This window comes from Oryctolagus cuniculus, chromosome 14 (assembly GCF_964237555.1).
Source record: "Oryctolagus cuniculus chromosome 14, mOryCun1.1, whole genome shotgun sequence".
Lineage (NCBI taxonomy): Eukaryota > Metazoa > Chordata > Mammalia > Lagomorpha > Leporidae > Oryctolagus > Oryctolagus cuniculus.
In genome coordinates, this window is record NC_091445.1 from 9,520,666 (window position 1) to 9,592,754 (window position 72,089).

General features: G+C 40.3%; 1 protein-coding gene, 1 non-coding gene and 1 pseudogene across 2 annotated transcripts; 2 read left to right on the forward strand and 1 right to left on the reverse strand.

Moving 5' to 3' along the window:
* Positions 1 to 21,920: 21,920 nt before the first annotated feature.
* On the reverse strand, positions 21,921 to 23,751 carry LOC100342634 (S-adenosylmethionine decarboxylase proenzyme pseudogene; annotated as a pseudogene).
* A 9,151-nt stretch (positions 23,752 to 32,902) lies between these two features.
* On the forward strand, positions 32,903 to 35,556 carry COX7C (cytochrome c oxidase subunit 7C). Its single transcript, XM_017344576.3, has 3 exons — positions 32,903 to 33,165; positions 33,975 to 34,118; positions 35,453 to 35,556. Exons 1-2 carry the CDS (start codon positions 33,091 to 33,093, stop codon positions 34,089 to 34,091), a joined length of 192 nt encoding a protein of 63 aa, XP_017200065.1. The 5' UTR covers positions 32,903 to 33,090; the 3' UTR covers positions 34,092 to 34,118; positions 35,453 to 35,556.
* Positions 35,304 to 35,366, forward strand: LOC127492882 (small nucleolar RNA Z39). The gene has a single exon (XR_007922711.1). It is a non-coding gene; the product is annotated as a small nucleolar RNA Z39 (small nucleolar RNA).
* Positions 35,557 to 72,089: the final 36,533 nt, after the last annotated feature.

Here is a 72,089-nt window from a genome sequence, read left to right on the forward strand (position 1 = left end):
AATATCCTTTATTATATAACTATGAATACAAGAAAAACTTGTAAAATAGTGTATTTCCATCCACATTAATAATGATGGATATAATCTTTATCTGGAAAATGTAAAAAAAAATTTCCCTCCAAAATTTCTATCTGAGGAAGCAGGAGTTGTGATGCAGCAGGTTAAGCCACCACTTGGGAGTCCGTATCCCATATTGGATTACCTGCCTTTGAGTCCTGCCTCCAACTCTGATCCAGCTTTCCTGTGGGCTGAAGTGCACCCTGGGAGACAGTAGGTGATGACTCAAGTACTTGAGTCTCTGCCATCCACGTGGGAGACCTGGATGGAGCTGCAGGCTCCTGACTTTGGCCTGATCCAGCTCTGCTGTTGTAGACATTGGGGGTGAACCAGAAGATGGAAAGATGGAAGATATTTCCCTCTCACTCTCTCTCTCTCTCTGAGTGTGTGAGTGTGTGTGTGTGTGTGGGTGGTGCCTTTCAAAAGGATAATAAATAAATGAACATTTTAGAAAATTATATTCGAAGAATAAGAATATTAAACCAACTCATCAAGCCTTGGTGTGGATTTTTAAGATTGGCATCTGCAGAGTCAGTCTTTTAGAGCTGTCATCTTCCCTCACAGCTACCCGCACTACTAATAGAAAGTAGAGCATTTATCAGCATCTGATGAAAAGGCAGCATTTTTAAACAAGAATAATGGTGACATACTTTTTTTAAAATTGCCATTTAAACGAGAAAATCACTATTGCAGATAATCATCACTTGCAACTCCAATTGCAGACAGGCTAAATTGTCTGTTTAGGAAAATTACCTCTAGGATATTTAAGGATTGCTCTGAGATATACAAATTACAGATTGACAAAATTTTCCTAGGATACTAATGAATTATAGATAAATACAGCTTTCTCAACAGTTCAAAATAAGAAGTTGCTACATTAACCTTAAAGACAGCAAGTGTGTTTTCTTCTACTGCCTTTTTTAAATGGTTGCTCTAGAACAGCTCAGACATATGTGTAGCAGGACTTAACTCAGTACCTCATTCCAGAAATAACTGTCAACTTTAACAAATGAATGACTTAATGAGTCACTAGCAGAGAACATTTGTACAGTCAACAATTAGGTGCTTCTTTAAAGGAGTGATTTGAAACTATTTTTTTAATATTTCATGTAAAAGTCTTCCTGACTAGTGTTGTCTCTTACACTCTGCTGTTGCCTGAACTTGAGCACTCTCTCTCAGTGGCTAGAGCACACTGTGGCTATTTTATCATGTATTGATACTGTGTTATGATTGCTTGTATTTTGTTTCCTCTATCAGACTGCAGCCTACTTTAATTCCAAAATCAGTATGCTAATAACCTAACACCACATCTAATATCTAGCATTGTACCATTAAACACTTCTGAATGAATTGGTAGAACAAACTCATCTGGAATGGTGTGGTTTTGTATGGAGAGACTGGAAAGGCCAGTGAAGGCTGCCCTTGGGCTATGATACTGACACGTGAGGAAATTTTCAACAATCAGAGGGGCAAGGGACCTAGTTTATGCAAGAAGAGTATGCAAAGACATAAAAACTAGGATTTAGAAATTGTTCAGTATGCCAATAGCTCAGTCAAAACTCATAGGAAAAGTGGGGAAATTCCAAGATGCTTGCAGTCAGTGAGGTTGGTGCTCTGACCTTATTTTTTTCCAGTGCCCCACTGATAGGGATTTAATTGTACCTCCCAAAAAATATTTTAGAGCTCTAACCCCCAGAACCCAGGAGTGTGATTGTACGTGGAAGTAAAGTATTCAGATGCAATCAAATTGAGGCTGTTAGTTTGGGCCCTACTTCAGTAACAGGTATCCTTTGAAGAAGAAGGAAATATGCACACAATTGCACAGATAGAATGCAAGGTGTCAATGGAGACAAACACAGGAAGTCAGCTATGTGACAACAAAGGCAGATACTGAAGTGTTGCAACCACAAGCCAAGAATTATTAGCAAATACCAGAATTCAGAACTGGCTAGACGGAATTCTCCCCTAATGGTGGTATAACATCCCTGCTGATGCCCTGGTTTTGGTCTGGTAGCATCCGTAACTGTGTGAGAAGAGATTCCTGTGATTTTAAGGCATCTGGTTTGTGGTACCTCACTGTGGCATCCCTAGGTCTCGAGTACCCACATCACCATTGGGTACAAACAGCTCATAGCTGTGCTCTTATTAAGAGAATTCCCCTGACCTTATGGGTGCAGCGTAGTGTGATAACTCTGTGGTGTCATTGATACTCCAAGGGTCCCACAGATGAGGCTGAGACTAGACTTTCTCAGAAAGCACATCTTTGCTACATTCTTTCTTTTCCTCTCCTGCTTCACTCAATTCTCCAGATACTATTCCTGGAAGTACTCCCTCAATTAAAAACTTCCAAAAGAATCAATACCTCAGGCTCTGCATCAAAGGATGGCTGAGTTTAGGTTCTTATTTCTGAAGCAAGAAAATAATTGAGGATGAGATATAGGCAAAGGGCAACAGAGGAATGAGATTTATTTACACGCAAAGCAAAAATACACTCTATAGGGATTGTGGGCACATCCAAGAGACAGCTGCAGTCATTCAACAAGGTTCAGGTCCACACCATTATAACATCTGCAGTCACAGGGCATACTGTCTGGGTGGGGTTTAATTGAATAATCATAAAGGGCAGAGTTGGGGTTAGGCCTGCCTGCTGCCCATTTCCTTGTCCATTTTGGAAATCTCAGAAGTGTCATGGTGTAAAGTGCATGATTGGAGTACGAGTATCCACAGTGGTAATTTTATTATACTGACCTTGTAATTAGCTAAAGGGCATCACAGAGATGGAACCATGTTGGTTATTTCTGACTGGTGCCAGTTCTAAGAGGCAGCTTATTGGAAGCTATAGTTTTCTGCTGCAAGGAACGGGGAGGTTGGAGAGGGGCAAACGGGGCTGCTGCAGAGACAGGACTGTGGGAAGGAGCTGGCAAGCTCAGCTCTCCCCTTCTACTTTCTTGCCTATGTCATTCTGTTAGGGACTCTGCGCTAACACAATGCCTCTGATCTTTAAGAAACTAAGACAGGGCCAGCGCTGTGGCTTAGCGGGTAAAGCCACCGCCTGCAATGCCAGCACACCATATGGGCACCAGTTCAAGTCCTGGCTGCTCCATTTCCAATCCAGCTCCCTGCTATGGCCTGGAAAAGCAGTAGAAGATGGCCCAAGTCCCTGGGCCCCTGCACCCACGTGGGAGACCCAGAAGAAGCTCCTGGCTCCTGGCTCCTGGCTCCTGGCTTCAAATTGGTGCAGCTCTGGCCATTGCAGCCAACTGAGGAGTGAACCAGCAGATGGAAGACCTCTTTCTCTCTCTCTTCCTCTGCTTTTCCTTCTCTCTCTGTATAACTCTGCCTTTCAAATAAATAAATAAATATTAAAAATAAAAAAGAAACTAAGACAGTGTTCTATTAGAAAGTTGACTACATGTCCAGGTTTCTATCTGCCATGCTTCCAAATTCTTAATGGATCTTCCTTTCATTCTCCAAAAAATAAAAACTTTCCTTGGATTAGAAGTCACATAATCACCTTGGATAGGTAACACAAATCCAATGAAGATGGTTAGGCAGAGACGTAATGTTGATTTCATAATTTTTGGTTTTAGAATAATGGATGGATTCAAGGAAAGCAATTCGAAGATTCCCAAATCTAGTTGAGAGATTATTTCAGTAGTCTAGTTGAGAGGCCAAAAGCCTCAATAAAGTCAATGAAACAGAGATAAACAAGGAAGGAACATTCTGTGTCGACAGAATTTGGTTACCTGTGGTTGTGAGGAACAGGAAGCCTGTATTGATGCCAATTTCTTATTAGGGTGAGAATTTGAAGGAAAGAATGACTTTTAAAATAAGATGAAGTAAGTTGTATGTGATCAGAAGACGATATTCTTATTGGACATCCAGAAGGACATACCAAGTAGCTTCTGCTGCATGTTGTAGGAGAATGTATTCATACTTCATGAGTGAGTAATAAATGGAACTATGTGGAGCTGTCCAAGGAGACAGAAGACAGTGTAGTTCGAGTCCTAAATTCTGTTGCACTCCTACTTTGTAGGCAGACTTGAAGGATCCTCAAGGAAGCCCAAAAAATGAATAATGGCAACATTTTACAGGGGAAATAGATTTTCATAGGTCACATTTTTCCAGTTATCTATAGCTTTGTAATAAATCACCCCAAATGTAGTGGTTTTCTGTAAATAAAAAAAGTACTCATTCAATCCCAAGATTCTCCAAAAATCCTATTGCATGTGGCAATAGACTCAGGCCTAAGGTTAGGAATCTCATTATATAAATCGAGTCCAGATATGAATGAAAACAGTTCCTCAGGACAAGTGCCCCTTGATCTAAAAACCAATTAACTCAAGAGACAAGTTAACTTCCTAATACATATCTAACACTCGATAATGCCACATACAGTCCCATTCAGTAGGGAAAAAGGAAATCCCTAGTCCATAACACTTCAAAAATTCAGCTTGGACAAACACTGCCACGTTCTTAATTAAGGTCCAATTGTGCATCCTATGAATGATTCTCCCTAGCCTTGGCTTGGACCTTTGGACCATCACCATTTTCCCATAAGAAATTTCCAGTGTTTGCCCCAAACTAGTTTTCTCAACCTGCATCCTATCCACAAAGATTTGGAGGATACAAAGACCTATATTCATTTTGTGTTTTTCCATCCCTATAAATTCAAGCTACCATATAGTATAAGGCCTTTTAAAATTGTGTGGGTATTATATATTGGCTATCATGGTGAAATTTACTCCACTAATCAAAAGTCTCACAAACAAATCCCTGTGCCAGAAGCCTTTTCCTAATCGCAGATCTCCTGCATGGCAATTGCACAATACCTCACACTTCTTGGAAGCTTCAACGTATAAGGAAGGGGAACTGCAGGACAAGCTTTTAATACTTTTCGGTGAATTGAGTAAAGCTGGCAGAGAAGGGAGGGAGCTTACTGCTCTAGTCTAGGAGAAGATAGTTTTTTTAAAAAGTGGAGAGAGTGCAGTCTCAGGGAGAAGTTAGAAAATGACAGAGGAAATTCTATGCAAACTAGAGGGACACATTGGACCTATGTGGTGGGCATGGAAGCCCACAACTCAGGACCCCAGCAACCGAGAGCTTCTGCACCAGCATTGGAGAGTGAAGTGAGGCCAGACTGAAGCAGCCCAAGTCACTGGCAATAATGCTGCAGGAAGAGCCTAGAGGGAACTCAGCTTGGAACCCTGTGGGATTTAGTATACCTGCCAAGCTAGAGCAGAAAAAGAAAGGAAGGGCATGTTTCTCTCTCCTCAGTCACCCCATAATGGTGTCCTGTAACAAGCTGAGAGTGGGTGCCATTTTGTACATACATAACAGCTGTGCCAGCTTGTGTCCACGCCCAAAGAACCAGCCCAATGGAGACTCCTGAGTCTGGTGGAGAGAACTGTCATGGGGCAGGGTGCCCATGACCATGAAGCTTGTGTGCCAGGACTTTGAAAAAACTGAGGCTGTGTAGGAGGGCTCATGTTGTGGCTGGGACTTTGAACAGTTACTGTGGGAGACTCCACACACTCAGGGCTCCCTGGTTACCTGGGGAATCTAAGCTTACACTGAGGACTGCACAGATCCTTTGTGTAGTCTTTGTGGCAGAGAGGACAAATAATATACCCATCGGGGCTTGTGCATATGCAGTGGTCTCCTTTGAGGAGAGGAACTCATCTGAGCAGAATACACCTCCCCTCTGATAATAAAAGAGAGAGAGAATATGTATGATACAAAACCTGGGTGTGTCACCATAGACATGCCCTTTACCCTGGAGAACTGAACAGAGCTCCTGGTCACACCCACTACATGCCTCTAGGTATTCACTGAAAGCACACTCCATGGATCTACAGAGGCATACTACAAAGATAAAAGCTGCAACAGCAAAAAAAAAAAAAAAAAAAGAAAAGAAAAGAAAAAAGAAACCAACCAGTATCTCCACAAATGCCAAATAACAAACACATGAATTCAAAAACAAGAATGAGGAAGACAACATGACACCCCCAAAAGAACACAATACTTCATACTAATTTGTGAAGATGATGAGATTAAAGAAATGCCAGAAATTGAATTCAAAAATTTTAAGATTACATAGAAGTAATCAGAAGAAAGTGCATGAACTAATGAAATCCATACAAGACATGATTTCTCCCATGACTGAGATCTTAAAGAGAAAGCAAAATGAAATCTTGGAAATGAAGAATTCAAAAATGCACTGGAAAGCCTTAACATAAGAATCAGTGAAGCAGAAGAAAGAATATCCGACTTAGAAGACAAAGCACAGGAAATTATACAGTCAGACCAAACACAAGAAGAGGAAATTGGAAAACTAGAAAATACTGTTGGTAATCTACAAGATACTGTCAAATGACCCAACATGCAGGTTCTAGGAGTTCATGAAGGTGTGGAAAGAGAGAGAATTAGAAGGCCTATTTAGTGAGATAATAACAGAAAACTTCCCTAATTTGGAGAAAGAAAGGGATATCCAAGTACAGGAAGCACATAGAAGTCCTAATGGAGATGACCAGAAAAGATCTTCACCATGACACATTGTAATCAAACTCACCACAATAAAGCATAAAGAAGAGATCTTAAAATATGCATGAACAAATGCCAGATTACTTTCAGAGGATCTCCAATTAGACTCACAGCAGACTTCTCATGAGAAATGCTATAGACTAGGAGAGAATGACAAGATATAGCTCAAGTCTTAAGAGAAAAAAACTGTCAACCCAGAATACTATACCTGCAAAACTCTGATTTATGAATGAGGTGAAATGAAGACCTTTCATAATAAACAGAAACTGAAAGAATTTGTCACCACCCATCCAGCCCTATCTAAGATGCTTAAGGATGTGCTGCACACAGAAACATGTCATTACTATGAAAGAATGAAAAGGAAGAAAATCTCCCAGTAAGCATACAAAGGAATTACAAAGTAAAAAATAGGAATATTTTTGGAAAAATGGCAGGACAAGTTTGTTTCTTACCAATAGTCAACTTGAATGTAAATGGTCTCAACTCTCCAGTTAAAAGATAAAGACATGGGGCCGGCACTGTGGTGTAGTAGGTAAAGCCATCATCTACAGTGCCTGCATCCCATGTGGGTGCTGGTTTGTGTCCCAGATGCTCCATTTTCAATCCAGCTCTCTGCTATGGCCTGGGAAACCAGTAGAAGATGGCCTAAGTCCTTGGGCCCCTGCACAAGCATGTGCATATAAAGTCAACTAAAAACAGATCTCAGTAAAAAATAAGAGTGGGAATAAGAGAGGGAAGTGGAAGTTTGTAACTGAAAGCAGTATAGTTCTGCATGCATTGTTACAGACTTACTTCAAAGGGTTCAGTTTAAAAACTTACCTGGGGCCGGTGCCGCAGCTCACTAGGCTAATCCTCCGCCTAGCGGCGCCAGCACACCGGGTTCTAGTCCCGGGCGGGGCGCCGGATTCTGTCCCGGTTGCCCCTCTTCTAGGCCAGTTCTCTGCTGTGGCCAGGGAGTGCAGTGGTGGATGGCCCAAGTCCTTGGGCCCTGCACCCCATGGGAAACCAGGAGAAGCACCTGGCTCCTGCCTTTGGATCAGCGTGGTGCGCCGGCCGCAGCACGCCAGCCATGGCGGCCATTGGAGGGTGAACCAACGGCAAAAGGAAGAACTTTCTCTCTGTCTCTCTCACTGTCCATTCTGCCTGTCAAAAACAAAACAAAACAAAACAAAACAAAACAAAAAACAAAAAACAAATTAAAAAAAAATCTTACCTGGGACTCCAAATCTCATTAAGCTGGATAGTAAAAATAGTAAAAATACCATGTTACATGTTAAAGTGTTCATATAAATAGGATCAAGTGTCTGGTAATAATAATAATAGAATTAAAAAGGAGAGAATGTTCTAATACGCGAAGCAGTCCACACAGCAGACTCATAGAATGACAATTGCTTTATGTAGCACTCTGACCTCAGAATCAGCCTTTAAATATCTTGGTCTGATTGATAAGCCCATGAGAGCATTTCAGGCATGGAAAGCCAAGACACTGTGGCAAAAAATGTTCAACATGAAGGATCTCTGTGAGTGAGAAAGAAGTGGCCATCAAAGAAGGATGTACTTTTCTCTGAAGGGAGAAGAGAACTACTTTGCTTATGGCCTTGTCCAAATACTGACAGTGTTTATGGATTCAAAAGGCTTCCATAGCCAAGGCAGCTCATGTCAAGAGCCTCAAGTGGTCACTGACATCATACATAAAATTTTTAATTGTTAAATTAACAACAGGAGTCACTGTGCACTAACTTTCCATGTAGGACCGTTATCCTCAATGAGTTTTATTATGAGAATTAACTGTAAAACTTGTTCTCAAATAGCTTGTATGTGTGTGTGTGTGCATGTATGCAAATTGTTGAAATCTTTACTTAATACAGAGTTGGTCTTCTGTGTATAAAATTAAGTGAAAATGAATCTTAATGGAGAATGGGACAGGAAAGGGGAAAAGGAGGAGGAGAGGGTTGAGAGTGTGGAGGGGAGGGTGGATATGGTGGGAAAAATCCTTATATTCCTGAAGTTGTACTTATGAAACTTGTATTCTTTAAATAAAAGGTTTCTTTGGGAAAAAATACTTTAAGGAGTCCTTTTGTGTAACAGAAACAGTCTATGAGAAACAGCCTTAAGTCATTCTGGGGTCTAAACAAGATCAGATCATTCTCTGGTCTTCATCTTTACCCTAAGCTTTAAAATCCTAACAGCTCCATAGAGTTGACCCTTTACTTAACACTCTTTCTTATTTTGGAAACACTTGTTGACTTGGAAATTTGAGCCCCTTTATAGTTTCTCTAAGTTTTAATTCCAATTTAAAATCTGGAAAACTTGTTCATTTTTCTTTTCTCTCATTTTTAACAACTGAAAAAAGCAAAAAACATTTTCAGTAATCTGCACAGAAGTCTTCTGAGCTGGCCAATTTCATGAGATATATTTATAATCCCATGATACCATAAGCAACAGTATCACCAAATATTGTCTCTCCATAAGAGTGCACCAGTTCCTGGGTTTTCAATAACACTTTCTTTGCATCCTTGCTAATAGTCTCCTCCATGCCTACTGGTCACTCAGTGCCTGAGCCCAGAGACAAGGGCAAAACTCCCACTTCCAGGCACCAAATTCTGTTCCACTCTCCTTCATGCATAAAAAAACAACCCAAGCTTAATGACATTAACAACCATTTCATATGCTCATGGAAGGTATATGTATTCAAGAACAAGTTTTAGGGCCGGCGCCTCGGCTCACTAGGCTAATCCTCCGCCTTGCGGCGCCAGCACTCTGGGTTCTAGTCCCGGTCTCGGTGCCGGATTCTGTCCCGGTTGCCCCTCTTCCAGGCCAGCTCTCTGATGTGGCCCGGGAGTGCAGTGGAGGATGGCTCAAGTACTTGGGCCCTGCACCCCATGGGAGACCAGGAGAAACACCTGGCTCCTGCCTTCGGATCAGCACCGTGCGCCAGCCGCAGCGGCCATTGGAGGGTGAACCAACGGCAAAGGAAGACCTTTCTCTCTGTCTCTCTTTCTCTCACTGTCCACTCTGCCTGTCAAAAAAAAAAAAAAAAAAAAAAAAAAAAAGAAAAAGAAAAAGAACAAGTTTTAATGAGTGAAATCAATGCAGCCCCTGGTATTTAGCAACCATATTCAAACATTCACAAAATGACCAGGTAACAAACCCTCACAGGTTTGAAACTTCTTTTTGTCTATAGCTATGTCTTAGCACCCCTACTTTTTTTATCTTTAGAGCATTTAATGAACAGCAAGAAAAACGGGAATCTGAATTTCTAGCAGGTATAACATGCTCCAGCACCAAAAATTCCACTGCCTTCCCATGGCTAATTTTCTACTTAATCTCTCTAAATTGTTTTATGGTTTAAAGTTATACACAGTTGTAATTAAAACCTAATAAAAACATCCATCATTCTTTATGATATTTAGAACCATTTATGAATTCATAGGCAAGAATATTCATGGTCATACCAGCCTGGACACTTTTTAATGTGCTAGTAAAAGAGAAAGGGAATACTAAGGAAATATTAACTATTGCCCTTGTTCCATTTATATTTATTATTAGTTCTGATATGTTCTGTGTGCTGCACAATATAAATTAAGCATTTGAATGCAATTGGTTCAAAGTATTAACATCCATTAAGAAAAACATCAGAATCAAGGTAATTAAATGTTGAACATCTTCCAAAACATTTTGCTTTACCTTCTGGCCACAAAAGAATAAACTCAAAAGCAACAGTGCAATTACCTTTTGGTTCTCACTGTGCTGCCTAAAACCAGCACACATTTAGGAATAAAATAGGATTGAATTTTTATAGGTTTAGAGATTATTCTTCAGTCTCTTCAAATTTTAATGACCTAATCCATTCTGTCCTTTAAAAAAGTTACCTCAGAATTAAGAAATAAATGTATGCCAAAAATCAACAAAACAGGGGCCGACGCTGTAGCGTAGCGGGTAAAGCTGCTGCCTGAATTACCGGCATCCCATATGGGCGCCGGTTCAAGTCTTGGCTGCTCCACTTCTGATCCAGCTCTCTGCTATGGCCTGGGAAAGCAGTAGAAGATGGCCCAAGCCCTTGGGCCCCTGCACCCACGTGGGAGACCCAGAAGAAGCTCCTGGCTCCTGACTTCGGATCAGCTCAGCTGTGACTGGTGTGGCCATTTGGGAAGTGAACCAGTGGGATGGAAGACCTCTCTCTCTCTCTCTGCCCCTCCTTCTCTCTCTGTGTAACTGTGACTTTCAAGTAAAATAAATAAATCTTTTAAAAAAATCAACAAAACATTAAGTTTATTTCAGTACTGATGGTCATCTTGTCTTACTTGCAAGCACACAAAACACATTACAAAATTCACCAGTAAATTTGACAAGTAGTAAATAAATTTAAGCAACATAATTCCTTAGTTCTTAGTAACAGAGAGTCAATAAATTAGAAACCATAACTTTTGCCTTTAAGCCAATCATAGATACTCAAAGAAAACCTATATATTTTAAAGAAATTTTAGATAAAGCTGAAAATCTATTTTCTTCCATTTTAATTATTAATACATACTTAAACTATATCCTATGAAAGAAAAACTATCTTTGATTTATTACTTCCTCTTTAAAAATAAATGTTTAGATTTAATTCATGTTGACTTCTTTAATGTTGAATTCTTTAAATTCATGATGTGCTCATTTCCACAGACACAAAGGGAAGGGAAGTGGAGCGTTAAAGCTTGTGCCAACATCTCTTTGTTTCAGTTATCTGTATCACTCCCAAGGAAAATATTTGACCTACTCTTCATCTTGGTCACTTTTTAATCTTTGAAGATTATTTTGTTATTTGCTTAAAGGAATCTTATATATATATATATATATATGATAACCAAAGCTTACTATACTATTATATAAATATCTGTAATTCCTCTTTAAATCACATATATATTATATTCTGTTTGAAAGGAATAATGATTTAATATTTCCAGAAACAATAAAATTGTGTTAACAACTTAAAATAGATCATGCGCTCTTATACTTTCAAATTCCACATACCTTTTTAGCCAGTCTAAAGAATCTGAAATAGTAAATCTTCTCTCTCTTTCTTTTTTTTATTCAGAAGGGAAATAACTTCAACAATATTACTGAAGATAGCTATTTCACACACTTAAAAAAATCTATTGTGTGTAGAAGTCTAAAATATGATGTATAAGTTATATGGTATATCTATGCTAAGGAAAGATGTTCATTTTCTAAAATTTTCCATAACCTCATAACATTTTCATGGTACAGAATCCATCTGAATGTTTTAAGTGTCGCTCCCACAGTTTCTCCTGGTTAAACAAATGCAGATGCAAAGAATCCTTGTGCTCTTCTGTGTGTCTGAAATTATCTGTACAAGCTTCATTTCTTTTGCTTAGGCTTTAATCACTGTTAAATTGGAAAGCCTTCAGAGAACATTAACACTCTAATATAATGTCAACTGTTTATAAATTTAAAATGCATTAATATTAGATCTCACAAAAGCTCTTTTTTTTTTTTTTGGGTCCCAAAGAGTGAGTCTTGGAATCCTAAGGAAGTGTGTGTAGTGTAGAAGAGAAGTATCACAGAGGGGAGAAGGAAGGAACCAGAGGAGAGTCCAGAAATAGAAAGATCTAACAGCAACAATTTTTTTCCACCAATGAATTCTGTTTCATGCAGGTCCTGTTTTTATGCACCACCAGGTTACCTTGAAGTCATAACGTGGGAAATCAAGTGAAAAGTTCCTGGTGTTCCTACAGCAACACAAGGGTAAGGCTTCCCCTTTCTATTTGGCTAAGATGGAAATACTCAGAAGCTATGTCTGCCCTGAGATATCCACTGAAGACGGTTGCCATTGCCATAGTGGGAAACCAAGTGCACAGAGTAAGACAGCTTTGTATTTAAGATGCTTTGTTTTCTAATTATTTAAAAAAATTCTATGCTGGGGTAGGCATTTGCCTAGTGGTTAAGTTGCAAGTTAGGACAACCATGTCCGACATTGGCGTGCCTAACACCTGTTGCCAACTCCCTTCTAATACAGGCTTTGGGAAGCAGTAGTGATGGCTCAAGTGACTGGGTTTCTGCCACCTATATGGGAGAGACCTGGATTGAGTTCTTCGCTCTTAGCTTTAGCCCCAGCCCAACCTCAGCAGTTGTAGGCATTTAGGGAGTGATCCAGAAGATGGAGCTCTCTTTCTCTCTCTGTCTACCTCTCTGTGTCACTCTTACCCTCTCTCCATTTCAAATAAAGGTTTTTTTTTTTTAATTTTTTAAAAAATTTTATGCTGCTTTTTGCTCTATCAACCTGGATTTTCCTCCCTATACTACCCCCACTAAGTTATGGAGACCTTAAAAAGGGAGAAAATAGGGTCAAAGACAGCTCAGTGGAAATTATCTGGGCTGAGGTTACCAGGAAATGGGGAAGGCACTAATGCAAAGGAAACTGGGAGGAAGAGCAGATTTATGGTTGGGGATGGAGTTTCACCAAGGTAGCACAGTTCCTTCTAAGTTCCCTTTTTGTGATGCCACTGAGAGCTAATTGTTTGTTAAAACTCCCCAGTGATGGCAGCATTGAGAGAGGTCAGGTGAAGGACATTGCCCTGGTGAAGAAGATGGACAATTTGACACCTAAGACAGGAAGGAATGAGACTGTTTCCTTCTGTTACCTTAGATGTCAGATCACTGGTCTTCATGTTCTCCATTTGATCTTCATGTCCTCAGATCTGGGAATCTGTCATACTGTGTTCCTAAAACACAAGGAGTTAATTATTAATGAAAATTTGCATTATCTTTTAATTCCATTCCATCAGAAGCATTTTGAAACATACTTGTATTTAGATTTGGCATTCACTTTTAACACCTGATTCTATAATTTTTTTCTTTACTGGAATTACAAATTCTTCAAAGTTTTTAAGTGGTTTTCAATTTAAACCTTTATATTTTCTGCCAAATTCCTGCTGTTCACACAGAAAGCAAACTGAAAGTGAGAACTATTTTAAACAAAATTACACAGGTCAGCAGAAAATATCTTTTTTCATCTTACATTTGGCACTAATCATTCCTTCCCTGACTGCTTGTGGCTTCCAGGTATCAGTCTTGCCTACCATCCCTAGGTAGTTTTGTTTTTTAGAAAGGCCTTGGATTGTAAATTCAAGATAAATTCTTGTTTCTTTTCTTAATATGCATCTCAATCTATGATTTGAAAATCAAAGCTTTTGCTTTCTTCCAGAGAATTACAGGAATAGTTTTGGTTTTTTTTTATTCTCCTGGGGTCAGGTTGGCCTACTTCCCCAGTATATATATATATATCCAGGACTGCTCTCAGAGGTGGATATAACTCAAATCAGTTATTTTACTTCAGGTCCTAAAAGCTTGTGTCCTGGGAAAATAACTTCTAATTCATCCCCTGCTTTTTATTAACCACAAATTGCCTTTGGCTCTGTACTTTCCCACCATTCCTCCCTTCAGGATAGAATTTCTGCAGCAAGAAGGTGAAGAGAAAAGAAGAAAATGAAGTCAGCTTGTGAGTTTCTGAGAAGACTGGAAAAACCAAGCAACACAATATTTTGAGCAATAGGGATTTTGCAGCTTTTATTCCTGCATATTGAGTTCCAAAAGCCAAGTTGATGCCTGTGTTACAGGAACATAAAGTTAAGATTTGTTCAAGAATCAATTCAGTAAAATTTATCAGGTTCATCATAATAATTTTAGATTATTAAATAATATATTAATGTATAATAGAATATGGGGCCGGCGCCGTGGCTCAATAGGCTAATCCTCCGCCTTGCGGCACCAGCACACCGGGTTCTAGTCCCGGTCAGGGTGCCGGATTCTGTCCCAGTTGCCCCTCTTCCAGGCCAGCTCTCTGCTATGGCCCGGGAGTGCAGTGGAGGATGGCCCAAGTCCTTGGGCCCTGCACCCCATGGGAGACCAGGAAAAAAGCACCTAGCTCCTGGCTTCGGATCAGCGTGATGCACCAGCCGCAGCAGCGGCCATTGGAGGGTGAACCAACAGCAAAAGGAAGACCTTTCTCTCTGTCTCTCTCTCACTGTCCACTCTGCCTGTCAAAAAAAAATAATAATAATAGAATATGGAATATAGCAATGCCTAATATGAAATAGAATAATGACCTTTGCTTCCTTACTAGTTCTCCAAACTCTACTTTTCCCACATGGTTTGGGTTCCCTTCCTTGCAATATGTGAACATTACCCTGGCTTCCTCAACTTCTGAGACTGCTTGCATACAAGGAATGTGCTCTTACGTCTCATGTTTCTGTTCTTTTTAAAAAAGAGGAATTCTCAGTGGGTTCACCATTGTGCCTACTGGTCCACGTTCCTGGAAACCACCATACGCACCACAACCCCTCTCCAAATCCTGTCTCCCTCAGATCTTCAATGAGGCCCTGGCCTGGATACCTATAAAAGGATGATCCCAATTTGGGTAGGCAGCAATTTTCTCTCTTGAGGTTTCCTGAACTCATGCCTGACTGCATACTATCCTTTTACCTTTCTTTCTTTTCCTTTTTTTTTTAAAGATTTATTTATTTATGTGAAAGGCAGAGTTACAGATAGGCAGAGGCAGAAAGAGAAAGAGAGAGGTCTTTCATCCACTAGTTCACTCCCCAGATGGCCACAATGGCCAAAGCTCTGATGATCTGAAGCCAGGAGCCAGAGCTTCTTCCAGATCTCCCATGTGGGTGCAGGGGCCCAAGGACTTGGGCCATCTTCCACTGCTTTCCCAGGCCATAGTAGAGAGCTGGATCAGAAGTAGAGCAGCCAAGACTCCAACCGGTGCCCTTATGGGGTGCCAGGACTGCAGGTGGCGGCTTTACCAGCTATACCACACTGTCAGCCCCTCCTTTTGTGTATCAATAACTGCTGCTCTTCTGTTCAGTTATTAAAAAAAAAACACCTCTTATTTGTGTGTAACTCACTGTAGCATGTGCTTTTAAGCAAATACAACCTCTACATTTATTAGTCATAAATTGCATGAGCCACAAGTACGAGCCTGACGACACTGCAAGGCAAGGATGGTGAGAAAACTAGGAGACTACCAGACCCAGAATGTCTTTTTTTTCCCCCAACCTTCAGAGGGTTGTTTTCCTAGTGACACTTGGGAAAGCAGTTTTTTTCCCAATCAAATGGTCACCAGGCTCCTAAAGAACAGGGGGAGAAAAACCTTACATCACACACCAAAAAAATGTGTGATTAGTAATCCAAGAGGCCAGGCAGATGGGGGTGGTTCTTGGTGAACTGAGTAGCTGGAGAAGTATCTTTGGATTATGTGGCTCTAGCACTCATCCAACAGCAGGTGACACAAACATAGGAAGTGCAGAATAGGGAAGGGAAGACTATCACAAAGTGATCCCAGGACAGGAAAACAGGGTCAAGGAAGAAATAGTAATGTTGGCTACAAAAGGAGTCTTACTCAAGGCCAGATACAATGACAAGCATGTGTATCCATTCAATTAAAATCTACTTGTCTACTTATGGGGGTGTAACTGAGGCAAGGTTCATTACCTTAAAATGAGTTGGTCTTGGAGAGTTCACATTCACAAGGCAGGAATAAAACACAAGGAAGATTTAATGTCATTGTGCATAACAAAGGGAGGACCAATAGGTGCTTTAAATATTCAGCACTCCAGATAGTGAATGGCACACACTGACAGCAGGGAATGGAGTGGGCACTGTGCCAGTGGGCTGCAGGATCCCAAAGCAGTGGGACCTTACCTTGTTGTGTCGTTCCAATTTTAGTATATGTGCTGCCGAAGCGAGCACACCTTGTTGTGTCAAGTGAGACAAGAAAACTGCATTGTGGCTGTTATGGTGCACTTGGTTAGACCATCACTTAGAGTGCTTGGGGTTGAGTACCACCTCTGCTTCCAATCCTACTTCTGTGCCGGCCTGCACAATGAACTGGGTTTTCCTGAAACAGAGAGTGGGAATGCGGGGACAAGGACACAAAGAATGGAGCCAAGACAAGTCCTGATCAAGGCTCGTTTATTGAATAAATCCAGTAGTATTTAAACATGACCAGTTGTTCACAAGAAGGAGCACAAAAGATTTACATATCAAAAAGGCTTTTAAGGTTACAAAGAGTTCCCGATAAGGTTCTTAATTATTGATTACAAGGGTACAATAAAACACTTAGGTGATAAATGCAGGTTACAGGTGTGACTGATTATCTGTATCATCTCTTGTGAAAGGTTTAGGTTCTTCCTGCCTCTTCCCGGAATCTCCCTAGCCTAATTGTCTGTGCCGGGAAGTCTCCATTCATATGTTTAAGTGTACACAAAGGGAGCGACTACCTGTGGCTGCCCACATACTTCCTGCTAATATGTCTAGAGGGCAACATAAGTTGGTCCAAGTATTCGGGTTCCTTCCAGCTACATAGTAGAACTTGAATGGAGTGCCTGGCTCCTGGCTTCAGCCTGGGCCTATCCAGGCTGCCTGGTCTTTGTAGGCTATTGGGGAATGGATGAGGGGTGAATGATATCCTTCTTTCCTTCATTCCTTCCTTCCGTCCTTCCTCCCTCCCTCCCTCCCTCTGCCTTTCAAACAAGTACATCATACATCTTTTTCAAAAACAAGAAAATTCTATAACTGGATCTCAGCAGGTGCAACAGTACTGTCTCAGCTCAGGTGTGTATTCTGCTAACTCAGATTCCACTAAAGGGACGGATATATGGTAATGGTTTTCAATCCATAGCAATTTTGTGACCGAAATTGTGGATGTTTAGCAATATCTCAAGACACGCTTAGTTGTCATGGGCATGGAGGTAGTGTTATTACCAGCATCTACCAGATAGATGCTGGGTACGCAGCTAAATACCCTATAATACACAATATATCTCCATCAGCAAAGGCTTACCTGCCCCATAATGTCAGCAGCACAGTGGCTGAGAAACCCTGCAGTAGGGCCTCCCTCAGCAGGGCTGAGTACAGGTTTGGCTGTAATTGAGAGCAGCCAGGCATCAAGGGCCAAGGGGCTCAGAAGCAATCAGCACATAAATCATTTTAAAACCCATTGCTAAAACTAAGTCATGGGTGATTGAATTGTTCTATTTCTTAATTGTGGTGTTGGTTAATAGATGTAAACAGTTGTCAAGCTCACTAAGCAGTGCACTCAAAATAGATATGTTATTGCCTGTAAATTATGCCACAAAGAAGTTGATTTTAAAAGCCAAATCATACTCTGATCTCATACCCAAAACATGGTATTTGCTTTAAATTCAAACTGCCACATTATCCACTCATTGTTTTCAACAGATGTGTTGAATATTTTTATCCAAGATATTTAGGATAGCTTTAATCATGATCAGAAAAAAAAAATCCCTGCTCTCAGAGGAATTGTGGCTCTGCCTTTTTTTTTAATAGGTTAGACCTTCATACATCCATGGTCAGTCTGTTGAACAAAGAGAGAAAGTTCATTAAAAAGGGGACAAACTGGGAGATCCCAAATGCAGGTTGTCACTGGCACATTCCCTAATGAACAGGCTAAAATAGCAAATCTCTTAATTAATCCCCCTAACAACCTTATAAAGTAGGTATCATCATTGCTCCCATTTTAAAGATCGATGTCATATAACTTGTGAAAAGCTAAATAGTTAGGGTAGATCTTGGATTTGAAACTAGGTCAGTCTGATTCCAGGGTATCATGTGTTGTCTGTAGTATAAAATAATTCTTGGGAAATGTGTAGGAGGAAGCAAACCATAGAATTAAGATGATATGCAGCCACCATTGCAAAGCCCCAAGATTATATCTGATCACTGGATATTGAATTCTTGCAGGGATGCACTGTAAGACTTCAGCCAAAACTAGTCAATGTGAAAGAGGTGGTATGTGCCCAGGGAAGCCATTTCTGGTTTCCTCTTGAAATCACAGGAACTTCATATTGCTCAGACTTCTTGCATGCAGGAGAAGCATGTGAGAGGTTTTGATTAACAAAACGTGTGCATGAGTCATGTATGCCACCCGCAGACCTGGCCCCAGCACTGTGGAAGCCTCTGCTGTCTCACAAAGTAGGGGCAGGGCTATACCCCTGGGACTAAGTGAAGGGCCCAAGGAGGCCCAAGACTTTGATGGCACATACATTGCTGCCTGGGAGATCACCTGCAGCACCTTAGACTTGGAGAAGTAGATCTCTATTCCATGGAGCCACTAATATTGGGATGGTTTCCTACATTAGCTCACTTTCATAATCTCTCCTGGGCCTGGCTCCGTAAAGCAAAGAGGAGAAAAATTCATAAATAACACTAACAATTTATGATTTATTCATTTATTTACATGCTAATATGATTCCAGAAAACATTTGAAGTACAGAGCAAAGATACATACTAAATAATAAGATAAAATAGATCACAGTTGGGAGGAAAGTGAAGCTGAGGTAAATAAATTGAGAAAAGAAGATGGAGCCATGATTAAAGTCCACATAATACATTGCTTGCCTCCACAGAGGTGGGTCACAGATTTGGCTGTGTGCTTTCTAGGAACCAGAAGAAAGAAGACATCACAATGGAGTTTGTTATTCACAGCACCCACAAGGCGGAAGCAAATCAGCTACCTGGAAGATGCATGTTTCTTCCAGTTCAAAGACCAGAGAGAAATTTCTCCTGGGGTCCTCATAAAAATGACACTGTGGAAAGTATTAAACCACATTCTCACAGTAAACCTGCAATGGGTCTTACGAGTCTGTTATTATAAAATCTCTTAGTACAGGGTGGTGAGAAGATGGCTGAGAGCCATTCAGGCTCAAGGATGCTGTCAACGAGGGATGAGAAGGGAATTGGTAATGAAACTGAACCCACTTTGTGTGATAATTTTATAATGAATTGACATGTTTAAAACAATATTTTGTGAAAGCAGCATTAGTTAATTCTAGTGACAGAAATATTATTCTCAAGTAAATCCCAATTTTTCTTAGTTGTAAGTCCAAACAGAAGAGCCGAATGTCAGCACTGTTACAGCATGAACACACACATTTGATGGATTTAGGAACCATGTCATTGCCAGCCAATTACAGAGAGGTCCAAGTGCTTCCGTGGGATTCCTGCAGTCTCACTTGAGGGGAAAATGCAGCAGCAGCCTATAGGCCCTGGCTATGAACGAAGATTTCCAAATAGTTGTTTGCACAATTGTTCCCTTTCAGCACATAGAAGGCAAGGAATGTGGCTCTCCTCTCAAAACCAGTGGCTCTCTCCTTATCACAGGCGATACGTTCCATGGACGCCTGAAGCCATAGATGGTACAAAGGTGATATGCTACATTCAGATATGCTTGTATTTACTATGTCTTCTCCTGTGTATCTGCCTATGATAAAGTCTAATTTATAAATTAGACACAGTAAGAGTTTAACTTGTAATAAAATACAGCACTTAGAACAATAGGTCCTCTGGTGTCTCCCTCAACATAGCCTCATTGTACTGCACTCGTATGTATTTCTTGGGAACATGTAAGATGATGCAGTGCCTACGTGATAAGATGAAGTGAGGCCAGTGACATAGGCTTTGTGATACAGTCTTGGGCTACAGTGTAAATGCTGTTTGAACACAGGTACTGCAGTACTGTGACAGTCAACCTGATAAATAAGACAGCGCTGACTACTAAAAGATAGGTATTGGCAGGCGCCATGGCTCAGTAGGCTAACCCTCTGCCTGCGGCACCGGCACCCCAGGTTCTAGTCCCGGTTGGGGTGCCGGATTCTGTCCCGGTTGCTCCTCTTCTAGTCCAGCTCTCTGCTGTGGCCCGGGAAGGCAGTGGAGGATGGCCCAAGTGCTTGGGCCCTGCACCCACATGGGAGACCAGGAGTAGCACCTGGCTCCTGGCTTTGGATCAGCGCAGTTCGCCGGCCGAAGCTGCCACTGGGGGGTGAAACAACAGAAGGAAGATCTTTCTCTCTGTCTCTCTGTCTCTCTCTCTCTCTTGCTGTCCACTCTGCCTGTCAAAAAAATTAATTAAAAAAAAAATAAAAGGTAGGTATCATGTACAGCCAGGATATGAAGGACAAAGGAATGTTTCATGAGTGGGAAGCAGCAGTAAAGACCAAGATGTCATCAAGCTACTCAGTGGTGTGCAATTTCAAACTTAGAAATTATTTGTTTATGGAATTTTCCATTTAATATTTTTGAATGGTGGTTGACCATGGGCAATAGTGAAGTCACAGAATGGAGTTGGGACATTAGTGCACTGCACATTTTTCTTGCTTTTGTTCTAAAAAAGAATTTCTTTCTAGAATGATGCATCTATCTTATTTTTTTAAACTTTCTTTCTCATTTGTTTTCCTAGAATAAATAAACAAAGCTATTTAATCATTTGGTATTTCAGTTATAGAAACAAACAGAGGAGCTGGTGATGTGGCCTAGTGGGTAAAGCCTCCTTCTGCAGTACAGACATTCTATATAGGTGCCAGTTTGAGTCCCAGCTGCTCTGCTTCCAATCCAGATCTCTGGTATGGCCTGGGAAAGCAGTGGAAGATGGCCTAAGTCCTTGGGCACCTGTGTGAGACACCCAGAAGAAGATTCTGACTCCTAGCTTTGGTTCAGCCAAGCTCCGGCCATTGCGGCCATTTTGGGGGTGAACCAGTGGATGGAACACCTCTCCCTCTCTTTCTCCGCCTCTTCCTCTCTGCAACTCTGCCTTTCAAATAAATAAATAAATCTTAAAAAAAAAGAATAAGAAAAGAAACAAGCAGAGATACATAGTGATTTAACAGTCCTGGTCAAGGCAGTAGCAAGTGTCCCTGCAAGTCAAGTAAAGTTGGAAATAGAAGATAACTATAACAGTGATTTTCAGATAGAGAAATGTTAGCTGTAGAAATGTACATAAATATATTTGGCAATTCCCAATGCAAAAAATTATACTATGAGGTGATCTTTTAAAAAGTAAAACTTTTTTTTTTTTTGACAGGCAGAGTGGATAGTGAGAGAGACAGAGAAAAAGGTCTTCCTTTGCTGTTGGTTCACCCTCCAATGGCCGCTGCGGCCGGTGCACTGAGGCCGGCACACCGCACTGATCTGATGGCAGGAGCCAGGTACTTATCCTGGTCTCCCATGGGGTGCAGGGCCCAAGGACCTGGGCCATCCTCCATTGCACTCCCTGGCCACAGCAGAGAGCTGGCCTGGAAGAGGGACAACCGTGATAGAATCCGGTGCCCCGACCGGGACTAGAACCCGGTGTGCCAGCGCCGCAAGGCAGAGGATTAGCCTAGTAAGCCGCGGCGCTGGCCTGGCCAAAACTTTCATAACCTACATTGAGATTAGGCAAATAAGTCAGAATAAGAAGCATGCTTTTTTTTTTCTTAAGAGGAATCAACACATGAAGAAAAACTTTAATTGCTGTTGCAAAAAACATCTGTATGAAGTAGAAATTGGTTTCCATAACATTAGTAGAGAATATGTTCTAAAATGTGGAGGTAACTGGACATAAAAACCTGGCAGAAATAGAACAGTCCCAGATGGTTAGGCTGAGGCCAACATCTAATGAGGACGAAAACCTTGTCTGTGGGGAATTTTGGACGATACCTGCAGAAATATTACACTGTGCATAAACCAAATTGAATTGTTTTCACAAGCGTTGTAAAGTTTCATATAGTAAAAGTTTTTTTCTACATGCACTTCAATTTCACAGCAAGAGTGGCATAGAATACCTAAACACAGAAGAGAGCATTCATGCAAGATATCTAACTCCTTGATATAATAATGCATACAATTCAAAATGATTCCACTATCATTACATCTAGGGCTCTGTGTAACAACAAAGTGGTGGTTACGGAAAGCATGGCCCCCAGTGTCAACATCTAGAAAGCAGCCACCACCTTCTATGTGTGTTCTCTTTTTGCGTTTTTTCTTCATGTTTCTTAATCAACTCGGCTGTTGTTGCTGCTTCTTAGCAAAACTGGTAAAAACAAAATTGTAATCGTTGAACATAGCACTCTGGCAATCAAGACGTTTAAAGCCTTCAATCTTCTGGGGCGAAGAAAGCACTGTGCGACATTTAGAACTCTGATTAACAAACAAGGTGGTCACAGATTTTCCTGGCTTGAAGACTTCCACGACTTTCCTGATCAGGTCATCATAGGAGGTCTGACTTAAGTATGTTTCAAAGCTAACATAAGAAAATTCTGGTTCCGGAGTGATGTGAATAGTCCAATAAGTTCCATCCGATTTCATTCCATTCATTGAATACCCACAAGGATTGAACAGTGTGGCATCAATGACAGAACCTGGTATCAGGTCACGAATTCCACTCTCACGAGTGACGTCCTTTGCAGTAACACCATCTTTCATGTAGAACTGGTCCATGACTGCTGGGTCAAGCTCACTCATCAGAATCTCCAGGGTTTGGTCTGGCTGGCTGATTACCCGACTCTCTGGAAAATCCAGAGTATACAGGTACCAGCAGTCAGAATTCATACGTCCCATACAATATGCTGCTCCATTTGGGAAAATCGCATTAAGAAACTGTTTCTTCCTGAAAATTCCGGTGTGGGCACCCTTGGTGAGAAGGCTTCATGAAATTCTTACGAGAATAAAAGAAGCTTTGAATTGAGTCAAACCCCCTGTAGTCCCTAGCAAGCTTCAGCAGGGCAACCAGCACTTTCAGCAAGAGGGTGGTACCACGTGTCTTCAAAATGAAACGTCTCTTGGACACACACGCTACTCTCACTGAGTACATAAGCTTCCTGCTTGTCAGTTTTGTTACACTTATGATTGAACATTGCACATCCTTCAAAAGTATGTCCCACTCAGATCTCGGGATAGTACGAAGATCCCCAGATCCTTGGTTTGCGTTGGGTTGCTGCCGGGAGAACCAAACCTCCAGCAGCTTCTCGGTCCCTTCGAAAAAATGTGCAGTTTCCATCACCGTGAGACTAGCGAACAAACAACAACCACAGAAAATCAACTAAATTAAATCTCTTCTCCCACCGCTGCCGCCGCCACTCTGGATTGTTCCAGCTGTGTTAGTAAAGTTCAGGTTCCTTTTTTTTTTTTTTTTTTGCTATATTTTATATTAACTTTTTTTAAAAAAAGGAATAATAAAATTTTCCTGGCTTTTTTTTTTTATGAGTGAAAGTTGAACGTGAGTCTGTTGGAAAAAAGAGGCAGATACAGTTCAGTCTCTTGTAGTCCGCTGCTTCCCCGTTAGAGAGAGTTGAGCGAGTGCTAGCTGATGTCGCCTGCCATACTGTGTAAGCGCAGCATGCTTTTAAGAAAAAAAGTATAGGCCGGCACTGGGGCTCACTTGGCTAATCCTCCGCCTGCGGCGCCGGCATGGCACACCGGATTCTGTCCCTGTTGCTCCTCTTCCGGTCCAGCTCTCTGCTGTGGCCCGGGAGTGCAGTGGAGGATGGCCCAAGTCCTTGGGCCCTGCACCCCATGGGAGACCAGGATAAGTACCTGGCTCCTGGCTTGGGATTGGCACAGTGCGCCGGCCATAGCAGCCATTTGGGGAGTGAACCAACGGAAAAGGAAGACCTTTCTCTCTGTCTCTCTCCCTCTCACTGTCTAACTCTGCCTGTCAAAACAAAAAGTGTAGTGAGACTTTTTTTACTTTGATCTTTATCAGTTACTTGCTGCAACTTCCCATACATTCTTAGAATACAGTGACTGTTGTGCGGTCTGCTTATGGTGGATTTGATATTTAAGAATATCCAGAAGTCATCTTGGGGCCAAGTGTATTATAATCATCCCATGGTACATATGTTTTGAAATACTTTTTAAAATTTACATTTTTAAAATTTATTCTTATAGTTAAAGGCAGCTCATGATTTGACCATGTCTGTTCCTTTCAATATTAATTTGTCAATTGTATTAGGTGACAGGCAGAAATGATTCATAGAGAGGGGACCACTTTATCAATCATGACCCATAAAGCATTTAAAATAGTAGATATGGAAGTTAATATTGATTTAGAATGAGAAAAGGAATCACAACATTTATAAATTTTTCAAAAGCAAACACCAGAGGCTGGCGCCACGGCTTAATAGGCTAATCCTCGGCCTTGAGTCGCCGGCACACTGGGTTCTCGTCCCGGTAGGGGCACCGGATTCTGTCCCGGTTGCCCCTCTTCCAGTCCAGCTCTCTGCTGTGGCCCGGAAGTGCAATGGAGGATGGCCCAAGTACTTGGGCCCTGCACCCCATGGGAGACCAGGATAAGTACCTGGCTCCTGCCATCGGATCAGTGCGGTGCCCTGGCCACGGCGGCCATTGGAGGGTGAACCAATGGTAAAGGAAGACCTTTCTCTCTGTCTCTCTCTCTTTCACTGTCCACTCTGCCTGTCAAAAATAAATAAATAAATAAATACACCAGAAACATCACAAAAGCCAGAAAACTAGAATAATATTTTAATTATTAATAGTCTAATACATTTCTGAAAAGTTGTTTCCTATAGATTTTGGCTGCCTACTCTCTGGTAACTTTCTCATACAGTAATAATGTTATTATTTTCTATAAAAATAATACACTAACAAGATAGATCACAATTGGTTGTAGTTGTTGCTGTTTAATGTTTGTGTGTGTCTTTTACTTATTTAAAATGCAGAGAGCTTCCACATACTGGTTCACTCCCCAAATGCCCAGGACAGATATAGCTGAACCAGGCCACAGTCAGGGGCCAGGAATTCAACCTGGGTCTCCCACACAGGTGGCTTGCACCCAAATTCTTGAGCCACTACCTGCTGCCTCCTTGGGGGTGTATTAGCAATAAGCTGGACATGGAAATGGAAGGGAGACTGGAACCCAGGAACTCAAATATGGGATGTGAGAGTACCAAATGTCACCAACTTCTACACCAAACACCCCTACCTCCATTGTTTTTCTTTAAATGATACTCAGTCTAAAATATTTCAGTCCTTGATTTCTTATTGGTAATATGTACATTTTTAATTGCTTTCTAAGCACAGGAAGACCTCTACCAAGAATCTTTTACATAGGAGCCTCAAGTCTTGAGCTTTGTCATGCAATGGCTAATTTTAAATATTCCTTGAATTGATGACTTCAGCAATCAGTTTGTCATCAAACTTCTCACTGTTGCAATACATAATGAGTTTCATAATAACTACATTGTCCACATTTCTTCTAAACTTTCCACTAACTATGGCTAAGAAAGAGTGTTCTCTTTTTCTACAAGGTCACATAAACTGAGGAAAACTATGACAGTAGAAAAGCCCCAATGAAACAGACAGAGCCCTTAATTCAACATAATTAAAATATCATCCTTTTGTACATTTTACAAAAAGACAAGACAATGGGAACTTAGCGACCTTGCTTTTCTCAGGGACTTAGAATAGACCCATGCATTTGAAGGACCCTGAAACTAAAATGTCCTTAGTTTCCAAGGAAATCCATTTCTTCCAGGAATAATGAACAAGACAAGCACTCTCCATATTTTTTTACCAGAGTTTATATGCAAATAAATTAAACCAGATAAGTAACTTAGGAAAAACTTCTATATCAACCTGTAATTTAAGATGGTCTCTATACTAGTAAGTCCAAGAAACCAAAAACTGCTTTCTAATTACACTGTACAGAATTGAGTCTTTACTCAAAGATTACTCTGGTTTTTCATCCTTTTCCTCTATCCTCTTAGCTGTGATTTATTGGTATAAGAGACTTAACAAGTCAAAGAAGTGAATTGGGGGGCCAGCACTGTGCATAGCAGGTAAAGCCACCGCCTGCAGTGCCGGCATCTGATATCAGTGTCGGTACCAGTCCCGGCTGCTCCACTTCCAATCTAGCTCCCTGCTATAGCCTGGAAAAGCAGCAGAGGATGGCCCAAGTCCTTGAGCCCCTGCACCCACGTGGGAGACCTGGAAGAAACTCCTGGCTTCGTTTCAGTGCAGCTCCAGCCGTTGTGGCCAACTGGGGAGTGACCCAGCGGATGGAAGACCTCTCTCTGTCTATCTCTCTTTCTCTCTCTGTGTATCTCTGACTTTCAAATAAATAAATAAATCTTTTTTTTTTTTAAAGGCCTAAGAGCAGCATGGAAGGAGAGCAGCTGAACAAATCATTTACTGACTTTGGCTCAAGAGAAGAGATCCACAGAGTAAAGTAGTGCAAGCATTAAGAAACTTACAATGTCTAAGGCAGTATGAGGGTCTACATAGAGAAGAGATTAGGACATGGACAATCAGCAACTATAATGTAAGTCCCAAGAATTAGATGGGAAAAAAGTCACAGAAATAAAAAAAGAAGTAAGAGACACAGAGTACTTGAGTTAAAGAGGATAGTGGACCACAGGTAAGACTATGGGGCCACCAGAGTTGCTGGAGTAGTTTGCTGTGTAGGTGACATTGGAACAAAAAAGAGATGAAGACAAAGGGATGGAAGGAGGCAGGGAAGGAAAGAGAAAGACAAAGACAAGATAGAAAAAGAAGGTATGAAAGAGCAAGAGAGGAAAAAACCAGTATTTAAATACATACCTTCTATCTTGAGTTCATATGAGGGGAACAGTTGGAGGTAGCGAAGGGATAAAAGTAAGTCCTGACCTCTTTTTAGGGATTTTTTAATAGCAATCTGAGAAAGCAATTCTACTAATTTAGGGACCAAATGGCACGATGTCCATTAGACTTAAACTATTCAGGAAAAAAAATTAAGTACAGAAAGAGAGTAAGTGCAATTCATAAAGAAAATGAAGTAAAATACTAAAAATAGGAAATTTTATTTAAACATAATAGGTGCTTCTTGTACTAATATTATTTGTTTATAATTATTTCAAAAGTTTTATAAATAAAAATAATAATGAAAAAACATTCCAGGAGTTCCTCATCGCCTCCATAAATGTGCCAGAACCTGAAGTCTCCTACATAAAAGACCCAACCTGAGCGACATCTGAGTGACTGAGAGAATAGGAGCAAATACTTGGATTGACCCGTTGCAAGCTCTGGCAGGTTTCACTTCTCTGTAGAAATAGCATTTCCAGGTTTGGGTTCATTTAATGGCTCCACAATCAATGCCTTCAAGTCTCCCAGAAGATAATGGAGATGAAGCAGATGCACAGTTTCAGAATCCTGGTGAGTCACTGGGATCACAGGATCCGGCTTTCTGAACCGCCTTTCTATCGCCCAGGTGTGCAGCTGTCTCCAGACCTGGAGCGTAGCCCACTTAAAGCTCCAGCTGCCAATCTGAAAGAGCTATTTATTCAGTCTTGTGCAGCAGGAAATGGAATTGCAAGTCATGAATAGCATGCACAAGTGCACACACACACACTTGAATTCATACAGTCATGTATGAACAGAATTTCTCCGCCTTTTCTTTGGGGCACAAGCAATAGGTCTTCCAATGAACTCAATTAGGCCATGGAGTACAATGATTATGTCAGAGACTTTGAAATCAAAAGTGATTTGGTTTAGATCCCAATTCCAATGAAACCTCACAGCAAGTTATACAGACACATGGAGTCTGAGAGTCATCTATAAAACAAGGATGACGTCTGTGTTTTCTCTTTCAAAGTATAGATATCAGGATTAAGTGAGATCTTAGACCCAATCCCATGATAAGAACTGGATCATGCCAGCTTTTTTAACATCTGTTAAAAGGGACACCTTTTATTGAATAACAATATTCTTTATCCTTTTGTTCATGCGTCTTAAATTTATTAAGCACCTACTATTAAAACACTGCCCTTTTGCCTAAGAAGCATATAGTCTAGTAAGAAGACACAGACTTATCTAACTAATCACAACGAATTCCATCACTACTATAAAAGTATTATAAATCAAATTCTAGGTGACCTGAAAGGAAAGAGAACTTGATTCCTCCTGGGGGTTTTAGGAAAGCTCCCTAGAGAAAACACCGTGGGTGTGGAGTTTTGAAGCTTACAACAAAAGGAAAAGGAAGTGAGGGCATCTTACAGAGTAAACAAGATGAAGAGTGAACTGTACAGTTTGACCATGAAGTTAGCATTTTCCAAGAGGTTGTAACTGAATCATTCAGAAGACCAGAAAAGTATTTTGCAATCTTTTGGGTTTTTTTTGACAGACAGAGTGGACAGTGTGAGAGAGAGAAAGGTCTTCCTTTGCAGTTGGTTCACGCCCTAAATGGCCGCTGCGGCCGGCGCACCGCACTGATCCGAAGCCAGAAGCCAGGTGCCTCTCCTGGTCTCCATGTGGGTGCAGGGCCCAAGCACTTGAGCCATCCTCTGCTGCACTCCTGGGCCACAGCAGAGAGCTGGCCTGGAAGAGGAGCAACCGGGACAGAATCCGGCGCCCTGACCAGGACTAGAACTCAGTGTGCCAGCGCCGCAGGCAGAGGATTAGCCTATTGAGCCACGGCGCCAGCCAGTATTTTGCAATCTTAATAGCCTCAGTAAAATCACATTTTCTCCTTTCTCTAAAATTGAGGTTCTTTTTTCCTTGTAGAAATGTAAAACTTCAAACAGATGTTAACACAGATTCTAATTTTTAACTCAGTAGTAGCAACAAGTTATATAAATTCAGGACCAAAAGAAAGTTTCATGATGCAGGATGGAAACATAATTTCTTTACCAAATAATTTATTTTTAAATAAACTTGAACCTAGTCCTTAAAAATCTAATACAGTAGATGTTGAGAGAAATGACAAATACTGCACTTTAATTTTTGGTTATGTGGTTCTATATAATGAAATTTCAGTCTCCAAAGACTCATGTGGGTGTAGAAAATACACTGTTCTCCCTATGATATACACTCTATCTACTACTTAAAATAATTGTGTTCTATTTTTAAAATATAACTTTACAGTAATCTCATTTCCCCAAAGATGTTTTCTGTTTTGTACCAATCAATTCATAAAATGTCTCATTTCTCTTAAAATGCATTTCATAGTCAAAGTGTATCATACTAAATCCAGATTCTCTAGGGTGGTTCATATTTTTCTTGCCAGCTATTATGACATGAAGACAGATTATTAGCTGCCTATATATGAAATAGGGCATGATGTCTGAATCAGGTTTCTATTCCTATATAACAAACTACCGCCCAACTTACCGGCTTAAGGCAACAATTTATTATTTTCTCTTACAGTACTGGGGGCTGATTGGCTCATCCAGCAGCTCTTGTTTAACATGCTGCATGTAGTTGAGGTCAAGTCTGACCATAGTTGGAGTCACCTGAAGACTAATTCATGTTTTGTGCCTGGGAAGGAATGACAAGGTTTGCTTGTTGGGCATATCTTTCTCCTGCCTACTTCTTCTCCTCTACCTCTCCTTTCCTTTCCTCCCTCGACCCTACAACTCCATAAAACGTCTTTTCCCCTTCTCTCTTCCTTTTCTGCCTCTACCCATTTCTGCACCACTCCCCAACATGTGGCTTTTCTCTATGACTAGCTTGGTCTGCTTCTTGGCCTTGAAATCACAGGACAGATTTCTTACATGGCAGTTGACTTCTCTCAAGACAAGATTCAAGTTGCCTGGGTGGAAGGAGCAAGCATTTTAATGAATTAGTCTCTCAGGTCTCAGCATGTGATTCTGCTGCATTCTATTGGTAAAGTTGGTCATTAAAGCTAAAAGTAAGTGCATTGGACTGCACCACTCAGTGGGGAAAGTTACAAGGAAATTGGGCTCATCTTTTATTTACCACAATGCCTATTCAAAAATGGAATTTGCTAGATTTCTTTAAATTTTTCTTTGTTCCATATGAATTTAAGGAGACTAAGATTAGCATAAAACTCCTAAATTCAGAATATGTTAATTAGTTTTCTAATTCATTCATTGCTTTCTAATCAGTAATTAATATAAAAAATATAGGAAATATAAAGTTTTTCTAGTGTTCAGATTGGCTTATTGATAAAAACGTTATTTAGAGAGTATTTTGAAGTAGTTATCAAGAACATGCTCCATGAGTATTATCTGGCCATTAACATAAAAGTCAGGAATCACATCAGGACTAACTGACCCCAGTTACTTCCAGTCTCATTCCATTTTAGCTCACCACTCACAGGAAATATCAAATCTGCAAAATGCATTTCTGAAATCTCATTCTCTGGAATACCTTCAGCAAATGGAACCACTCTACTTCCTATACTTCCAGTGCACAACCCATCTTCATGACAGCTAGAGAACTATCAGAAAAGAAGGGCTCAAGAGAAAGATGTGCATTAAGTCAAGATAAATATTTTAAGTGACACAACCAAGTTCTCATCTACAGATCAGTGATGAGAAACTGTGTTCTTATGGCAGCTAGAAGACAGTGGATTTCCTTAAATGAAGCAGTTGTATTACTTCTAGATGTCTATTGCTGCATAGCAACTTACCCCAAACTTAATTACTCAAAATAATGATCATTGTATTATACCCATGAATCTGCAGATCAACATTTAGGGCAGGGCTCAACTGGGCAACTGTGCTCTATTCCATATTGACTGGGATCATATTCAGTGATATTAGCTGGTGGCTGGGCTGGGCTGAAAGGCCCAAGATGGCTTCACTCCCGTGCCTGCCACCCAAGTCAGCCATCTTCCTTGGGTAGGTTCTTGGAGATTCTCTAGGAGGCAGAGAAAACAAACTGCCTACACGAGGCTCAGGAGTCCCAGGCCAACGTGTTTCATGCGGCAGGAGAAGCCACCAATATCCTTAGGCCTGGGACACCGGCACTTCTTCTATATTCTTTTGGCAAAAATAGTCACAGGGGAACCATCCACATTTAGAAAGAGAAGATATAGATGCTATCTCTTGATAGAAAGAATTTGAAGCCATATTTAATTTTCCACAGAGCCCATGAGGAAGCAGACAATTCTGAAGCCATATGGTAGAATCTCTGGCCTGCAGATTCCTAACAGCTCAAAACCAGATACACAGAACAGATTCAACTAATATGAATGAGAATCATCAGTGAGCCCTATCTACAGATAGTATTAGTTAGATTGAAAAGTAGAAGTGAGACATAACATAAAGCTTTCCAAATACAGTTAAAGCATTCTTTTAATATGCAAAGACATTAAATGGAATTGTTAAAAAATAAAATGCATATATTCTGTATATATTAGGGCAAAGACACCATCTTTAGTACAGGATATACCTCACCATTCACTTAGAAGCTAATCAGAACACTAATCTTTAAAGGTTTTCTGAAGAAGAGGGCATGATTTTTCTCTTTCAAAAACTAGAAAAAGATTTTAAAAGCATACATTGTGTAACCAGTTCTCAAAACAAATCCTAACTTTCATTATTTAATTTTTTTGTTTTATTTCACTTGTTCTTTTAAAAAATATTTATTTATTTATTTAGAAACAGCTCCTTTTTGCTGGGTCACTTTCTCAAATGCCTGCAACAGCCAGGCCTGGGTCAGGTGGAAGCCAGGAGCCAAGTAGGCAAGGACACAAGTCCTTGAGCCATAGTCTGCTGCTTCCCAGGGAGTACATTATTCGGAAGCTGGGATCAAAAGCAGATTCCGGATTCCAGGCACTCAGATGCAGCCCTCAGTCTTAACCTCTGCACTAAATACGCTTAAATCTCACTTGTTCATTACTCCGTATAAATGAGCAAGTATGTACTGAGGCACTACACTCGCTCCCAGATGAATAACACTGTTTAGGTTAGCTGGACCCCTCACAGTCTAATCAAACACCACTTTCCCAGGCTTATTTATCACTGGTTTCCTCGCAGTCCCCTGGAGTGAACAGCCACAAGGAACAGACATATAATTACATAAGTTGGGTTCATTGTGTGTTGTACCAAGGAAGGCCACAGACCACCAGGAACGAGGGGCCCCCGCGGCCCTCGGTCAATGTTGGGAAGGCCCGGGCTTGTTTTCCCATGACTTCTGACCATCTTATTAAATCTCGCGGGGAGGCAGAAAGGCCTGCCCAGGGGCTGTAACTGGTCAGAAGCGTAAGTGCCGCATCACACATGCTGTTTATCTCTGTGGCTTGTGCAGTGTCTGCGCTCAGGACCCTGCAGGCATCAGCTCTCCTGGTCTACGGCGGCGGGGCTGGCGCTCTGTGACTGCCCCGGAGGCCCGGCCCCGGCCATCCGAGGCCGACTCTGAGCGGGAACGCGTCCCGGCCTCTGCCACATTCACTCCCCTGTGTCTGCGGGAGCGCTCCGGCTCGGGTTTTCTCCCAGGTCCCTGGCGTTTGCACTGCTCCTCCTCTCCCAGCTGGGACAGAACAGAGCAAAATCACAAACGGTGTTGGCTGGGAGGATGGGTTTATTTTCCTGTTCCATAAACTGCTGCCCTTGACTCAATGAAATCGTTTCGGGAAACAGACCCCAACAATCCTAAACCTGAGGTCAAGGAAAGAACCGAGTTCTTAAGGAACCACCGCCGCAAGACCCAGGGGTCCGTTCTTCCGGGTGAACGGCGCGAGACTTCATTTCCCACAATCCTGCCTCTGTGCTCTGAACTACAACTCCCACAATCCTCGGAGCCCGCCACTTGGTCGCGTTTCCGGATGTCTCTGCGACGTTCGCTTCCCATGCTCCTTTTCGGCCCTTACACAGGGGAACAAGGTCGTGCAAGGAGCGAGGTTTCGTGTGGTTCCGCCATTTCTCCTTCTGCGGTCTCTGTGCCTCGCGCAGAGCTTCCAGCCGCGCCATGTTGGGACAGAGCATCCGGAGGTTCACAACCTCCGTGGTCCGTAGGAGCCACTATGAGGAGGGCCCAGGGAAGGTTAGTGTGAAAGGGTCCCAGGTGGGCTAGGGGAGGGGGCTCTTGGGCACGAGCTGCGTGGAGAGAGAGGGCAGGCCGGAAACTCAGAGAAGTAGGCTAGCGTTCCGCTTCTCCCAGGTCGACCCCCAGCGACCGCGGCAGTAGCCCCGGGAGGACGTGGGCAGGTGCAGCCGGCAGCCCTACCTGGCCCCGTGGGCCGCTGCCCCGGCCGAGGTCGGCTTGGCCCGGGAGGCCGCCCGCGGCCGCCCGTGTTTGGGACTCGGGCCGAGCTGGAGGTCATCGGACTCTGAGTGAAGGTCATTGGGAACGGATGAGGAGGAGAGGGCCTGTGCTTGCGGATCCAGCCTTCTCCAACCAGTTGTCTTGAGTTAGGAGATCTGGCTGCCCTCAGGTGCAGCTGGGGTAACCTCAGGTCCAGGTCATTGAAATGGCGGCGTCCGCAGCAACACCCTTGGGGAATCCGCGAGGCCTGCTTGGGAAGTGCAGGATTTAGGGCGCGTGGCTGCTTGGTTATGCCAAAGTCAGAAGGTAATGCTGTCTACAGGGCCGTCTGTCTCCTGGGTGGAGAGTTGCCATCTTACATCTGAGTTCTTAACACGACTACCTGGTGCTGGCTGGAGTCAGATACTTCTTAGCTGGTAGTGAGGGTCAAAGGATTAGGAGGGTAATGTCTAAGAGGATGAGGGACGTGACCTATGTGACCTGAACGTGTGACGGACATCTCCAGCGTTCCCTGCGGACATGACTTTGGATCTGCAAAATGAAACTCTGACTTTCTCGTTTCGTTTCCTGTTCTTTTATTCCAACAGAATTTGCCATTTTCAGTGGAAAACAAGTGGAGGTTGCTAGCTATGATGACCTTGTATCTTGGATCTGGATTTGCTGCCCCGTTCTTCATAGTACGGCACCAGCTGCTTAAGAAATAAGGATGTTTTAGGTCATCCGTTTAACAGGTAATCCGTGGTTTTTCTGATCTCCCTAGAGCTTTTTTTCTAAGTCCACTAAAGCACTGAAATGCTTTCAGTTTTATACTGTACCACACCACACCGATTCCTGGAGTTACGAATTGATAAACCTATAACCAAATATTTCCTTGACCAAAGCGGCTAGTCTTTATTGAGTACCACTGATTGTCAGGCCCATTATACTTTGCTAATCCATAAAGATGTTAAGTTGCCCAACTTCTGATAACTAGTGTTGGTGGACAGGATTCTTGCCCAAGCAGTCTTGTTCTAGAGTGGCTTGTAAACAGGTAAACTGATTAATATTGTTCTGTCTTGAGAAGTTTTACTAAAAGTAACAGTGGCTTAGAACACTTCTGTTGAGACTGTAAAGTGTTCAGTTCTGCTGTTCTCGTCCAGTGTTTTTTTTTTTGTTTTTTTTGTTTTTAAGATTTTATTTATTTGAAAGAGTAACACAGAGAGTTGGAGAGAGAGATCTTCTATCTGCTGGTTCACTCCCCAATTGGCCACAGCAGCCGGAGCTGTGCCAGTCTGAAACCAGGAACCAGAAGCTTCCTCATGGGTCTTCCCATGTGGGTGCAGGCCATCCTCTACTGCTTCCCCAGGGCATAGCAGAGAGCTGGATCAGAAGTATCGCCCATATAGGATGCCAGCCCTGCTACGCCACAGCACCCTCCCAAATCGTTTTTAAAATCTTGTGTTGGTAATCCTAACTTAAGTTGTGAAAACTCCCAAGAGATTTTTAAGAAAAAAAGTTTCTAGTGCTGGTGGAGTTAGTCTCCTATGATGCTAGAGTTATTAATAGTCTGTGCCTGATCAGCTCAGCCAATTTGGGAAAAGTTAAAGCTTCTGAAGATGGTTTTCTCATGAAGGCGTTGGTTTTGAAGGATAATGGTTTCACAGCACCATAGGCCATTGTCCCAACTGAGAGAATAGCAATAGGGTACAGGTTGAGAAAGCCTGGAGTGTGTGCCCAAAGGAGTCTTGCATATTGCGAAGAACTGATCTGTGTGTGAAAGAGAGCTTCTTAGATGATTTGTGATGAGTTTCTCAGCAATGCTGTGAGAAGCTTAGTGGGATAATTGGAATTAGTCCCAAAATATACTTCAGAAAGTTAAATTCTTTTTTTCTTAGTTTAAGAAGGGAGTGATTTATCCATCATATGGAAAGGTTTTGGTGCATATGATGAAGCAAATCAGTATGATTACAATCATGATACTGTAAACGCTTTCTGATGTACCAGTTAAACTGACAGTTTATTGATAAAAGTAGATGGTTTTAAACAGGATATTTTACTGATGATAATTTTTGCTTTTATTTTGCAGATAACAGCATTTCAAGAGGTTCAGTCTCTGGAAAATGGATCAAACTCTTGAACTCATAGCATACTAGATATGTTTGTAAATAAACTTACGACTTGAATGCTGAATGCCTCTTCTCATATATAGGGAATGTGATAATTGAGTGTGTGCTTGCTTTATGATTTGGATAATATTCCAGTATTAGTTTCTTAATCAAGATGTGTATGATTCAACTTGTTATGTGACCTCTTTATTTAATTTTTGCTCTTTTGGATTAAGGCATTATTGAAAATTGATGATATAAAAGAAATGCCAAGTTATCTATTGTCTATAACTTTCTTTTACAGGGAGAGAAAAGATTTAAGAGCTTCATTTTTTCCCAGGCCTATAGCATTAAAGATGAAATTTTTTGTCTGATAATGGTACTGCTGGCCACTATTAATCTTGTTGAGGCTGAATAAAAGTATTTAAAATGGAAGAATATACTGTAGGAAGTATTCCAAACTTACTATGGAGTTTGACTAGTAGCAAGGGGATAAAAGATAACAGTTGAATTATGCTTTAAAATCTTAAGGGCCTAGTTTGTAGGGCTTTGTTTTAGGCAGGGGAAAGTAATTCGCAATTGAACATTTTAATAGTTTGGTTGCTTCTGAAATAAGAGTGGATGAATAATGTAAAGCAGATTATAAACTGGTAGTCTCTCTGGCCTCCAGATTTTGGTGAGAGGATGCTATATGTTTCTAGATAACATGTATTTCTGGATTCTTGAACAGTTGCTCAGTGTGGTTCCAGATCTTTTGATAGAACAAAATAGGTGCCTACACAGCACTTATAATGTTAGGCATCCTCTTAGCCTTAGTGTAAAACCACCTGATTTGCTAAAACTTGAAATTTTTATTCTGTTTATATGCTAGTGCCTGTCTTTAGACTCCTTAACAGCCTGCACTTGTGTGTCAGTTTGTTTTGATTAAGTAATCATAAATCTAATGTCATGGTTGAGAAAGTTTTTCTATGAGACAGTAAGATTTCTTACCTTTGGAAAAAGTAGAAGCAAGAATAAGACTGTAGGATTGATAAAATGATCTTGTGATTTCAAATCTTTGCTCTATAATTAAACTACAAATTTAGCCATCTGTGTGGGTTTTCTTGGAGGAAATGGGCATAGTATTTTTTGGGTTGTCTTAAAATTGAGCTATATAAAGAATTTTTCATTTCTGACGGATATTAAATGAATATGATTTTCCTTCCAGTTAAATACGTCAGAAATCAAAAATAACAGCATTGGGCAGCAAGAACTTGATAGAAGAGATCAAATATTTGAGGTATGGATACACATGAGTAAAAGGAGCATAGAGAGCCCCATCTCCAAAAATACTGGATCATTCCAGGTCTAGGATGTGTGTATACTCTGAGTGGTAGATGCCATCCAGCTGCCTAGGTTCTGTATTAGGGTTCACCAGAGATAACCACCAGGATACATATCAATAGATTTGTTGGAGAGAGTTGGCTTATAGAATTGTGGAGGCTTGGCAAGTGGAGGATTTAATTGGGCAAGGCATATGCAAAGGCCAGATGGAATTCCTTGCTTAAGAAAGGTTCTGTGTATGCCTCAACTGATTGGATGAAGCTTTCCTAGGTCAGCTTTACTCAAAAGTAAATGGTAATCTCATTCAAAAAATACCACAGAAATATCCAGAATGATTGACCTCACAATTGGACGCTGATTAGAGTTTTCTTGGGCACGTAACTCTGGTGTAATTCTTATAAGGGAATTTTTTTTATGGAAATCTTGTGGTTTTAAGAGGTTTTTTTATTTCCCTTATGCTGTTTTTTATAGATTTAATCCAACATTTAAAAAAACACTTTTTAAATAAAAGTGAGTGTGTTTTTGGAAAAGATTATGCTGGGTTAGCCCAGGCATGCTTTATGTGAAATTAAAGAAGGCCAGAATAAGTACCTGTACTTTTTGCAAGTGCTTCCCTGATTCCAGAGTACTTAAATAAGGATGCTGGGCAGGACCCAGGATTGATTTTCAAGAGAGGTTTCCATGGTTAAACTACCACCACGCTGAAGGAAAAAGGTGTCCTATAAATTGTTACTGAGCCATACCAAGGAGTTCACACCTCAGGATTAGCACTTGCTCCTCATCAACCTCAGCAAGTAGTTATCTTTGCTGCACTTTACTCATGTCAGCAGACCAGTGAGGTTTTTGTTTTTTTTGTTTTTTTTTTTTTTTTTTTTTTTGACAGAGTGGACAGTGAGACAGAAAAGTCTGCCTTTTTCTGTTGTTTCACCCCCAATGGCCGCTGCGGCTGGTGCACCGCACTGATCCAAAGCCAGGAGCCAGGTGTTTCTCCTGGTCTCCCTTGCAGGTGCAGGGCCCAAGAACTTGGGCCATCCTCCGCTGCACTCCCGGGCCACAGCAGAGAGCTGGACAGGAAGAGGAGCAACCAAGATAGAATCCGGGGCCCTGACCAGGACTAGAACCCAGTGTGCCGGCACCGCAGGCGGAGGATTAGCCTAGTGAGCCATGGCGCCGGCCATAGGTTATAAAGATGAAAAATATAAATGTCTTAAAGGCAGCTTCTTTAGGCCCCAGTTGTAGAGTAAGATAAGAGGCATTAAAGTGGACATTGTGTAAACACTTCTAGTTCATCCCACAATGATGGTGCAATACATTTTCCAAGTTGGAATTTTTTTTCCAGAATATTTACTTTAGAGGTAGCTAACAGAAAGGTCTTCCACCTGCTGACACACTCCCCATATGGCTACAAAGGCAAGACCTGGGCCAATAGGAAGCCAGGAGCTTCTCCCAGGTCTCCCACTTGGTTGCCAGGGCCCAAGCACTTGAGCGATCTTCCACAGTTTTCCCAGGCCATAAGCATAGCTGGATCAGAAAAGTAGCTGAACACGAACTGGCACCCATATGGGCTGCTGATGCTGCAGATGGCGGCTTAGCTTGCTGTACCACAGCACCAGCCTCTACCTGCGGTTCTAACCAACCGTTCAGACATTCCATTCCTACAGTCTACAAGTAATGCTAGAATGATGGTGCTAAAGTGCAAGCTGATTATGTAAGTTACCACCTTTAGAGTAAAACTCCCTCTAACTGTGACACTGGGTCGGTTCTTCAACTTCTGTCTCCAGCCACACAGCTCTGAGTTATAGACCACCACTTGTATCAGAGAAGTTGGCAAGGAGATTATTGTGGTCTTTCTGAGAAGTTTTTTCATGTATCTTGCATCTCTAATTCAGTGAGCGATCAGTGAAAGGGAGTTAAAAGGCAAGAGTGATAAAATTGCCTAAAGAGAACAAATCTTGGGCTTCTCACACATGGAAAAGTTGGTGTTTCAATGAGTAAAAAAAATTTTTCCAGATAATTGGCTGAATTGGTGTTTACTACCAAATGTAAATGGTTGCCAAAACAGGGATCACTGTCCATACCAGTCCACCTTCTGTTTTTTTTTTGTTTTTTTTTTTCCTTCAGGAAAATTTTCTTTATAGGAAAGGAAGTATGTGTTTTATATCCTGGGAGTAGCTCTTCCTTAAGACCAGCATTTGAGAAGCACTGGCTTAAAGAATTTAGGCATATTTAATCTTGTATAATAAAAATAGAGCTTAGGAATTTAAGAACTTTCTGTCTTCCTTGGGTTGTTTTTCCTAAGTTATTTCTTTCGTTGTCATAGGATGCATCTTGCACAAGCTTGATAATATCCAGCAAGAAAAGTTTCTATCTCAAAGTTATTTTTAAGGGTGAAGAGAAGAGAGCCACTTTTTCTGTATCTACGCTATTAGAGTGAAGACCTTTTGAGTATGTAACTCCTATTTGAATGTGGTACAAACAGTGTGGTCCTCCTCTAACCTAGAGTAGAAGTCATTAGGGCTTTTCACATACACCACCATTCTAAACCTTGTGATCCCTTCCTATGCCCTTTGCTTTGATAAATGAAAAAAAAAAAAAAAAAAAAAAAAGAAATGATGTATGTACTTCTGTGTGGAACTTTGAACGTCAAGGTGCCATTCACCAATTTCCCGTCCTGCTGCAGACAGCCTGCAACAGGCTGGGTCCCTGAGACGATACTGAGTAGAGCCCCTTGTCAGATGCATAGAGTGAACAGGAAAGGTAAAGCTCCAGTGGATTTAGGAGTGTTTCTTCCTGCAGCAAAACTTGGCCTACTCATTAAGGTACGTGGTGCCCCATATGCAGAAAACAGTTAACTTCTCTACATCTCATGCTTAGGTGAGGAAATAAGTGTCAGCTAGTTCCTTTCCTAAGGACTCTTCCAGTTTAAAGTGGGTTGAGTCTATAATTAGAAATATGGATGCCACACAAAAGATCTCTTAGCACTTCCCCTGTGTGGTCAGGGACCACAATGATGGAGATAGGCTTTCAAGGTGGTTTTGTTTTTCACTGGCTGTTTTGAGGAGAGTTTCCACCTTAATCTCCCAATTTTGATGAACCCTCCTCAGTCATTGGACAGTTTTGTGAATATTAGAAAAATTTCTAAGAATGTTCTTCCAGGTGGGTATAACACACCTGCTTGTCCCCTGTGTACATTGGAAACTACAACTCCATCTCATATTTTCAGTCATTCCAAATTTGAATTTTTTAGATTATTCCCTCTAACATTCACTGCACCTCCTAATTTTCTCAGATATAACAAAAGATGGATATCACAATAATTACATTGAATGTTTTAATAGAGTGCTCTGTTTCAGAATAAGCTTTGGTTCGAATTTTAGTACTTTGGTAAATATTAGGTTTTCACCAAATAGATAGGTGAGAATTAATACTAAAGTGTTTAATAGCATCTCTAGATTTGAGGAGTCTACAAAAAGTTAATGGAAATATGTGTTATGAAAAAATTCATAGATTTAAAATTATTTTATTCCAAAATAAGCTTGTCCTTTAATTCTGTTTTTCCATAAAGCTTTTGAAAATTGTACCTTGTACATAAGAAACTGATCTAGGAAATTCTGATGCTTCAAGGAGAAACATCAGATGTTCAGTGAAATACCAATGTATTGATAAATGTATCTGCCTTATATCTTGGTCCTGATTTGCTCAACCAATATTATCAACAAAATTCCACATATGTTATGAAAGTTTTCTTAAGTGCAGTTCTATCTCATCTATAAACTACTTAATGTGAATTCTGTTTGGGCTCAAACAAACTTACCACAACAATCTCACTTTCCCCAGATAGGGTATTTATGGAGCCATATTAAATTACCAATACTTCTCATTTTTTACCTAAATGATGGCGGTTTGCATTGGTTCTATTGTCATGAGTAGTTTCCCTTCTCAGCTACTGAACCACCCAGGGCTCCCTCCATCCATTTGTACATTGGTTTTGAAAAACAGGATTTTACCAGCACCAGATATTGGGTAAGTGGACTTTCCACACTCAGGGTAGTAGAATTTTTTTTTTTTTTTTTTTTGAGATTTATTATGTATTTCATTTGAAAGGCAGAGTTAGAAGTATCTTCTGTCCACTCTCCCATCTGCTAGTCCAGTCCCCAAATGGCCATAATGGCTGGAGCTGGGCTGACCCGAAGCCGAGAGTCTGTAGCTTTTTTCGGATCTCACGTGGGTGCAGGGAGCTGGATCGAAATGGAAAAGCAGGGACTTGAACTGGCACCCATGTTGGATGCAGACCGCAGGTAGCAGCTTTTCTTCCTGGCCCCAGCAGAACAATGAGTGTCATTGTTTCCTTAACAGTTACACGAGATAACCTTGACAATCCCAAATGTTGCCTTTGTCCTGGTAGTTTCCACTTTTAGGAGCATAGTTCTCAATTACAGTTCCAATAAAGACTTTTGATCGCAGAGTAGGATGAGTTGACTGCAGGACTCTGCTTGCAATGCTTGCCATTGTCGGATTTAATATTAATGTTCTGGATTTTAGAAACAGAATCCCAAATATTTCCAGATTTTCATGGAAAGAAGGAGATTTCCTAAATCTGATTCTCTCTACATGTCCTCCCAAAACCATACTGGTGGTCTAGGAAAGCAAATTCACCTATTGTGCCTTTAGAATGAGTATAGAGAAATAAACATTAAGGTGAGCAAAATCTTGGCTACAGACTGCACTGAAGGGGAGACGTAAGCAGACGTGGTGGTGGGGTGGAGACATGGTTGAGCTGTATAGATGGGGAGTGTAGGAATTATGAGATACAGATAAAATTTCTCTCAAACACCAAGTACCACTCAGAACAGGAAAATACTGAGAATCATTGAGATCTTGTAGATTGGGAAATTGAAATAAAATGACTTAAAAAGGAACAGAGTCCAGGTCAGAGTTTCAGAATGGTACCACTTCCAAGTAAACACAAGTGTCAGGGAGATGGTGCCCTTGAAGACTTGGTGGTAAAGAAAAAGAAAAAAAAAAATGGAGAGGGAATGTTACTGTAAGTACAGAAGAAGGGTCACTCCAAGACTGCCTCATCAGAACGCGTGTACTGTTGGGTGAAGAAGCTATAATATTTCACCAAATGAAAGAGTGCTTTTCCGCGGAGGTACTTAGCCTCAGACTCCCCAGGTGACACTCATATAAGGTCACTATTGTAAGAAGAAAAGAGAAATCTGGATTTGTAAAATTTGATTTCCGTTGGTGAAAACTTTGTTTTCAATAAAAATACCCAAAAGCAGAAGAAATCTGAAACCAATCCAATCTTAATTAAACACATTTCTATAAGCAGTTGCAGATAAGACATCTTTTTTTTTAACTTTTATTTAATGAATATAAATTTCCAAAGTACAGCTTATGGAGTACAATGGCTTCCCCCCCATAACGTCCCTCCCACCCGCAACCCTCCCCTTTCCCGCTCCCTCTCCCCTTCCATTGACATCAAGATTCATTTTCAATTCTCTTTATATACAGAAGATCAGTTTAGCATATATTAAGTAAAGATTTCAACAGTTTGCACCCACATAGAAACACAAAGTGAAAAATACTGTTTGAGTACTAGTTATAGCATTAAATCACGATGTACAGCACATTAAGGACAGAGATCCTACATGAGGAGTAAGTGCACAGTGACTCCTGTTGTTGACTTAACAAATTGACACTCTTGTTTATGGCATCAGTAATCACCCTAGGCTCTTGTCATGAGTTGCCAGGGCTATGGAAGCCCCCTGAGTTCACTGACTCTGATCATATTTAGGCAAGGTCATAGAATGGAAGTTCTCTCTTCCCTTCAGAGAAAGGTACCTCCTTCTTTGATGACCTGTTCTTTCCACTGGGATCTCACTCGCGGAGATTTTTCTTTCTTTTTTTTTTTTTTTTTTTTTTTTTCTGGAGTGAGATAAGACATGTTGAATTAGAAATTCAAAAACTTGAAAAAGGAACAGGGTGATGAGAAGTCATAAAAAACAGGGTCAATCAAATAGGAAAAAAAAAATACGAGAAAAAGAATAATCTTTGAAATTATAAGATGCCTGATGTTAGATTACCTGAAAATTTAATAAAGGAAAATGAATGAAAGTCATAAAACTGCTATGAAATAAGCACAGAAAAGTAAAATTTACATGAAATGCACAAAATCTAATGTTCAGTGAGGTTAGACAAATGCATATACCTGTATAATGCAAACTCCTAATAGACTGCTTAACATTAAAGTACTGTAACTCCACAAAGATTTTGTTGATGCCCATTCCTTTTCCTAGTCCTAGTCCCTTTCCCCATTCGCTGCAACTGCAACTATTCTGATTATTTTCAACATAGATTAGTGTCTTCTAGAACTTAATGTGGTTTATATCTTTACATGTAAAAGTCTTAGAGCAAAGATGCATTAGGTGTGATTTATAAAATTATGTTATTTTAGGAAGCATGAATATTAGATCAATTCTAGGAAGTTAAAACATTTGACAGGAAATCTGACCTAAGAAGCTACGGCTTATATAGTGCAGTTGCTGAAGCGTGGAATGTGGGGTAAGAGAATATGTGGGTTAGGAGAATGAGCATCAGGTGGGGTGAACATGCCTTCTCCTCACATGTCTCTTAGGTAGCAAGTAGAGAAAAGAGAGATGAAAATAACAGAGTGTCCTTGTAGATACCTGCTGCATATTTACATCTGCATTCCTAGGCCCTAGTGGTTTCTGGAAAATAGTAAATCGTCCATAAATGTTCATGAAATTGAATTGAAGGAAAGAGCATCCCAAGTGCGGAAAAGCGTATGAAGATAGTGGGAGACATGAGAATAGGTTTCAGTCTAACAGTGGCATAATTGAGTACCCCAGGATGACACTGAATAGATGTGAGGAGACTTAAAAAAAGTCCATGGAAAAGTAGAACAAAAAGACAATATGAATTTGCCATGAACTTTCTGAAGTCCCTTACCTGATGTACCTGGTTGTGTGTATGTGTGTGTATGTGTGTGTATAAATCTGAGTGGGGGCCGGTGCCACAGCTCACTTGGCTAATTCTCCACCTGCAGTGCCGGATTCTGTCCCGGTTGCTCCTCTTCCAGTCCAGCTCTCTGCTGTGGCCTGAGAAGGTGGTGGAGGATGGCCCAGGTGCTTGGGCCCTGCACCTGCATGGAAGACCAGGAGGAAGCAATAAGCTCCTGGCTTTGGATCGGCGCAGTGTGCCGGCCACAGAAGCCATTTAGGGAGTGAACCAACGGAAGGAAGACCTTTCTCTCTGTCTCTCTCTCTCACTGTCTAACTCTGCCTGTCAAAAAAAAAAAAAAAAAAAAAAAACAACTGGGGAGTGTGGAGAGGTGTTAATTTTATGACACAAGGACTGGGATTGGTGATGGGCTGCAGCTGTTTACAGTCCTGAGTGGGTGGGAGGCAAGAGCAGTATTGCATCTGTGACTGCTACCTGCCTGGTGGTGACTAAAGGAGAGATGCCATGGGAAAGAAGAATCACCCCAAGGGGAGTAGATTAGATTAGAATGTAGAACCTGGAAGGGGAGAATACTTTCTGTAAGAGATATTTAGAAATAAATTCAGGGAAGCAGTGCTTCTGTTACCCCTGATTGCCTACTTCACTTATGGACTTGTTACCTCTGTGCACATCCTTAGGTTCTTGAGTGATTCTGTCATACTATGTGCATGTAGAAAATGCAAAAACTGGATCTTTATATTGTGATTCAGACAAAAGAAATAAGAGCAGAAAATTCTTCAAAAGACCAACCAATGTGAAAAGTGTTCTGGCTTTTTTATCTCCAAACTTAATTTAATTCTGCTCCTAGAATCTAAATGCCTCTGCATTCTAAGACCTGTGGTAGAGTCTTTTGCTGTCTTGAATACCTAACACTCTCTCTGGCATTATAAAATAACTTTATAGTACAGTTAATCAAATGACAGTAAGAGGCAGTACTCTACAGAGAGCTCATTTTAATATTTAATAAGATGAATATTGAACTGTAAAGATGAACAGCCCCCATTTGTATATGTACCTAGTATGTCAGTACTCCATCAAAGCAGCAACTCAGTCCAGAGCTTTATAAGCCCTGCCCAAGGACTGCCTGACCAAGATATATATTCAGGTCACTCAGTATCTAACTGTCATGTTTAAGGTCCTGTGTAGTGGTCTTTGGGAGAAACACTAAGACAAGTACGATGATATTTTCTTTTTTTAGGAGTGCAGAAACATGGTATAAATACAGATCCTTATTTGCATAAATTAAATACAAATTTAGAGTTCCAGAAAAGAGGCCCAAGAACAATAGGAGCATGAGGGAGCTGGAGAACTGTTATTTGGGAGGCAAGTTTTAGGATGTGGGTACTGAGGAATAGGCAGAAGTTGACCTGGTAAATAGGTGGAAAACAAGACGGGTTTTACGAATGTAAAGTATATACTTAAAATACATTAGCTGTACACACATACATATTTATATAGAAAGAGACATGCATATTTATTATTTGCAATGATATATTTATTTAGATGAAATTCCTTAGGCACTCTTCTTGAGTGCTCAAGGTAAGCATTTTATTTTAGAGGTAGTTTAAAGTAACACGCAAATACTATTATTTAGGTATATAAATTAAATCTAGAAATATGGAACACTAAGCCACTAAGCCCTGGTTGTTATGACAACCTGTTTTGTACAGTTTGTCAGTAATAATGATAAACTCAAAATATCATTGAAAGAATCTTCATTAAGACAAAACTTTGGACCTCAGTGCCCCATAGTCAAATGAGTCATCAGTTTGCAAACGTGAAAAACTTCCCAAGAAATACTGTAAACTAATGTGTTAAAAGAACTTGAAAAGACATATTTCACTCTAAACATTGAACCTATGAGAAACAAAAATGATTGCTCAAAAGAAATGGGGGCCCAGCACTGTGGCTTAGCAGGTAAAGCCAACACCTGCGGTGCCTGCATCCATATGGGTGCTGGTTCCAACCCCAGGTGCTCCCCTTCCTGTCCAGCTCTCTGCTATGGCCTGGGAAAGCAGTAGAAGATGGTTAAGTCCTCAGGCCCATGCACCCACACAGGAGCCCCGGAAGAAGCTCTTTTGTGGCCACTTGGGGAGTGAGCCAACAGATAGAAGACCTCTCTATCTCTCTGCCTCTGCCTCTCTCTAATTCTGCCTTTCAAATAAATAAATAAATAAAAACAATTTGTGCACACACACACACAGGAATGAGAGCAAAGGCAGAGGATTCGTAAATAATTTTCAGCCAGTTTTTTTGATCATTTTCTATGTTCCTAGAAATATATATAAGTATATATCCTTTTTTTAAAATTAGAGTTACACAGAGAGAGGAGAGGCAGAGAGAGAGAGAGAGGTCTTCCATCCGCTGGTTCACTCCTCCCTGTGTCCACAATGGCCGGAGCTGTGCTGACCCGAAGCCAGGAGCCAGGAGCTTCTTTCAGGTCTTCTTTTGGGTGTAGGAGCCCAAGGACTTGGATCATCCTCCACTGCTTTCCCAGGCCATAGCAGAGAGCTGGATCAGAAATGGAGCAGCCAGGACTCGTACTGGTGCCTATATGGGATGCCAGCGCTGCAGATGGTGGTTTTACCTGCTGCATCACAGTGCCAATCCATATGTATATATATGCATGTGTGTGTGTATCCTTTTTTAAATTAATGTAAAGAGGACAAATTTCATGTATTTCATAGATACAGTTCAAAGATGATAACTATACTCCCCTCCCTCCTTCCTTCCTTCTTTTCTTTTTCTTTAATTTTTCAAATAACATATTTTCAGTTTACTTTATAATCCTTAATTTTCCCTCAGAGAATGCATTTTAGACACATGTAGATATACAAAGAATGAAGGATACATTTATATATATGTATGACTTGATACCCCTCACAAACATACACATACATATAAAGTAATAATTTCAAGAGAAAGAATAAGGAAATTCATGGATTGTTGATTTTATGGGGACATTGAGAGTCTCTGAGAGAAGATAGACATGGCCTGAAACTTGATGAAAGATTGTTAGTACATTTAGAGTATAACAGAGACAGATGAATGAGCTATTTCACATAGCGTTTCATGAGGCGTATGCACCAATATGACAGCTTCATGGATCCAGAGATGATGCCTTCAGGTTTAAATGTTCAATTTTGTCATCTCATTTGTGTAAGGAAACCAAAAATCACAGAAGACTTTTATAGATGTCAATGACAATATATTCTTATCTACATAATAATCTTCCATCAGAAGAAAACTTACGGGATTAAGTTAATAGGAAAACACATGCTTGTTATAGTCAGAGAAAATAAAATGTTTAGAAATAATACATAAAATGACAGTGCAAAATGATTTTTAATATTCAGAATCAACTAGTGTGTATTAAGTGATGAATTCTGGGACTTTACACGTTATCTAATGCATCTTTTACATAACGCAGGATATTGATAGCTCTTTGTATCTTGCAGTTACCTAAACTGCTATTATGTTAACTGACATGGAAACGTTTAAGTCAAAGTGTGTTTTGTCATATATTTCTCCTAATCCTTCATTCACTTGATCTGAAAACTGGCAGTTGTTCCCTACTGTGTGTGTGTGTGTGCACACGTGTGTGCACACCTGTGCTCAGTGTATCTAGGAAGGCATAATCTATTCCGGATGTTCTATTAGCAGTAGGTTCTGCAAAAGATTCACTAAAACGCATCTAATGAAGCTAGGAACATGTCTGTTCCTTTAAGTCTCCAAGCAATCATGCTAATGATAGCTAAAAATGTAACTAATTTTATTCCTTTAAAAACAATTATGTAGATATTTTCATGTTTTCTTTCCTTGACAGCTGAAAATATGGGGAAGATTGATGACTTTTTACAAACAGGAAAGTTTAGAAATATGTAGACAGGAATATAGTAGCACTATGTAAGTGTTGAATTTAGCTTATAAGACAACACTGTGGCATAGATAATTCAAGTTCATTCATTCACTTAAGTATTTCTTGAGCACCTACCACAAACAATACATTGTTGTAAGAACTTGATAAAAGTGAACACAAGAGACCCAAATTTCTGCCATTGTTAACCCTATATGCTAAAAGGGAAAAGACAGATAATAAGCAATATACATATTAAGTAAACTCAGTAATGTCTTAGAAGTTGGAGCACTATGGGAAAAAACTGGGAAAGAGGCTTGATGAGTAGAGTATGAAGGGGTAATTAATAATTGTATGTATAGGCCTCACTGAGAAGTTACTAGTTAAGCAAAACCTTGGAGCTGTCTGAGGGCAGACTGTTCATCAGACAAGAGTTTGACCATTAGGTTCAAGGAACAAGTAAGGTCAGAGTGCTTGAAGTGGAGCGATGAGAAAGAACCCAGTAAGGGAGGGCTTACAGGAGGCTGGATCAGGGAGAGCCTTGTAGGAACCTTGGCAAGGGAGGCCCAGTCTGACTTAGGAAGGCTTTCTGTGACTACTGCATTGAGAACAGACAGTAGGGAGTCATGGTGGGAGATGGAGGAGAAGGAGAAGCAAACTGCCGTACTGAAATGACAGAAAATAGGGCCCTGAACCATCATCCATCTGTGTTATGTTAGCTTGAGCTCTCCAGAGAAACAGACCTCAACAGGGACACACACACATGCAGAGAGAGAGAAAGAGAGGGAGGGAGGGAATGAGAGTGAGAGCAAGCAAGAGAGAGACTTATCATAAGGAATTGCTCATGTGGTTACGGAAGTTGAGAAGTCCATGACCTGAGGTTGACAAACTGGCAACTCAGGAGCGCTGATGGTGTGGTTCCAGCCTCAGCCTGAGGGCCGAGAGCAAGGAAAGCTGGTAGCATAAGTTCTAGTCTGAGTCCGAAGACAGGAGAACAGACGTCCTAGCTCAAAGTCATTCAGGCAGAGAGAGGGAGTTGTTTCTTCCTTAGCCTTTTATGCTCACAACTTCAACAGAGTGGATGAGACCCTCCCACACTGGGGAGAGGACCTGCTTTGCTCAGATTTAAAAAGTCAGTCTCTGATTTAAAAGTGTCTCATCCTGAAATAGAAACCTCACAGATGCACTCAGAAACAATATTTACCAAGCGCTGTTTAACTCTATATATAATATATAATAAATATATATATTTAACCAAATATCTGCGCACCACAAGGACCTAGTCAAGTTGATGTATAAAATTAGCCATTAGATATTGTAAAGGTGGAGCCAATCGGATGTCCCGACCAAGGTTTCCTGAGAAGTTCTGTGTTAAGAAGGGAGAGTAAGAAATCAAGAATGTTTCTCTCCTTCACACACTAGAAATGCTGGCTAAGAGTGTGCTGGTAGGCCCAAGCAAATGTACCTCTTAAGTTACTTCCAGGACTTTGAACTCAAGTCTGGCTCATGTCCCAGAAGCTCTTCATCTCAGGGATGCAGTCGAATCAAATACTCCCTTCCAAAATTAAGCATTTGTCTTAGAAACAGTTTGTCTTATTTTAGCCTCTATACTTACAACTTCCAGTGATTTTTGCCTTCTAAATTTAAAAACCTGCCTTCTATTTGGTTTTCAAAATGATCCTTATCTATGCTAAGATAAATGCTCTTGTTTTGAGCCAAGCCTAGGCTGATAACATAATTATGAGGAAAAAATAATTAAGTCATTGAAAGAGGCTCTGTCTTAAAAGACAAAAAAGCTTATTTGCTTCCAATTTTTGATACGGAAATGAGTGCGTGCTTATCATCCACAAGCATATTGTTTACATGTCAATTAAATTTACAATGCCTACAAATACTTTAATTATACCACTATTAAGAGCTGGAAAATTATACCTAGTCATGCTTGAGATATTCACTCTGAGATGTCAAACTAAATTACAGGTGAGGAAAAAACAAACATGTGAAATGCCGCAATGATATGCACAACTGCTATAACAAATACAGTCATCATTTACTTGATTTTTGAGGATAGGAATTTTATCAGAAGAGTTATTATTACTGTTTGCATCAGCAAGTCTAATCTCGAGGCAGAATGTTAGGGTTTTGGAGGCAGATCCCTATGTCACGAATGTCCTTGTATGGATGCGGCAACAAAACAAGAGTGTGATCAGGCTATGCTTTCAAGATCAGCTTTCACTGTTTTCCCTTAAAGTACTCTCTTCTTTAAATTAATCTGGGTCTTCCACTTTCAGTAGTCAAGTGAGGCTAAACCATAATAAATGTAGAGACATAAAACTTCCCTGGATTTTTCAGTATCTATGCAAAACAAACCTAGACTCCTGGGTCATACAAAAATACATGCTATAAAATAACAGGTTAGTTTTGACTTTGCTGGGAAACATTTGCACATACCATGAATACTGTAGTCTTTGCCCAGTTAATTCCTCTGATCTCAAATAAAAAAATTTTATCTCCCAAGAAGATCAAAAAGCCTGGACTAGACCCATTGTACCAGGAAGACTGGAGAACCAGTTCCACTGGGATGTCCATGATGAAAAGGGAAGACGGACTAACACTTGGAGAGCTGTATAGATAGGTAGTGCTTACAAGGAGAGATGGACATTATCTGCCTCCTGGAGAGATTTTATTTACCTATCAAAGAGTTGGAGTAAGGAGGAGACTAGTTGTAGGAAGGAAGAGAAGCAGCTGCCTCCTTCCTTTTCATAAGCAGGAAATTTTTTTTTTTTTGGCTACAAATGGAAGACAGTTGACCTGGTATTCATTACATGCCCATTGCAGTTATCTACCATGAGGAATTTGGTAAAAAATCCCTCTTGTCCCAGAACACATTATTTGTACATTCAGGATAAAATGAATAAAGGGGAACATTAAGAATGTAAAAATAATAATTCCAAAGTCAAAAGAGTTAAACAAAATGATTAAAACAAGTGTATATTCCTTAGGATAACTCTGCTCTTTGTTCCATGACAGAGGATGACAGGTTTTGCCCTACTGTGGCAGCATGACAATAGAAATTCTGGTGCTTGCTGTGTCCAGGGAAGGGAGAGAAATGGAAGTGGTAGAGAAGACATCTACCTGTAGACTTCTCCCAGAGCATGCCTCTGTGCTCCAGCCAGAAGTAGTCACATGGCCCTGCCTCACTCAGTACAAGGAGAATGAAAAATGCTGGAAGCATGGGAAGTGGAATGTATAGTAGTGACCTCCTTTCTGTCTTTGCTTCCATTTGCATCACTCTGCAGCCTCCCAACAAAGAGATCAGAGACATAGGAATCTAAGTCAAGACCAGTGCAGGAGCTTTGATTCCTCACCTGGTGCCACCCTCTGGCCTCTGTACCACTGGAAAGTTTATAAAATGCAGAAATGTGTTGTTCATGGATCTAGAGGCTGGGATTTCCAAGATCAAGACAACAGCAAGCTAGTGTCTGTGCTCCTCACAAATGGTGCCTTTTATGTGCCCTGACTTGGTAGACACCAACAGGCTCCTTGGAGCTGCCTTTCTTTTCAGGGCACTAATTATTATTCATGAGGGTAATGACCCTCATGACCTAGTTACACCTCAAAAGTCCCACCTCTTACTATCCGTACTTTGGGAGTTAGGTGCCCAGATATAAATTTTGGGAGGAACAGAAACATTCAGGCCATAGCAATGGTGTAACGCCTCTGTTCCTATCACACTTCTCTATCGTATTGTAGTTCCTTTTTGAGATAGGGTAAATATGGTTTCAGCCTCGCTCTGTCACTTCTATGAGATGTGATTCTAAACTGACTCCTGTGACTATTTTTGTGAAAATATTTCTTGACAGTGGAAACAAAATAGAATTCTGATGACTATAGCTGATCATAGATAATATGATTATAATTATTATTAATTTTTTTCTCTTTACAAATTAGAAATGACACCGTAAGATGTATTAGTTCTACAATGAGAAAGAATAAAAAAATTTTAAAGATATCACTTGAGCTGAGACTGCTAATATTTGCAAAGAAAAAGTAAACTCAAGACTCCCTTTTATACTGGGCATTTGTTATGGGCTTATTTGTAAGTCAGTTCTCATTATTCACAGTTATGTTATGTAAAATTACTGCAAGTACTGAATTAATAAATATTGAATCTTTGTACCTAGGATAAATAGAGGATTTGGTCCCTGTTTTACCTTCACAATATTTTTGTCTACTTATCAGTACAGTATCCTTATTTTTAAGTATGTTTCTGGTTAAAGATACTTTATTTAATATCTTTTTTTTTCTTTTCCTTAATGGACAAAATGAGCCATTTTAATTCAGGAACCTGCTATTGTAGATGTGAGCAGTTATCAGTGTGATCCAGAGACCCCTGGAAGTCCTTGCAATCCTTTCAGGGATAAAGTCATAACTGTTTTCATAAAGACTAAGATTTCTACAATATCAACATTTGAGCAAATGATGATGAGCAAAACTGCTGCTGCTTTAGCACAGATGGAAGCAGGGGCACCAGCGTGCCAGCAGTTACTTAACTTCTTCACCACCACATCCAATTTGAAAAGGAAGACAGCTTCACTTAAGAATGTCCTTGTTTAATTTTATTAAATCTCAACCTCTGGGCACATCTTCTTCTTCTTTTTTTTTAAGGTTCATTTTATTTATTTGAAAGAGTTACAAAGAGAGGTAGAGACAGGGAGAGAGGTCTTCCATTTGCTGGTTCACTCTCCAGATGGCCGCAATGACCAGAGCTGTGCTGATCCGAAGTCAGCAGCCAGGAGCTTCTTCTGGGTCTCTCTCGTGGGTGCAGGGGCCCAAAGACTTGGTCCATCTACAGCTTTCCCAGGCCACAGCAGAGAGCTGGATTGGAAGAGGAGCAGCCGGGAATAGAACTGGCACCCATATAGGATGCTGGCACTTCAGGGCTTTAACCTGCTGTTCCACGGTGCCAGCCCCTGGGCACATCTTCTTAATATTCTATGTAACAAAATGGAAGTATGCATAAAGCAGTTCTGTAAGATGACTGTGTTTGAGAACAGCTTCTACAACTGAGTTGTTACTTATTTCATATAACTTCATCTTTATGTTTGCTCCATTGGGAAAGTGAAGGTTCCACTGGGACTTTTGTTTTTTAGTTTTATTTATTTATTTTTCCACAGAAACCTTTTATTTAAGGTCTAAAAACTTCAGGCATTTCATAAATACAACTTTAGGAACATAGTGATAGTGACTCATCCCACCATACCCTCCCACCCTTCTTCCTCTTCCCTGTCCTATTCCTATTCTTGTTTTTTACTAAGTTCTATTTTCAATTAACTTTATACACAGAAGATTAACTCTACACTAAGTAGAGTTCAACAAATAGTATGAAAAAAAAAACTGTTCCTCAACAGTTTTTCAATTTCTCTTTTGATTTCTTCAGTGACTCACTGTTCAGTCTCATTGTTCATTCTCCGTGTGTTGCATATGTTCTAGAGATTCTTGAGTTGTTGATTTCCATCTTCATTCCACTGTGGTCAGAGCAGAAGCATGGTATTATTTCAAGTTTTTTGAATTTGCTGAGACTGGATTTATGGTCTAGCATGTAGTCAATCCTAGAGAAAGTTTCATGCACTGGTGAGACGGATGTGTATTCTGCAACTGTAGTATGGAAAGTTCTGTAGATGTCTGTTAGGTTCATTTGGTCTATAGTGTCGATTAACTCTATTGTTTCCCTGTTGATTTTCTGTCTGGTTGATCTGTCCATTGCTGAAGGTGGGATATTGTAGTCCCCCATTATTATTGTATTGGAGACTATGTTTCCCTTTAGATCCATTAACAATTCTTTTAAATAGTCAGGTGCCCTGTAATTAGGTACGTATGTGTTTATAATAGTCATATCTTCCTGTTGAATTGATCCCTTAATCATTACACAGTGCGCTTCTTTGTCTCTTTTGACAGTTTTTGTGTTGAAGTCTCTTTTGTCTGATATTAGTATGGCTACACCAGCTCTTTTTTGCTTTCTGTTAGAATGGGATATCATTTTCCATCCTTTCCCTTTCAGTCTATGTGTATCTTTGTTGGTGAGATGTGTGTTTCTTTTTTTTTTTTTTAAGATTTATTTATTTATTTGAAAGTCAGAGTTACACAGAGGAGAGGCAGAGAGAGATCTTCCATCTGCTGGTTCACTCCCCAACTGGCTGCAATGGCTGGAACTGTGCTGATCCGAAGCCAGGAGCCAGGAGCTTCCTCTAGGTCTTCCCATGTGGGTGCAAGTCCTTGGGCCATCTTCTACTGCTTTCCCAGACCATAGCAGAGAGCCGGATTGGAAGTGGAGCAGCTGGGGCTGGAACTAGCACCCACATGGGATGCCTGCACTGCAGGCAGAGGCTTTACTCACTATGCAACAGCGCTGGCCCCAAGAGATGTGTTTCTTGTAGGCAGCAAATAGATGGGTTTTGTTTTTTAATCCATTCTGCCATTTTCTTTTAACCAGAGAGTTGAGGCTATTTACATTCAAGGTGACTTTTGTTAAGTAATGGCTTTGCCCTGCCATTTTCCAAAAATATTCCCATTTTTTCACTTTGAATTTCCTTTTACTGAGAGATTTTCTTCCTTTACCTCCTTTCATAGTGATGACCATGTTTCTGTGTTTCTGTCTGCAGTACATCCTTAAGCATCTTTTGGAAGGCTGGATGTATGGTGATAAATTCTTTCAATTTCTATTTGTTATGGAAGGTCTTTATTTCACCTTCATTCATAAATGAGAGCTATGCAGGGTATAGTATTCTGGGTTGACAGTTTTTTTACTCTTAAGACTTGAAATATATCTCACTATTCTCTCCTAGCCTATAGGGTTTCTGATGAGAAGTCAGCTTTGAGTCTAATTGGAGATCCTCTGAAAGTAATCTGGTGTTTTTCTTGTATACATTTTGAAATGTTTTCTTTATGTTTTATTATGGAGAGTTTGACTACAAAGTGTTGTGGTGAAGATGTTTTCTGGTCATGGCTATTAGGAGTTCTATGTGCTTCCTGTCTGGGGATATCCCTTTCTTTCTCCAAATTAGGGAAATTTTTTATAATTATTTCACTAAAAAGGCCTTCTAATCCATGCTCTCTTTCCACACCTTCAGGAAGTCCTGAGACCCATATGTTGGGTCATTTAATAGGATCCCATAGATCTCCAGCACTGTTTTTTAGTTTTCTAATTTCTTCTTGTTGTTTTTTGTCTGACTATAAAATTTTCAGAAATTTGTTTTCTATCTCAGATATTCTTTCTTATGTCTCACTGATTCTGTTGGATAGAGACTACTACATAGGCAAAGCTGTCACCTAGGTATGTTTTCATCAAACAGAGGAAAAATCTTTCCTCCATGATGGTGACTACTTCTTACTTTCTGCTCTTAGACTATTCTTATTGATGTCTGTTATCATCTGTATGTTAAATGTGCCCCTCAAAGGCCCATGTGTTGAAGTCTTGGTCCCCAGGGTGGTAGCATATGGAGGGGCTGGATCCTTGAGGAGGTGAGGTCCCTGTGTCACTGAGAGTGTGCCCTCAGAAGGTAGTTTTCATGAAGGCTTTTATAAAAACCCGAGTGTGGGTCCACTGACTCTGCTCCTCACTTACTATGTGATGCTTACCGAGATACATGCTGGCATCTACCATGGAACTTTGGCCAGAGCTTGCACCACCTTATTTGGACTTTCAGCCTTCAAAACTATAAGCTAAATAAGTCTTTCTATTTCAGTAGCTTGTTTCAGGTATTTCACTGTAGTCAGAAAAAGCTGGTTAATACACCTAAATATGATCATTGTGTAGGAAGAAATCTGAGTAGAAATCTTGGTTGGCCTTGTGTTGGTGTGGAATGTTATATTATCCAGTGTTGGACTCATCAATATATACCCCATGCCATATTTTTACAACATGATATTGACACTCTTCTATGAAGTGGTGTCACTTTGGTTCCCCTCCCCTTGAACCTGAGCAGAAATGTTTAACTGACTCCCATAATCAATATCATAGAAAACAAAGCCATAAAAGCTTCTGCAGGTTCTCACTGGCTTGCTTTCTCTCAGGACACAATTTGGGAGTCCTGAGTTAACATGTCAGAGCATGGTGTCTTAGCCCACTGCTACTCCTTTAACAAAAATACCTGAGACCAGTTCATTTGTAAAGAACAGAAATGTATTTCTTAACAATTTTTGAGAACTCCAGGCAAGGCAGATTTGGTGTCTGGTGTGTGCTGCTCTCTGGTTCCAAAATGTTGCCTTATTGCTGTGTCTTCACAAGGAGAAAGGAGACAAAGGGGTTAAATGCATGGCAGAAGAGATGGAATGGTACAGAGAGATGTTTCCTGGGGCCCATTTGTAATGGCAACAACCTCTTCATAATGGTAGTGCTGTCATGACATACCCACCTTGAAAGACTCTTCCTCTTCTACCATCTTGGGGTGTGAGTTCTGACTTAGACATTCTGCAGGGACACAGTCCTTCAAACTGTAGCAATGCAGGGAAGACCCCATGAGCCACATAGAAATGGAGAAGATAACTGAGCAGCTCCTGCTGTCAGATGCCCGTCTTGTAAGTAAGGAAACTTGGGAGATGGCATAGCCGAAGCCATCCTACTGTCACCACAGGAGGGACCTCACATCAGAACTACGCCGTTCCCAACCCACACAAGCTATGAAAAAAATTATTATTATTATATAAATATTATTATATATTATATATAATATAGTATATATTATATATATTATATATAATATTATTATATAAATAAATATTATATAAATAAATTATTATTTGTTACTTTAATCCATTATATTTAGGATAATTTTTGTATGAAGCATTATGACTGAAACAGCTTTGAAAGACAAAAGGAAGGATCAACAAAGGTCCAAGAATGGCTGTACCATGGGAGATCTTGTAGATTTTACTTATTAAAATACCAAGTCCTTTACAATTACTGATTTTCTGAAAATTTAAAGTTCTATAATCAGTTTTTTCTTGTATTTTCTTACAATTTGATCTTGTAAGTTGGCTATACTCTGTCTGTGTCTGTGTGTGTATAAAACTGGAGATTTTGGGGCTGGTGCTGTGGCGTTGTGGGTAAAGTTGCCACCTGTGGTGTCGGCATCCCATAGGGGCACCGGTTCTAGCCCTGGCTGCTCCTCTTCTGATCCAGCTCTCTGCTATGGCTTGTGAAAGCAATAGAAGATGGCCCAAGTCCAAGTCCCCCACATGGAAGACCCAGAGGAAGCTCCTGGCTGCTGGCTTCAGATCAGCACAGTTCAAGCCATTGTGGTCAATTTGGGAGTGAACCAGCAGATGGAAGATCTCTCTCTCTTTCTCTTTCTGCCTCTCCTCCTCTCTCTGTGTAACTGACTTTCAAATAAATAAATAAATCTTAAAAAAAAAAAGCTGGAGGTTTTTTTGAGTATCTAAGAACATAACTTTTGGGGTACAGAAATGCACAGTATCCATAAAAGTTAAAATAAGTTTCTTGGAAATCAAACTTGTTTCTTTTTCAGATATTTCAAAAGAAGTCCATTTTTGGTTTTTTGCAGTAGGATGTGCTTTGATTGAAGGATCTGCTTTCAATTTAAAAAATAGTTCAAATTAATCGTTATTTCTATTTTGCATCAAATGGATACATTTTGTGTTCTATCCAAGGTTTCCCAGCCCACATACTCCATCAACATTCTCTGCTGGTTTTTTCCAAAGCTGTTTCTGATGGGTTATTATCTGTGAGTGGGTTGGTTGAGTTTCAACTTAATACACTTTCTTAACTCCAAAAATAATTTCTTTTCAAACTAAAAGAAAGTATAACTTTTGCTGTTTTTAAGTTTGTTTTAACAGAATGTGCCTCATATCCGTATTTCACCAAGTCTGGGAATTTGATTTTTAACAAATAACGATTAATAATTAGTTAATTCTGTCATCATTTCTTTATCACCCTGAAAGAGGGAAAATCATAAGGACTAAGCCACAAAATGTTGAGAGTTTAATGGAAAACTTTAGCTGCCAAGCAGAGAACCCAGCTCAGCACTGAATCTGGGCTCCAAGTTATTGCAGGAAAGAGATAGGGCAGGTCTTTCAAAGCCAAACCATCTGGGTTTCATTTTACTTTTGAAAACACCTCCAAGAGTTGTGGACCAGCTGGCAGTGTCTGAGTCTGTCAGATGGGTGAGTGCAGGGCTGAAGGGAACATGGCTGCCATGTGGATGGAGCACCCACCAGGAGTCCAGCTCCCTCTGCTGCACACACAAGGCTACTGATTCAGGACTATAGCATCTGTCGAGTGCTGCACCACATCATCAAGCGAGGAGCCAGGTGATGGTTTTTCAGCTGTGTTTGGTGTCAGTTACTGTGTTATAACAGGAGGCCCATCTGTGGTGTGACATATGTACCTGTTAACGGTTTACACAAGGATCATTCTTGACATTGCAGCAGCTACTGGGAAAGCCTACGACATTACCAGGTACCTCCCTCCACTCGATGCTCTTGGCTCTCTGGAGTTTTGAATCCTGTGAACTAATAATGAAATGTGGTAGTCATTATGTAGGTAAAATTTGTAAACAGCCAAAGCTAGTAAGATACTCTGATTGAATACTCTGATAGAATAGAGCTAAATGAGAGGAGAACTTAAAAAAAAAAAAAAAACACTCAAAGGGCATTTGTAAGAGGAGGGAGGCTGAACTGCTTTAACTTCCTTCCCTCTACTATGAAATTGTCTCAACTACCTCTTCAAGCTAGACTTTGATCTCACTGCCAGGCCCACTCTGATCAATCTTTTCTTTGGTTTTTAAGAAAAATATAATTTAGTTCTTAGCATCTGAGTTTCCAAGGCTTAGGTTCTGGAAATTTAAGGGTAATTTTAGGGATTCTTCAAAGGGATATTTTTTATATGAAGAGCAAGTTTCTTTTTACCTGCTATAACCAAAATCTACATAAGAGATAATTCCTAGTTTTCATTTCAAAGATGCCATTTTGAGAGTACTTTTCATTACACGAATTTACAGAAATTTTTGTTTGCCTGTCAAGGAAATGTTTCCATATCAACTAATGTTCAGTGGTAGTTTGAATTGAATTTCCCATTAGGAAATTTGAAGAAGATTTTAGATATTTGATGTGTAAAAAGATGCAAAAGGGGCCTGGAAGAGTACATACAGGAAAAAAAAAAATCCAAAGTCCAGCTAGTCCAAATAGTAGATGAATTAGAAGCTGAGAAACAAGAATGATCAAAATCAGGGTTTAGAAAATATATCTGAAAAAGTTAAAGAGGAAGGGAGCCCAGAATAGGTGGGGGTTATTAGTTTCAGCAATATTTTAATCTCCATTTCCTCAGCTCCTTTCTGCTTAGATCAAAAGAGATTCTGTTGATCAACATTAAAAATCAAGAATAAATTAGGAAAACAAAGAAGATTCCGAGGAAGAGTTTAGGGAGCAAAGAAAAATGGAATGAAGGATCAGTGGGGAACAGAATTCTGTAGCAGATTTTCCAAGGTTAGAGTTTATTATTCTATAACAGTAAAGGTGGGGAAAACCAGAGTACAGTGTGTATAGACTGCAACTCTCCATCTTCTATACATAAACTGCCTAATGGTATCCATGGCTCCACCCCTTGTGGTTGGAATGGATATCATTACTTTATTTATTTATTTATTTATTTATTTTGACAGGCAGAGTGGATAGTGAGAGAGAGAGACAGAGAGAAAGGTCTTCCTTTTGCCATTGGTTCACTCTCCAATGGCCGCCACGGCTAGCACACTGCGGCCGGTGCACTGCGCTGATCTGATGGCAGGAGCCAGGTGCTTCTCCTGGTCTCCCATGGGGTGCAGGGCCCAAGCACTTGGGCCATCCTCCACTGCCATCCCGGGCCACAGCAGAGAGCTGGCCTGGAAGAGGGGCAACCGGGACAGAATCCAGCGCCCCGACCGGGACTAGAACCTGATGTGCTGGCGCCGCTAGGTGGAGGATTAGCCTATTGAGCCACGGCGCTGACTGGATATCATTACTTTAAAGGCTTTTTGTTTGTTAAGGAAATAAGCCTTTTGCCATTCACACCCTTTATATATAAAACAGTCTTAAGTGTTTGTTTTGGAATCTAGGGAAGGGGGATTGATAAGGGTGAACACTAGATTCTATTATAAAGAAGAACTTACTGTTAACAATGGAAGCCCTTGCTTCCAGTTTCTGCTCTCTTCTGTTTTCTTCAGTTAAAAATGAACTTTAACTGAAACTTCCTACTGTATCTCTTGTTAGGTTTGGAATTAAAACAATTAAATGGATTTAAAATGAAAGAAAACTTTACTCTTAATTGGAAATAAATTGGTTTTGGATAGTTCAGAAACTAAATGGTAATGGGATACAAAGTAAATTTAGATGATAAAAAAACTTGTGTCTTCCCTTTCATTCTGATAAAGAACAACATTAGGTGAAGAGATGCTTGAAAAATACTTCATAGTTATAAAGCATTGACAGTGAAGCCTTAAATTAAGCTACAACTAATACCATGTATTTTGTGAGGCACACTTCACAGCTTCTTGCCCCATCAGTATCACTTCATTAAATCAGCACAAAGAACTTCAAAATACCATGGTAGGCAATTTAATAAAAATTACTCAATGTACCTGATCCAATTTTTCTGCAGCTAGATAATAAAAAGGTGAATGTGAGAGCATTCAAGATTCTATCCAGTTCCATGGTTTTAAGTGCCATCTATAAGCTGAGGTATCCCAACTCACTGTTTTCAACCTTGACACATCCACTGAGATCCAGCCAAATATACAACTTAACATTTGCAAATTACCAACAGCCAAGCCCTAATATGAGTATTAAGCCATAACTATATATAAAATGATGTATTTCATCAGATCTAAAATCAGGGATCTTTTTCCCCCACACTCTACCTCTTTTACCCCACACTCCACTAATAGTTGTCGCTCCCCCTCTTCGCAGAGGAACGACACAGGACCCTGCGTTGTTCTTTTGTCTGCTCGGCCCTCCCCGGGTTTGCTGCTGGTTCTTCCCGGGTTGGCTACCGACCCTTCCACCTCTGTGGAAGGGCAGTGCCCCCTGCCACTTTCCCCACTTCCGCGGGGGAGCGGCACACCGCCGGCCAGCTCTCTCGGGGACTGCTCAGATGTTCCTCAGGTGTTCCCGGTGCATGTTGTCTCTCTCCTCCTTTATAGTCCTCTTCCACCAATCCCGACTCTGCTACCCACACGCCAAGTACGCTGCTCTCCTCCAATCAGGAGCAGGATCAACTCCTGCAGGTCATCACTCAAGTTGGCGAGAGGCAGCTGCGTAAAAGCTGTTTACTCCTCTCCCAGCGCCATATTGTGGGAAAGCAGATGCATAGAATAAGTCTTAATTCCAGTAACAGTCTAGTCTGAGTTGCTCCCCACAATAGTTTTTTAAATAAAATATTTTTTAAAATGAAGTCTTACTGATTGATTGATTTGGAAGTCCGAGTTGTAGAGAGAGCCAGAAAGAGAAAGATAGATATTCCATCCACTTGTTCATTCCCCAAATGGCCACAATGGCGATGGTTGGGTTGGGCCAAAGCCCTGGGAGCCAGGAGTTTCATTCAGGTCTCCCATATAGATGGCAGGATCCCAAACACTTGTGCCAGCTTCGCTGCTTCCCCAAGCCCTTAGCAGGGAGCTGAATCAGAAGTGGAGCAGCTGGGATGCAAACCAACACCTATATGGGCTGCCAGGGTTGCAGGCTGAGGATTTATCACAGCACCAGACCCTCCTGCACAAATTTTTTAAGTCCAATTTTTTTTCTCACCATTATCTCACTGCTGAAGACCTGGTCAGTTCTAATATCCTCACCCTTTTGCCTTTCCTGTCTCTGTTCTTGCTTTCCTACAGACTAGTCCACACTCAACACCCGGCATGGTTGTCTGAAAGCTTAAATCAGATCATATAACTCTTCCACATCAACTTCTTCAATGAATTCCCTCTCTCATTAGTTGTCAACTCAAATCCAGGCTCTTAGCCTGAGAGTCACAAATCTCCCCAGTGCCATTTCCTGTCACCACTTATTCTCACAGTGACCTTTTTTATGCCAGGAGGGTTTTGCATTTCATATTCTCTCTGCCTTAGCATGCTGTCCTCCCCCTATCCTCTTTCCTGCTCTCCTAACACACACACACACATTTCATGTGGCTGCCTTCATTTCATTTTCAGCCTAAATGTCACCTCCTCACTTCTGGTGTAGCACAACTTTATTTTCTGTGGAGCATGTATCTGAAATTATGTTACTAACTTCGATGTTCGTAGTCACTCTATTTCTCCTTAAGAAAAAGCAAGCAGGCAGGGCCCACTGATGTTCATGTCATTTAAATTCCTTGTACTGGGTGAGAAGAAACTGAGGCCCACTCAGCCTCTTAGGAGTGGAGCCAGGACGGAAGGGATTCTGAGACAATTAAACAGAATTCTCCAGGTACTATTCCCCCATCTATCACTTCTTCAGTGATGGTTAAATTAAATACCCTTCATTTCCAGTTTCTCCAGTGAGGGTGAGAGACATCTGTCTACTACAGCTCTGTAATGGGCATATGTCATTTGGAAGGACACCAAAAGTAAAAGCTATCCATGTCTAGCTACTGTACTTTATCCAGTAACTTTTTGTTCACATAGAGGAAGAATTGTAGAATTTTGTTTTGATTTTAACGTTCAGAGTTTCCTACAATCTCAAGTCATTGCCATTGTATAGGGAGTGGCAGGAACTCTGAGTAAATCATTGTAAAGCAATAGTAAACTCTTGGTAAATCATTATAATTCAAACTCCAAGAGATTATGGGATTATTCTGTTGCCTCAATATTTTACTCAAGAGCACTTTTAGAGAGAACTTTCAGTTCTGAAAACTAAAATGTCCAAAGTGTTTATTTGCTCAATGAAGCATAGTAGGCAGAATAAAGATATTTCTTTGCAGAACAAAGGCCTGAATGTTTCCTAGGACTATGAATAAGAGTCCTGAAGTGCAGTGGGATGCTAGAACAAAGCAGAAGACAGGGAAGTGTCAACAGCTTGGCTTTGTGTGTGCTTACTGCTGGGGAATTACTTTTGGGAATTCAACTTCTGAAGTTATTCTGTTTTGCTGTGATGTTTGTGTGTCTTACCTTACAGTTGAATGTCAAACCTGAATATCTGAAGATTTTTACAAGCTGATTTCAAAATAATAAATCAGTTATAGCTTGAGGAATTTTGGAAGTAAATAATATAGCTTATAGAAATCATTCATTTAGCAAGCATGGATTAATGTAATCATGATTAGGATTTTACCAGCTTCCATGTGATGCACAAAGAGGAAGAACAAAGCATGGCTCCTGTCCCTTGAGTTTTCATGTTCAACATTGCCCTACATTGTTATTTCACTATCCTGCTCTGAGCCAAATTCCTAGCCATACCCTGCTAATGGCATCACAATAGCCAGATTACTATGGCTCCTGCAGTCAACATGAAAATGGCATTTCTTGTTTTTCAAAATTGCCACAAAAACCTATAAAAATTAATTCAACATATGGTTAGTAGACCTTATGGTGTCATGCTTTCTTAGGGAGGGATAAAAGAATGTAAGAAGATTTAAAAAGCCAGGGTCTTTCCTAAAGTGGAGATGAAATAAGTACAGTAGTATCCCTTTGTCTAAGGTTTTGCTTATGTGGGCTTTTGATTACTTCAGTCAAAAATATTAAATGGAATTTCCATAAAGAAGCATAAGTCTTAAATTGCACACCGTTCTGGGTAGTGTGTGGCGTACCCTCTGTCCTACTTGAGATAGGAATCATCCCTGTGTCCAGCATATTCACACTCTTCATGCCACCTGCCCATCAGTCACTTAGATCAATTTTGTGGTAACACCATGCTTTCATTCAAGTCATGCTTATTTTACTTAATAATAGCCCCTAAGTACAAGAGCAGTGATGCGATAGAGACTTTAGGACATAAAACACACAAGGACAGGTTAACTCTGCTCCTGTGTGGCAATGTTCCAGGGCAAACAGAGGAAAACAGTATATTTAGGTGTTGATAACATGGTTTCCAGCATCCACTAAAGGTCTTAGAACACATACCCTGCAAAGGGGGTTGGTGGTGGAGATTGTTGTATACAAATAGTCACACTATAAATTCACATGTGGTAATTGCTCTATGAGAATTACCAACAAAATGCTGTAGAAATTAAAAAAAAAAAAGAGGCTACAACACAAGGGAAGGATGGGGAGGAATGTCTCCGGGAAGGGTATGGCAGTTGTGCCATGTCTTGATGGGTGAAGGTATTTTTATGAACACAGATTGGGGAAAAAGCTATAGAAGGGAGAGATCCCTGATGGAGAGAAACATAATCAAAGGAATGGAAGCAGGAACAACCAAAGATTATTTGGGGAGTGAGAAATATCTCACTTGCACTAACAATTAGAGTTTATGCTAAGGAGGATTTAGATGAAGGTCATAAATGTCAAGCAATATAGTTTGAACCTAATCCTCTAAGTAATAGGGAGCTACCGAGTTTTGTGAACAGGAAGATTATAAACTTAGAATTGTGCATTAGGAAGATTAATCTGCCAGTAATAGACAGAATTGATTGGAGTAGAGAAAAACTGAAAGACCAATTAAGAGGCTATTATAATAGTTCAGTGGAGAGATAATGAGAGAAGGGGCCTTGGGAGTGGAGCAGAAGAGACCAATTCAAGAGATTAGGATAGTCAGACCAATGGGATTGAGTGATTAATTTTTGGTGGATGGAAAAATGGATAGAGGAGATAAGGATGATAACAAGGTTTTAAGCTTGAGAGACTCGGAAAATTATACCATTGGCAGAAATGAATTCTGTGGGGTCTAGTGAAACTGTTTCAAAATTCTATTTGGAACTCAGTCTAGACGTGTTTGAGACGTTGCACAATTGGAAATGCAGATCCAGAGCACAAGGAAAAGGAAGTAACTGGTGATATAGTAATTTGTGTGTGTGTGATAATACATTTAAGTAACTTTCTGTTGACACATTAAAAACTCAGCGAACTCACTAAAGCAGACACAATGGCCATTATCCCTTATATAAATAAGTAGACTTCAAAATGTTCATGAAAATGCTTATCTTGAAAAAGCTATTCCATGTACTTCAAAATTTTTGGTGTCAAAAATATATCTTTTAATTCTACTTTCCACAAACTTTGTGAAGTGTCCTCGTGGGATATGAAAAGAAGAGAAGGAATTGTAAAAGTGGGCGACAATCAGTCAAGCAAGCTCTCCAGACAAGAGAATTTTTCTTTCTTTGAAAATAAAATCTGGAATCACAAGATTTTCTTGGATTTTGCTTTAAATTTTCTCTAATTTCAGATGGGACTTTTGAATCTATCATTCTCTCAGTACTTGAATAATCAAGTACAATGAGAAGATACTATAGGTTACAAATTTTAAAATATCAGAGATATTACTCAATTTTTTGAGAAAATTTAAGTATGTATTTTATCAGCAAACTCAGTGAACTAATGGATTTTGCATTTATCTATTCAATAAATATTTATAAGAAAGGAGGACACATAATACAAAATTATTTATGCCTAGAGAAGTGGGGCTGGAAGCTATATATGGGAGAGATAAAAATTATCCCACTGATCCCTTGGTCCAGACCAGGCTTTACTGAGGGGGAAGTAGCTAATTTAAGCCATGAAGCTTTACATGTGGTAGCACATAGTCCTAATGTGAACTCTTAACTAATAGTGGTGAATTATTGCCACAAGTGACTAGATTCAGTATTTCCCCTTTAGTCTCCTTTCCTTTGATTTAATCACTGACAACTAATCACTTCTTGAAATTATCTCACTCATTAACTCAATTTTAATACAATACACATATACCTAGGAGATATCATGTGCCACACATCTTTCTAGATCTTATAAATCCAGCAATATAATAGAAAAAAAAAAGCCAAAACAAAAACAACTTCTGTCTTTATGTAAGAAGTTGAAGTTTACACTACCGAACGCGAATCAAAATTCAAACAGATTTTTGTCTAAGTGGTAGATACTTCGTTTTCTCACTTTGCAAATGGTACCCATTTGTGTATTTGTGTCTTGAATGCTGCTGGTTCTTTCTGACGGCACCGTTATGTGCTCCAGGGAATCGACTTAAGTGGCTATTGTTGCTGTTTTCCAGTGAAGGATGATGAAAATTTCCTAACTTTTTCTTATTCCATACCATAAAATATCACCTTTTTTGCAATAACAGTCCTTTGTTTTCTGACAAATAATAGAAGTGTTTGAGAAGGGCTGGTGTTGTGGTACAGCAGATTAAGCTTCCACTTGTAACACCAGTATCCCGTATCAAAGTACCAATTCAAGTGCCCTGCTTCACATCCAGCTTCCTGTTGAGGCACCTGGGAAGGCACAGAAAACAGTCTAATTATAGGGTCCTCTGCCACCCATGTGGGAGATCTAAATGAGTTCCTGGCTCAGTGCTAGCAATTGTGGCCATCTAGGGGAGTGAACCATCTCTCTCTGTCTCTCCTTCTTTCTCTTTCTCAAAAAAGTGTTTGAGAGAATAAGTGTTAAACATAAACCATATAAAGAGAGATTAAAGATGTATAACCAAAATCTAGCTAATAGAAAAGGTATAATATAATTAGAAAATGTCCATTTTGTAAATCCTAATACAGTAGCTGACCTAGATGGTAGTCAATGGTTGCTAAAATTGACTAAGTAGTTTATGGTAATTTCACAAGTATAATGGATGATGAAGATAAATCTGTTGGTCATTCTTAATATCATTAGAAGTAGGAAAATCAGACAGTGTGTGTCTGCTAAGATGCAGTAAGGAATATACAGAACCACATATGTGTTTTGCTAAATAAAACGAAGTGAAATTAGACCCGAATTTCTGATTCTAATCAAGCTTATAGATCCATTCACTATATAGAGAGACTATAAGTCTGGATAAAGATGCTAAGGGAAAACGCACACACACACACACACACACACACACACACCCCATCAATTAAAATTACCAGGAGCAGGATGGAAGAGTATTTAATGAGAGTAGGAAGATAGAAAATGTTACAGAATAAAAGAAATTTCAGATATGTATCAATAATATATGATGTGTGAAATTTGTTTGTATTCATATTCAAATAATCAACTGTAAAAATCTTTTAGAGAAAATGGAAAACATTTAAACATAAACTACATATGAACTTATCTAAAATAATCATCGCTAATTTTGTTAGCTATGGTAAAGGCATTGTTATTATGTTTTTTTAATTCTCTGTTGGACAAAGTAATTACGGATGAAATGATATCTCTGGATACTTATTTAAAATACTCTAGCAGAGAAGCAAAAACAAGTGAGAAGTAGATGAAAGAGCTTTAACAGTTGTACAATTGTGAAGTATGGGTCTTCATTCTTTTTTTCTTTTTGAAACTTTCCATAATAAAAAGATATTTTAAAAGAGTTGCCCATGAATCTTATAATAGAACTGTCCTTTTAATCTTTGCAATTGTTTTCTCATGTTGATCTTAGACAGCCCCCATTGATGTTATTCTTGGCTGTGGGGACATAGTGTCAAGTAGAGCTTCAGAAGCCATGTACTTTTCATTCTCCTGACTGGCAGATGAGGAAAAAAGAGACAAAAATACTTCAAAATGACAAGAGATATGATAGGCAATTTGAAAGAAATTGGAGAGATGAAAACCCCTAAGGCTTACCATATTACCTGACCCAAAGACTTCTGAAAAAACCTCTCACTCCCTTCCCCTCCATGATTATAATCAGATTTCAACTGACTAAACTGTGAAACTGGCAGTTGGTTTGGTGGTATCTGGGCACTCTAAATCATCTCTACAATGTCACTACCACAAGGTGACTTTTCCCTGGAACAAAATCTTCCTGCATCTGTCTCAGCAAATGTTGACAAAAGTATATGAGAACAAGAGTGACAGTAAGATTTACCATGGTGAGACAATGGGTAATAGGAATTACTCTATAAATTAACAACCGTAGATGAAATTATTTGTGCAAATGCCAGCACACAAAGAAGACACAATCCATTAGATATAGTTAGTGCTGTTCTCGTTCCTGTAAAGGTTGCTTGCACTTTGACCTGCTCTATGGGATTACAGTAGCTTTGAGCAGCTGACAGTACTGAAACTAAAGCCTATTGTTCAGAGGGTAGTGAAAGCAAAGGTAACACTTGTCTCATCTTAGAGTATCAAGATGTGAAAGCAGAATGCCTAAGTAGCTACCATTTCTATGTATTAACTAATTGTATGAAAACTCCATATATGCACACATAAATAAAGAAGCTTTATTTTTTTCTATTTCCAGAAGGGGTTTACTCTCACAAGAATATATTCAATTGTTCTAAACATTATTCATGAGTTTTATTTAGGAAACTCTGTTTTATTACCTTTAACCAAAGAGATGCTACCTGAATCTTATGGCTCTAAAATTTGCCTCTTGAAGCAAAGGATAAAGCATTTCTTGTCTAATTTTTAATGAGTTGAGTTGTCTTAATTATACAAAGTTATAGCCCTCTAGTAATACAAAGGAAAAGCAATAGTGTCTTTCCTCCTAGCAATCTGCCAACTTAAGTTTGTCTTCCAAACAAAACTGTGATGGTAACTACATAAACAAGAAATGATCCAAAACAATATATTCTGCACCTCTTAATCATCTTCTCTGTGCAAGATATCATAGGCTAAAATATATGAAGGTAAAGATATATCAACCTAGACCCTGCCCTAGTTAACAATTAATAAAAGAGCCAAGATAGTCTATTAAGTAATATGTTATAAAGTAGAAAATGGTTTTTCATAAATCCTTAGAGTTTAAAAAACAGTTATCAGATAGACCAATGGAATAGAATAGATTATCCCAAACTAAACAGACTGTATCTGTCTTTCATTACTTTAACCAAAATACCCTTGAGGAGCTTCTTGGGAAAGGAAATCTTACACTTTGGAGGGTACAGTACAGGATGAGGGGACTCCATAGTCAGGCATTTGGTGGAAGCTCATTGTGGTGGGAACAGAGAAAAGAGCACATGGTGATCCAGGAAACAGAAAAAGAGCAACCCGACAAATTTGAACTCAAATAATCAACTCCCTCCTAAGAACCATTCTCCAAGGGCACATCCCCAATGACCTAAAGACCTTCCACTAGACTCACTTTTAAAACATCATCATTAGGGCTGGCGCTGCGGCTCACTAGGCTAATCCTCCGCCTTGTGGCACCGGCACACTCGGTTCTAGTCCCAGTCGGGGCGCCGGATTCTGTCCCGGCTGCCCCTCTTCCAGGCCAGCTCTCTGCTGTGGCCCGGGAAGGCAGTGGAGGATGGCCCAAGTGCTTGGGCGGCCATTGGAGGGGGAACCAACGGCAAAAAGGAAGACCTTTCTCTCTGTATCTCTCTCTCACTGTCCACTCTGCCTGTCAAAAACAACAACAACAACAAAAAACCACATCATCATTAGATCAAGTCTCTGCCCTTAATACATAAATCATTAAAACCTGTGTTTAAACATATGCACAAGTTTAGGAAGATATGTCCTACTCAACCCTAACAAATGCATTTCCACAAGGTTGCAAAGACAATTCAATGAAGAAAGTTTAGTTTTCACAGCAAAAGAATCTTATATCCATTCATAAATTTAACTCAAAATAGATCATGGACAAGCATATAAAACAAAAACCCATAAAAATTCTATAAGAACAAAAAGAAAAAATATTTGTGACCCAAAGATTACTCAAATATAACACTTGGAGCACAGTTCATTAAAAATTTAGTGAAATTCATCAAAACTTAAAAACATTTGCTCTTTGAAACTGTTGAGAAAAGTAAAAGACAAGCCAGAGACTTGCAAAAATATTTGCAAAATATGCATCTGCTAAGGAACACGTATCCAAAATATTTAAGGGAGTCTCAAAACTCAGTATTAAAAAGTAATCCTAACTTTAGCATTATACAATAAACAATATTGTATTGAAACATCACATAGGGCTCGATAAATATTATTTTATAGGTCTCAAAAATAAAAGAAACAACCCAATAAAAATTGTGCACAAAGATTTGGAAGGTCATTAGAAGGAAGGAGTTCTATGTATGGGAAATAATATGGGAAATAAGCACATGGAAAGATATTCTGCATAATTAACTATTGAAAAATATCAACTAGAACCTCTAGGAGAAAAAATATTCTCCATGATTAATCATTAAAAATATCAACTATAACCCACAAGGAAAAAGGCTATTTGAGATGATTAATCATTAAAAATGTTAATTAAAACCACAATAAAGGGGCTGGCGCCATGGCTCACTTGGCTAATCCTCTGCCTGCGGCGCCGGCATACCATGTGGGTGCCAGGTTCTAGTCCTGGCTGCTTCACTTCCAGTCCGGCTCTCTGCTGTGGCCTGGGAGGGCGGTGGAGGATGGCCCAAGTGCTTGGGCACCTGCACCCACGTGGGAGATCAGAGGAAGCACCTGGCTCCTGGCTTCGGATCATCATAGCTCCATTTGGGGGGTGAACCAATGGAAGGAAGACCTTTCTCTCTGTCTCTCTCTCTCTCTCATTGTCTAACTCTATCTGTCAAATAAAAAAACACACACACACACAATAAGATACTGCTTCACACTTGTCTGAATTTAAAAAATTTGGGGGATAAAAAGCAACTGACAAAGTCAAAAGTGCTGGCAAAGATATAGAACAGCTGTAACTCTTTTTTTTTTTTTTTTGACAGGCAGAGTAGACAGTGAGAGAGAGAGAGAGAGAGAGAGAGAGAGAGAAAGGTCTTCCTTTTCCATTGGTTCACCCTCCAATGGTCGCTGCGGCCAGACGGCCCGCGCACTGCGCTGATCTGAAGCCAGGAGCCAGGTGTTTCTCCTGGTCTCCCATGCAGGTGTAGGGCCATCCTCGACTGACCTCCCGGGCCACAGCAGAGAGCTGGACTGGAAGAGGAGCAACCGGGACAGAATCCGGTGCCCCAGCTGGGACTAGAACCTGGGGTGCCGGCGCCGCAGGTGGAGGATTAGCCTATTGAGCTGTGGCGCCGGCCGAACAACTGTAACTCTTATACATTGCTATTATAAATGCAAAGCAGTCTGAAAAATAGATTTTTTATAAAACCAAATTTATAAAATCCAGTAATGCTATCCAAAGCATGTATGCAAGGGAAATGCTTACAGAAATACACACACACACACATATACATGTATACTCCCAAATTATTTGCTAAAGTTTAAAATGGCTATATTAGTAATACTTAAAAAGTAGAAGTAATCTAAATAACCTTCACCTAATGAAAGGATAAACAAACTGCATGATCATGCATTGGAGTACAAATATAGTCAACAAAAAGGACAGACTAGCAACACACATAGAATATGCATGGCAATCAGGTGCGTCATGCTAAGTGTATAAGGCCTGACTCAAGCAGCTGCATCCTGTGGTGTCCCACTTGTATGTCTTTCTGAACAGACAAAACTGCCAAGGCAGGACGCTCACCAGCCAGGACTTTAAAGTGAGAGGAGAGGACTCTTATAGAGGGGTCTAAGGAGGTCTTGATGGATGGAACTGTTCCAGATCTTCACTGTGATTACACAACTGCACGCATTTGTCAAAAGCCATAGAGCAAACACTGAAAATGATGTTGTCGATGCAGAGGAAGAAGAAAATCTCGGTGGGTCAGGAACAGTTGTGTTAGGCAGTGGGAGGAACAGCAGCTTAGGGTTAGAAAAGCCCCGAGAAGGCCGACTACAGACTGTGTGCAGGTGTCAACGTGAAAAGGAGCAGTCAAGAACCAAGTGGGGAATGTTGGCGAGGACAGCACTGGGGGGAGTGCAGCCCACCTGTGAGACCCCGGTGAACACGGGAGAGTCTCAGGATGGAAGTGATGTACATCTGTCGTCAGCAAGAAGGACTCCGTCAAGGTTTCTCAGAATGTCTTGTGCTTCAGTGATTCTGTTTCTGATTGAGAAAATGAGTGGTGGCCATGGAGTCTGCATTTGTAACAGGATTGCTGACCCCATTTCCATCTGCAGCCTTGTCTCTGGCATGCAGCATGTCCTCCTCTGAGTGGATGGAGCCATTGGGTACTCACATGTCGTGACCCCACACACATACATAGCTCCCACCTCTTTCTGGAAGTCTGATGTGGTAAAAGAGTTCTGCAAGAGGTAAGCTGCTATTTACTATGTAACCGGAGCAGCTACTAAACTTTTCAGAACCTCACCATGCATGTCAATCAAAATGCCTGCTCTCCCTGTGTTAGAGTGACTTAGAGGTTCACTTGCTTGTGAACAGCCTTTGAAATAATCTACCAAGTGCAATACAAACGTGAGGCATTTTAATCCTTTTGGGTTAAAACACTAAATCTCCTGACAATCCTATTTAAATGCAAATACGTTGTATAAGAAGGT

Bases quoted from the DNA above. Each gene is read 5' to 3' on its own strand.
- COX7C (XM_017344576.3), top strand. From the start codon at position 33,091: ATGTTGGGACAGAGCATCCGGAGGTTCACAACCTCCGTGGTCCGTAGG. The intron at 33,166-33,974 runs GTTAGTGTGAAA...TTATTCCAACAG, and splicing joins ATGAGGAGGGCCCAGGGAAG to AATTTGCCATTTTCAGTGGA.